At 38.9% G+C, this 71,639-nt stretch overlaps 5 protein-coding genes, 1 long non-coding RNA gene and 1 pseudogene across 6 annotated transcripts; 3 read left to right on the forward strand and 4 right to left on the reverse strand.

The window, feature by feature from the left end:
* Positions 1-12,896: 12,896 nt before the first annotated feature.
* On the reverse strand, positions 12,897-18,512 carry LOC145497098 (uncharacterized). Its single transcript, XR_014050647.1, has 2 exons — positions 18,227-18,512; positions 12,897-13,077 (listed from the first exon to the last, which is right to left on the reverse strand). It is a non-coding gene; the product is annotated as an uncharacterized LOC145497098 (long non-coding RNA).
* An 86-nt stretch (positions 18,513-18,598) lies between these two features.
* On the reverse strand, positions 18,599-22,306 carry LOC145497374 (sushi repeat-containing protein SRPX-like). The gene is made up of 2 exons (XM_081477191.1): positions 21,179-22,306; positions 18,599-18,942 (listed from the first exon to the last, which is right to left on the reverse strand). Exons 1-2 carry the CDS (start codon positions 21,378-21,380, stop codon positions 18,599-18,601), a joined length of 546 nt encoding a protein of 181 aa, XP_081333317.1. The 5' UTR covers positions 21,381-22,306.
* A 739-nt stretch (positions 22,307-23,045) lies between these two features.
* Positions 23,046-26,819, reverse strand: LOC145497375 (sushi, von Willebrand factor type A, EGF and pentraxin domain-containing protein 1-like). Its single transcript, XM_081477192.1, has 6 exons — positions 26,805-26,819; positions 25,500-25,824; positions 25,146-25,358; positions 24,643-24,846; positions 23,486-23,575; positions 23,046-23,113 (listed from the first exon to the last, which is right to left on the reverse strand). The coding sequence occupies exons 1-6, from the start codon at positions 26,817-26,819 to the stop codon at positions 23,046-23,048; spliced, it is 915 nt and encodes a 304-aa protein (XP_081333318.1).
* A 22,151-nt stretch (positions 26,820-48,970) lies between these two features.
* LOC145497376 (uncharacterized) lies at positions 48,971-50,161 on the forward strand (annotated as a pseudogene).
* Positions 50,162-50,748: 587 nt separating this feature from the next.
* On the forward strand, positions 50,749-53,713 carry LOC145497377 (uncharacterized). The gene is made up of 4 exons (XM_081477194.1): positions 50,749-50,877; positions 50,969-51,127; positions 51,253-51,436; positions 53,628-53,713. The coding sequence occupies exons 1-4, from the start codon at positions 50,758-50,760 to the stop codon at positions 53,711-53,713; spliced, it is 549 nt and encodes a 182-aa protein (XP_081333320.1). The 5' UTR covers positions 50,749-50,757.
* Positions 53,714-59,270: 5,557 nt separating this feature from the next.
* Positions 59,271-61,207, reverse strand: LOC145498133 (sushi, von Willebrand factor type A, EGF and pentraxin domain-containing protein 1-like). Its single transcript, XM_081478014.1, has 4 exons — positions 61,029-61,207; positions 60,318-60,563; positions 59,947-60,165; positions 59,271-59,685 (listed from the first exon to the last, which is right to left on the reverse strand). Exons 1-4 carry the CDS (start codon positions 61,093-61,095, stop codon positions 59,375-59,377), a joined length of 843 nt encoding a protein of 280 aa, XP_081334140.1. The 5' UTR covers positions 61,096-61,207; the 3' UTR covers positions 59,271-59,374.
* Positions 61,208-63,062: 1,855 nt separating this feature from the next.
* LOC145497645 (uncharacterized) lies at positions 63,063-65,130 on the forward strand. The gene is made up of 2 exons (XM_081477468.1): positions 63,063-64,347; positions 65,082-65,130. Exon 1 carries the CDS (start codon positions 63,710-63,712, stop codon positions 64,193-64,195), a length of 486 nt encoding a protein of 161 aa, XP_081333594.1. The 5' UTR covers positions 63,063-63,709; the 3' UTR covers positions 64,196-64,347; positions 65,082-65,130.
* The last annotated feature ends 6,509 nt before the right edge of the window (positions 65,131-71,639 follow it).

A 71,639-nucleotide genomic window follows, 5' to 3' on the forward strand; every position in this document is an offset into this window, starting at 1 on the left:
GCTCTGCCCTGAAATACAAAGCAAACTTACATAACTGTTATGAACTTCGCCACTTGCTTTCGAGAGCAAATGCAATTTGCTTCAAACAAGAAACTGGAACATTGAGGGTTACAACAATGTGCACAGTCCCAATCACAGGGTCATCCAGGCTGTTTGGTTGTACATATAACTGTACAACTGTATATGAGTTCAGCTTCCAGAAGAAAATCAGAGTTTGTCAGGATAAATACCGATGTTCTTGCTTACTCAATGAATGAATGTGCAGTTCCAGAAGATATTCACACCCAACACCCATTCATGGCCAGTCTTTAGAAATTCCAAATTAAAGTATCAGGAATCAAGAGCTCTAATAGAGAAAACACCTCCATGTGGGGTATGAATCTTTTCTTGAAGAAAACAATGTCTGAGAAATCATTAATTACAAAATAGTGTTTAAGAAACATCTTACCTTTCAGAGAATTTTGTAATCTACACTGTCTGGCCAGTTCATATATTTGACAAGTTGACACTGGGCGTGTTTTTAAATTTGTGCCCTTCAACATCACATTACTATGTAGTAGCACTGGTCAACTAAAAACAGCATAATTTGGTTAATTAATATACACTGTACATTATTAGGTTGAAATATTGGTGTAGATTGTTGCACATCAACAGATACAGAAACTATCTGCACCTGAATCATAACGAGTGAAAAATTGTGCATGAGACATTTACATGTACATGTAACAGCCCTCCACCTCAGAACCATCACAGATATGATATGATATTTTTAAACTCTCTGAAATTTCAGATTATTCAAGATTAACATATGCTCATACATCATCTGGGGCAACCCTAAAACACTGAATTTGGAAACCGAAATCCGGAATCCAGAATCTGGAATCCGGAACCAAAAACCAGAATCTGGAATCCAGATATTATGAATGATGATAGAAATAATTCACTTCAGCAATGTCTAATAAATAAATATGAGCAAAAATTATTTTTTTGTTATTCATTTTCTTGGCTTTGCTTCAGCCACAGACTGTAATTGCTAAAAAATTATTGACTAGTTCTGAACAACCCTTAGCTATATATCTGGCCCGGTTGTTCAAAAGCTGCATAAAGCTATCCATTGGGTACATCACTATCCAGTCAGGGTTACTGATTTTTTGGGTGGATAGAGTTACTCATAGCCTACGAGCAGGCTCTAGTATCTGTCTCTAGTGTCTGAGCAGGCTAAATGGGGGGAGCAGGGATGGCGCAGTGGTGAGAGCACTCGCCTCCCACCAATGTGGCCCGGGTTCGATTCCCGGACCCAACACCATAACTGGGTTGAGTTTGTGTTGGTTCTCTTCTCTGCTTCGAGGGTTTTTCTCCGGGTTCTCCGGTTTTCCTCCCTCAGCAAAAACCAACAAACAGCTGATTCCAGCTGGCTGTAAGCTGTGCTCCAAGGTCACACATGGACCGTACAGCGGCTGCCAGAGGCGCCAATGTATGCTTTCGGTTCAACCTCGTTGAGCTGCGTCATTGCTGTACTTTGCGATGGCGATTAGCCGCGACAATTATTATTATTATTAAATAGGTGTCTAGTGTTTTTCTGCATTGGCATGTCACCAAGAGCCTTCATGTGGCTTTGCCACTCACGCTGCCAGCCCAAACACGAGAGCCTGCTCATAGGCTAAGTTACCCATCTTTTGTTCAAGCTGGCCCTGGTGAGAGCCTGCTTCTTGTCTAGATCAAATTGCTCTGAGAAGACTGGTGAGCAGCACATTAACAACAAGCTATTATAGGCTATTGCGGTGAGTTTCTGGCAGTCTTTTAGCATCTTTTAACAACATGTGGTCTGATCTGTTAGCAAGTGAGAAGCAGACGGAAGTAAGTGTGCAACATTTCTACAAATTGTTTTAATATGATGGCTGCCAAGAATATGAAAGGCTGATTTGTCACAGTATCAGTGTGGAAATTGTGTTAATCTGGAATTGGTCTGGTATCTGTTGGAAAAATCAAATTTCATATTTAGACCAAATGGGTTAGCCTTTGGACTTCGAAAGTGGGGGGCATGACCATCAATGTACAGGGGGCTGCCACTGACGGATATCCTGTTCTCTCTGACATTTTCTATCTTGTTCAGTCTCTACTAGACACAAAGGATAAATTTATACTCCCGGTAAATTGAAGATCACTTATTAAACAAAATGGCAATTACCAGCAAGCTTATTTTAGACACTCTCGAGGTGCTTGGAATAAAATTAAGATGCACTTTACTGAGATTCTCATAATCATAGCCCTCACTAAAATAACGGTTGCACGATTTCAACAGTCGGGGAATTTTTGTTTCAAAAAAGGTTAAGTTTGAGGTCCTTTTTCTTGGCAGCTTACTTTTTACGGTCGAAAAGCTAAGCAAAACAATTTTCGTGTATTTGAAGAACTTATTTTCTTTGATTTGCGGATTCCGGTTTCCAGTTTCTGGATTCTGGTTTTTGGTTCCAGATTCCGGATTCCGGTTTCTGGGTTTTAGGGCTGCCCCATCTTTAACAGAGTGTTTGCTTCACATTCAGTTTACACATGGCTGTTATCCAGCATAGGCAGACTTATAAGTTTTCCTTCAAAAATATATTGCAACAACTATTGCATCTTTCATTACCTATTCTTGTGATGAAATGACACAAAATTCAAGAACAAGAAGTCATAAGCATAAAATTAACTTAGTGGTAGTGCTTACAGTTCCTCTTACTGTCTGCATGTGCCGTCCATAAACTGGTGCTGCCTGGACAATGTACTCATTATTTTTCTGATCACACCTTTTAAAACATCACTGTTATATAATTTGTCCTGAAAAAGTAATACATGAAATGTTATGCCTTTGGCACTCACCAAATACCTTTACATGATGTATAATGTACACCATATCAACATTCACAATTCTTTTTAATTTCATTGTATCTCTTTCGTGTCATTTTCCCTCACTCGAAGACAGGACTTCCACATTAGGTGATAATTTGCCTCTGGAATCTCTATGAATTCACAGGGAGTGATAACAATTAAATCGTGACTAATTTTAGCAAAGGATGCGTTCAAATGTCAGATTTTAATGCTAAGTTTATACAGTAACTTTACATTACTCTTAGTATATATAACCTCTCAATTATTGCACCTATAGACAGAAGGTGTGCTGGGGGAAGAAATGTTCTAAACTCTCTGAACTTTTCCCCCTTACCTGTTATAGGATGACCATTATGAACTACGGTTTGTAACCAACACCAACATCAGGTTATGTATACACATGTATATTTTGTTGTCGTCTGTAATCATAAAAAAATAAAAATTTAAAATCCTCCATAAAGTTCATACTCAATAACACTACTACATGTAGCGCTGTTACTGGAATTCAATTTAAATGAAACTGTTGTAACAGCTCTGTCAAAATTGTTTCTAGCAGTTAAGGCAGCACAACAGAATATACATGTAGCACACAGCAAAGGCTAGAGATACACACATGTTAGTTATCAGTTAGGATTTGGTGAGCTTCTGTGCTGTAGGTATGGCGGAAAATAATAGATTATCAGAAATGAAGGTTCCTGAGACATTTTGACAGCACTGAGAGGAATTAATATATAAATTCACAAAAGAAGAAGTTCTTGCCCTGTCCAGTTCTCTGTAATAAAAATACCATTTACATACAAGTCATTTATTGTATATGGTTTGTGTTTAAAGCCAATATAATGCACACTCTGATTGGCCAATTCCAGTGCATTATTTCCATTTACAGGGTATACCTCAGTAAAATCATAAATCATTGCGTGCGACTAAAATAAAAGATGTAAAAAATAAAAAATAAAAATAAATGCCTAATTCATAACAATTTAAAATACTCAACACTAAAACGAATGTAATTCTTTACTTGAAAATTATTCTCCTGTAATGCCCATGGGCCAATTACAGGCATGCCAAAAAGTCCTAACCCAAAGTAAAAGGAAATTAAGAAAACTATTGCTTTTTTCCGGAAAATTGTAGCGACTGAAGACAATGATGGAACACTCTGAGAGTGCATTCTATCAACCTGATGAGATAAAATTTAAGGAGAATAGAGAATTCACAAAGTTATATCACAAACGAATTGGTACAGGACAGGAGAAAGGAAACTGTACAGCCAGGAAGAAACTGAAACTTTCTTCGACGAGCAAAAAAGTATGCATGCACAACAAAGAAGACAGTCAGTGACATTCATTTAATAAGTTAGTTAATAAAAAAATTAGTGTGAAGAAGAGAGCAGAGAGAGGAGAACGCTCTCTCCAACTAAATTGTGTATATATGTATGTAAAAGTTATTCTTATTACCGAGAAATGGTCAGGGCAAGAACTTCTATTACACTGTTCAATTTACCGAGTTAATTAGTACCATCTCACTTTTTAGGAAGATTTCCATATTAAGTGTAAATACCGCATTGGGGAATAACCTCTTATTAAGAAAATAGGGTCCATGTACCCCCAACCAAAAGCAATGGCACAAATAAAATGAAATAGCCAATCAAAATCAAAGCAGAGCTTTATTTGCAGACAGGATTGCTATGCATAATCGTCTACTCGACATTTTGGACTATATAAGCATTTCACCAAACCGAACTAATTGGACAGACAACAAAATAAAACGAGGAAATCTACATTATAAACACAAGATGCATATCACTACATCTGAGCTCGAGTATCAACAGCAAATCCCTTCTCAATGAAAGGTGACCGAATAAAAGAGACGATACAGAAAATTCGTTTAAGCTTGCGGTGTTAAAGTTTAAAAATTATTCACGCTTAAATTTGAATATTACTGAGAGTCTGTATTTTTGTCGACGGCTTAATTTAGCTTTGCAGTCATTTTATTGGCAGTAGCTTTACCAGTCTTCAACCAAATTAGCCTCGGAATTCACAAAAGCATTTCGCCAAACCGAATAAATTGAACTAACAAAACGAGGAAATCTCCATACTTTGTAATCACAATATGCAAATATTCACATAGGAACAAAATTAAATTTACCAAATCCTGTTCGCTTCGGCTTAAAATGGTTTGTAGACTTTCCTTGGTTTTCAACAACAGAAGAAGAAATTTTAGCAGTCTACGAAGCGGCAGTGCTAACTAACTCAGAGAAAACTTCAAACTCGCCCGGCCGTGTTTACAAGTACGGTTTTGGTTAAGCTTATTTTTAGATGTGAGGTTATAAGCTTAAGTTGACGACGAAAATCGACAGAAAACCTAATTTGTTTACAACTTACAGCAACCTCCAAAGCGACCCACGTGTTCTTTTTTAGAGACGAGCGAAATTAAAACGATGCAATTTTTAAAATCTCTTACAGCATGGCTTCAAATAAGGAAGACTTTTAATGGATTCCAATTGAAAATAAGCTTATATCGCCGAGGCAACTTGTTAATTTTCATAGCAAACGCAACAACAAAAGTCACTTACCGCAAGTTGGCAATTCAGTTCGGCCAGTGTAAATCTTCCAGGCAGAAACTTGCAGAAAAAGCTGTGAAGACTGAACTGAAGTTATATTTTCGATAGATCAACGAATCAACCACTTCTTTCCGCTACGTTTACTGTTTTGTAATTTCCCTAAAACACTCGGGTACGTTTGATTTCTCTTGTTCATCACCTGACCAAATCAGGTGACTTCTGAATTTTCTTGCACGGCTGCACAGCATCACGTTCGCGCGAATTTTGAACTTGGCCATGGGGAGTTCGGCAGTCTTCTTAATCAATTTGTCGGGTACTTTCGCCTCCTTTCTATAGCCCTCGTTAGCTTTGGTTCACGGCATTGTTCGGTATTATTTCACCTCGTTTCTCTAGCCCTTGACTAGCTATAATTCACGGCATTGTTCAGTACTATTTCGCCTCCTTCCCCAGCGCTGGCCCGCTCAGTCTTTTTCGCGATCTTCTTCGCTACTTCTTTGCCTGTTAATTCTTGCTTTCTGTTTTTTGCTTCAGTGCAACCCTGTCTTAAAAATATTAGATCAACCTCCGCTATCGTTTTTCTTAAACATCCCACCAAGAAAAATGGCATTCTCCCGCTACAAACCGAGGGTGCATGTCTCTGTCAACCTATTAGCTGGAGTATGGCCGCCATCTTGCACGACTCCGTCGTCGTCGTCGTCGCCGTCGTGCGTACGCGCCCACGAGCAATACCGCTAGCCATGATAACCATGAGAAAATCAATTCATGGGTTTCCTTTTCTTCCCTATATAGGTATGGGGCTCCGCTTGGCGGCCCTTCGGGCCGCCGGAGCTCCGCTATCAACCTGAAGCCAAAGAATGTGAGTTGTTTAAGCCCCGTGTTCGTTACTTAGGCAGAATAGTCTCAGCAGATGGCTACACGATGGACTCAGCAGACGTTGCAGCAGTGGCAGCCCTTAAGGAAACTAAACCAAGAACTGTTGGTGAATTGCGCAAACTCCTGGGTTTCATAAGCTATTACCGGCAATATATTCGCGACTTCTCCAGATTAGCCAAACCCCTTTATGACCTACTTTCAGTTAAAGAATGCAGTGACCAGCCCAGCAGAGCTAAAGAACAGAAAGAGCACCCCAAATGGAAGTTGTCGACATCGAAAGGACAATCGTCATCAAATCACAAAATCCCGTGGAATGAAAGACACCAAGAGCGATTAAACTTCCTAATTGAACTTCTTATGCAGCCAGGGGTAATGGCTTACCCTGACTTTGAACGACCATTTGTACTGCACACGGATGCCTCAAGCGAAGGACTTGGGGCGGTGCTCTACCAAGAACAAGGGGGGAAATTGAGAGTTGTTGGCTATGGCTCAAGGACATTGACGCCCGCGGAACGGAACTACCACTTGCACTCAGGAAAGTTAGAATTCTTGGCCCTAAAGTGGGCAATTACTGACAAATTCAGGGATTACTTATTCTATGCTCCATCCTTCGCTGTTTTCACTGACAATAACCCGTTAACGTATGTGATGTCATCAGCAAAGTTGAATGCCACGGGGCATCGGTGGGTGGCCGAGTTAGCGGATTATAACTTTACAATCAAGTACCGACCGGGCAAGACTAATGTTGACGCGGATGTTCTGTCAAGAATCCCATTGGACATAGACAAGTATATGAGCGATTGTACAGAGGAAGTACCCAAAGATGTCCTTGAAGCAACCGTGGAAGCAGTTAGGGAACAGGCAAAAGGCACAATCCCATGGGTTACGGCAATTGCCGCAGACTTGACAACTCCTGAACCGACATTAAAGGATCTGAATCTAAAACCCTTCAGCCCTAGTGAAATCAAGGAGGCACAGCACTCGGATAGTGCTATATGCCGCGTGCTTTACTACAAGACACACGGGATCAAACCGGGTGGTGGCCAACTGAAGAATGAACCCCATGGAGTTACCAACCTTATGAGAGAATGGAAGAAACTGGAAGTTGATGAACATGGTATCCTGCGACGAAGAACAAGCTCTAAGATACAATTAGTTCTGCCACACAACTTCATCCCAGTGGTACTTAAAGAACTACACACAGGGATGGGACACCTTGGAGTGGAGAGAGTCGCAGAACTTGCAAGGTCCCGCTTCTACTGGCCACATATGTACCGTGACATAGAGTATTTTGTGACACAACGTTGCAGATGCATCAAACAGAAGAAATCAAACACAGTCACGAAAGCACCTATGATGCACCTGATGACATCAGCACCCTTTGAAGTAGTTTCCATTGATTTTCTGCATCTGGACAAGAGCAAAGGTGGATATGAATATGTACTGCTGATTGTTGATAACTTTACCAAATATGCCCAAGCCTATGCAACGCGCAACAAGACGGCCCGCACTGCTGCTGAGAAGATCTACAATGAGTTTATCCCAAGGTTCGGTTTCCCAGCACGAATACATCACGACCAAGGTGGTGAGTTTGAAAACAAATTGTTCCACAACCTAGAACGTCTCAGTGGAGTTGCCAGCTCGCGAACCACTCCATACCACTCACAGGGCAATGGCCAGGTAGAACGCATGAACCGAACGTTACTCTCGATGCTAAGGACCCTCCCGGAGGAAAAGAAATCGAACTGGAAAGATTCCTTAAACAAGCTTATACATGCGTACAACTGCACAAGACACGAAACGACTGCGTTCTCGCCATTTTACCTGATGTTTGGCCGTTCCCCACGATTACCAGTTGATTTGCTGTTTGACCTAGACAACGACCTTCAACAGGGTGATTACCAGGACTATGTAAAGACGTGGCAAGCAGATATGAGACGGGCCTACGACCTAGCATCTAGGAACACCCAGAAATCGTCAGCCAGGAGTAAAGTGTATTACGACAAGAAGGCTTCCGCAGCAGTCCTACTCCCCGGCGACCGCGTACTTGTTAGAAACCTTTCAGAAAGGGGAGGACCTGGAAAGCTCCGTTCACACTGGGAAGAGCAAATTTATGTAGTTGAGGAACGCATATCTGATAGTCCAGTCTATCGAGTAAAGCCAGAACTTGGCCGTGGGAAACAACGAGTGTTACACCGTAACTTGCTACTTCCTTGTGATGCTTTACCACTGCCTAAACCAACGAGAGCATCATCCAAGACCACCCAACTAAGACCTAGAGTGCCACCTCAGCCTGAAGACATTGGAGAGAGTTCCGATGATGAGTATAAGATGAACACACTGTCCTCTCCAGTCACCCATGAAATAGCCTTTCCGGCGGAAGTAGACACCCCTCCTATGGACCCACAGGACCACTGTGATAATGAAGATTGTGCCACTATGTCAGATACCAGGGACCAACCTGACCCACAAGTGGACACTGGTGACTCATCAGTGCCAAATTCATCCGTTCTAGATGCGACTGATATGGCCCCTGAGGAAAGTGACAATTCAGATTCAGAGGAACACCTAGAGGGAGCTACGCGACCTAGAAGGGAGAGACGACCCCCTCGGATTCTGACTTACAGTCAGATGGGGGTACCCGAGTACCAACGTTTAAACCCAGTAGTAAACGCAATTCAATGCCCTCAGGTGATACTTCCCTACCAAGTCATGGCCAACTGGCTTGTACCTCACTGCCGGTGTGTTCACTGCACCCCGCACATCCCATTTATTCCACAGCTGCAGTATATACCACAGCCCATATGGACAAACCAGTAATGAACACTCCTGAAGTCACAACTGATTACTCCGAGTATTAACCATGGACAAGCAGACCTGTTGCTCGCCTTCTGTGATTTAACTCATAAGCGAAATTTGTGTTGGATTTTCCCTCTAGTTACAAACTGTTAAAGACAAAACCTGCGGATAATGGAACTGCCACAATAAGTATTCAGTTTGAAACATGATGAGAACTGACGCTCCCTCCTAACTATTGTTCTTTTTGGTTTTGTATTTCCTGTTATAATGTCGGGACGACATTTCTGTTGGAGGGGAGTGTGTTACAAGTAGAACGTGAGGGACTGGGCCCAGCCCCAGGTTACTTATTATTATGGGATCGAAAATCCCACGCGTTGGAGAGAATGAAAACGAAACGAGGATCGATGAGAAAACGTGTTGTCATTGTAGTTTTGTAGTAGTTCCTGTGCGAGATTGAGTAGAGTGTAACATACAGAGTTGATTTATAATAAGTACATACTATTTGGCATGACTGAGGCCACATTAACTTTACCAGATGATTCTCGGTGTCCTGGTTCAATACTAATTGTGATCACATCCACTTGCTTTACGGTACTGTGTTTGCTGGTACATGTATACATTGTATGTGGTGAGGTATGACGTATAATTAAAATTATGCATACTAATGCCTTCAATAATGTAAGACTTTCCTATTTGTGAATTTACTATGCGCTTAGTGTTTCATCTGCAAATGTCAAAATCAATCTTCATCAGCCTTTTCCCCCCTAACATTAATTCTTTCACAATCACTTTTTTGTAGGATCTTAGCCTTTACTGTATGATATACATGTAGCCTGGAAGCCTCACATTTGTTGAAATTGAGAAAGGTTAAAGGGCATCTGTGAAAAGGAATGGTCATGTTACTAATTAACAACATGCGGTGTTATTCAAGATATTGTTCTAACCAGCTGTGTACACCTCCTCGAATGCTCTTCGTTTACCTATGATTTCTTGGACATTATCAATATTTATTGGTACTCTCTTATCTTGCATTTCTTTGAGGCTTGGATGCTTTTCTTCTATTACTTCAACTTTTGTGAGCAAAGTTTGCACTTGGAATTCAAAGTAGGAGCTTTCAGTGCTAGTGCTCTCATGTCACTAATTTTGTGGATAAAGCCACAAATTTGGATGTTCATCAGTTTCCCTGTAAATAAAGACCTTGGGGAAAATAAAAATAGAATTGATTAAGAATATAGTATTAAAGGAATGTTAGTGATAATGAAATGTGATTTGATGTGATGTATGATGTACTATTGAACACTGTAATGAATACTGACTCAACTCGATCACTGCATGGTTGGGCTTCGAGAAAGCTAGAAAATAACAGTAAGAAATTTGACTGCTGAGATTGATTACTGTATGCATAAACAACTAAGCACCGGTAGCAAAACATGCTTAAATTGTTCACAAAAGCAGTGCTCAGGCTTATCATTTGGGTCATATATTTGCATCAGTAAGTTATAAGACGTTGTAGTGTACAATATCCCCCGGACATTTTCAAGTGTTGTAAAAAATGTGTAAAAAGATTTTTATCATCGAACAACCCTCTTTTTCCAACAATTTTCAAGTGATAGTAAATGGTTTGAACCCAGGAGTATCAGTAGTTCGTATAGTGTGATCGTCCGGGTGCGTGTAGTTCTGAAAAGAACCGTTGTTGGTGACTGACGTTTCGACAACCTGAGCGGAAGTCATCTTCAGAGTCAAGTGAATAGCGTTTGTCAGTCGATGATGTTATAAGTCTGGTCCGTTGAACGTGATTGGTCAGTATAGTCATGATGGTATTGGCTGAAAGACTCGTGTAAAGTTTGTCATCAGTCATTGGTGGGTTTCGATCCGTCTATTGTTAGTCAAATAGGTCGGTTTTTTGTCCGTGTATTGTTAAGTCGGTCTGTTAGAAGTCCGTTTGTCGGTTTCGTTTCCGTCATGGATAAGTTGTTTGTAAGGCGCCGGTAGTTGTTGACATCTGTTAAGAGGCGTTTGTTCTAGGTTAGTGTACCAGCTTTCCAGAGTCAGTCGTTGAAAATAGTTTGTACTGTAGGTTAAGTACTGAGCAGAGTCCCAGTCAATGTTGTGGATGCTGAAGATGCGGGTTTCCGAGCACAAAAAGGCTGTCTTGATGTTCGATCATAACTCCAAACTTGCGTGCCATGTTCACGAATGTCATCATCACAGGGATTTTGAAAACGTTGAAGTCGTCGGGTATGAGGCACATTATCATCAGCGGCTTTTTCCAGAAGCTTGGATGCCTGTAAAAGACCCGAATGCTGGGAATGATCACATAGTCATCCCCGAAGTCTACAAGTGCTTGGCACGCACTTAAAATTCTCTTGATGTCACGCGCATACAGCACGCGCAACGTTTCAATTTTAAACAGTTTTTAAATCGCGCGTATCATCAAGCGGTTTTTTCAACTGATAAAGGCTTATACATCTTGCTAAAATATACAGGTCAGTGACCAGAAACGGCACTTTTATCGACTCTGTTAGAGTAACTCAATGGAAACTTTCAGACAACTCAGATTTTAGGAGTTATGGCATAATCTTTTACGATTTCGCTTGGACAATGAGTGAACACCGGCAGCTCTTGGTCTAAAAGCCAGTGTTTGATCACATTTCCAAACACCGAGAAAAGAGTTGAAAAAATGACGCGAAGTGGAGAATTTTTGATGAAACTCGAGGTGTTTGGAAATGTGTTCAAACACTGTCCTAAGTGTTAACCCAAAGCTGTTAGTTAAAGTACTTTTTTCTGTAAGCAACATACTGTAAGTTGGTTGTATGTAATGTGTAGACTGTAATGCGTAGAAACGTACTCCGTGGACTTTTTTTTGTAACTGTAGTGTGAGTTTAATTGTAATTGTTGTAATTGTTCGAGCAAATAAAAAAAAGAGTTTGAGAAGGTAAGGCGTATGATCGATTGTCACTGACCGATGAGCTGAACAGCACAGTTTTCAACTGTTTTTATTATAAGTTGGGGGACCTGTGCTGACGGTCTTTTTTTAGTGAAGCTGAGACTGAGAAAATAATGAAATCCAAGATTGCGGACTTATAGGGGTCCTGTGACGTCATAACCACAAAAACAAAAAAATATCCTATTGCAGAGCGAGCTGAGGGTTATCTATATAACGCAAAATAATTCTTGTATGTCTTACTAATGACGTTGGTACGATCGAGGGTTACCTGGGAAATTTAAAACTCTCAGACTGCGTGCTTTACTGTTTTTAGTAGTGTTGTACTATTGTTACGCCAATTTTGTGTCTTATGGGATGTTGAGACTTCAATTTTTTAATTTTAGATGATTTGACCTCAAAGTGATCCTGGATATTATTATTTTTTGAAGTTTATTTAAGTTTTATTTTATAGCAAATAACTCGGGAAACAGTCATTTAAATTAAAGGTGATTTCTTAATTAACGAACGTAGTAATTATAGGTACTAGTGATGACCGCTGAAACAATTATCAATCATATCTGAATAACCTTTGAACACTCAAATGACTTGAATTCGTCGTCGATAGTACTCCATCAGTCACAACTGCCATCGTAATAATATTGGGCCACAACAACTCTAAGATACTCTCCGATTTATTCCAATTACTAGCGGTTTTAACAAAGTTAAACTTGCAATGCAAGGCGAGCAAGAACCATGTTCCGAGATGCTGGATCCGACTAGTGCGGAAGGTATCTGGCGACTTTTCAAAGATTCCCAAACACTTCACTTTTCATAGATTTATTAAATTATCTAATGACAGTCTTATTGCATGGGAGAGGTGTCTGTAACGACTAACACGGTAACAAAAAAAATTCAAACGAGACCTCTTAGAGCAAAGGACATTTATTTCTGTCGCAAGTACATCAAATTAAATTCCAGAATCGATTCAGCAGATTCTTGCAAGGTCCAGTTTTACCAGTTGTGCTTCACCGTGCTTCTGAGCTGATGATTCAAGCTGCAACAAAGCAAAAAAAGAAAATAAAACGCCTTAGAGTTGAGTTATGATATGGTGTTTTTGAGAACGGCAACTGAGTCCTGGTATTGCACGAAATGTTTGATATACCAACAGCATCTCACTTCTGACCTTCGTACAAGCTAGTTTGGATACGACTCCTTCAATTTATGGAAGCTTATGGATTTGAGTGCCTCAAGCTAGTCTCCTCATGCAGTCCCAACAGATTTCCAAATCACACCATCCTAACGTTGTCTATAGTGAATATATATTTATACCCTGCCATAGAAAATACAGCCAATCAGAATACAGGAAAGCCGTCAACGTTGTATATTTGACAGTAGGGAGCTTAAGCAAACCACGACGACGACGGCAACGCAAACCTCACCAAACAAGAGGTTTAATGAGCAAAGCAATAGCTGTGCACGTGCGTTATAATCTTTGTTCATTTCTTAGCCGTCCTCTGCAAAACAACAACGTGAAATGACAAGATTCTGGGTCGCCTAAGGAACGAGGACGACGACGGCTAATTTTTCATATTTCATTTGGAATTGAACGTTGTCATTGCATATTTAGCCTGAGCAGGTGTTTAGAACCATTAGCGAATTTCACTTGTAAAATATAAATTCATTTTTTCTAGGCGTCGTCCTCGGTGTCGTGGTCGTCGTTGCTTATAAGCTCCCTAGTGTTGCACCCGACCTTCCCATCATGTGCCTCACGTTTAGCATGATTGTGTTGTCCACTGTATTTTCTATGGCATGGTATAAGATAGTTATGCAACGCTCTCTCGTGGTATACCATGGAATACCACACTTGCCACTTGTATTAACTTGGTATGTGCCGAGAAAGTACAAGTGACTTGTGGGATATTCCATGGCATAACGGTCAAAAGCGCTGCATAACTAATTAACAATTAGATTATGAGCTCGAGATTTCTATTTAACAATTAGATAATGAGCTCGAGATTTCTATGAGGTGATAGTTGATGAGGCCGCTAACCATTTCCAATTGTTTTTATATATCTTATTTAACTTATTTAACTTTACACTTTAGAAAAATCGTGCGGACTGAATTGTCGTTTGGAATTTCCTATTGTGTACGCTCGCTCATCAGGTTTTTCAGCATTTTCTAGTCACGAAACAGTGAACGTCCTTCAGTTTAGTCTTCTCATTTGTATTTAAATGTTCTTCCGTAACTTCGCAAAAACGAGAAAACGTCGTTATTTTACAGACGACCTCCAGCCACTGCATTCTAATGGCTGATAGTATACGAGTAGCTCAACCATTCAGATTGCAGCATTTGCATTAGTGTACTAGTAGAATTCTACTAATATATATTAGATGAATACTGCTAGTATACTACATATAATGCAGATACTGTAATTGGATTGGCTGAGCTATCGTACCCTATGAGCCAGTAGCGTACAGTGGCTGGCGGTCGTCTACATCTATATTATCAACATTTGCCCATTTCTGCTAACATTCGTAAGAAGATTTTAAAATATCGCCAGTTAATTCAGCTCCCGAGAAGACTAAACGAAGGATGACTTAAAAACCTTACATTGTTGAATAACCATGAGATCCCGTAAACAGTTACACTTTCAGATGGCAAGATTATTGAATAGAAATCTCAAGTTCATAATCTAATTGTTAAACATTCATTTTCTTAAAATTTTTAGGATTTCTTTTCATGCCGTTTCCTATAAAATTAATTGCGAATTAGGGAAACTTTTTAATTTACAAGAGTGACGAAGTCCTTAGATTCAAGATTCAGCTTTCGCAGTTTTAGTACTTATGCCGTTCACCTAGCAGCGCTAAATGCGGAAGTTTTCTAACGATTTTTAGATTTCCAAACATTTAATATTTTAATTCTTATTTATGAGAATGAAGATTGAGATTGTCATTACAGCTTCAATTACCCGGTGAACAGTTTAGTTATAAACAGTTCGTTTGGATTCGACTGCTTTATTAATCGTTGCACAAATTAAGCATGCAATAACACGAATTCTTTTGATAAATTATTCGCTTGGCGTTGTTGTTTTATCATCATCATCATCATCATTGTCACCGTCATCGTCGTCATCGTCATAATCATTACCGTCATCAACATCGTCGTCATCATCATCATCACCGTCAACAACATCGTCCTCTTTATCATCATTATCATCATCATCACCGTCATCTTCGTCACCGTCATCGTCTTCGTCGCCGTCGTCATCGCCATCGTCATCGTCATCGTCATTAAATCAGATAAATTTAACCCGTAAATGCATCCAACCAACAAAAATAAACAAGGATCTTCGAAATTGCATTAAAGGGACAATACCATGAACTGCGCATGTGCTACGTTTCGATCGAAACTTGAAAAGTTCAGGCGGAATTTTTCAAGTTTGAATTCGATAAATTCAAAATGGCGTCGACTAGTGGAGCTAGTCGTGGTGTGTGAACAAGGGGAATTTCACTGCAATGAATAGCCCCTGTTGCTTAAAACACAGGGAGAAAGTTATCATAAAGGGATAATCTGGAAGGAGAAATACTTCGTGCATTTTTGGGCCAGTTTTCTGTCAATTTAGGGGCCGCCTGTCAGCCCTGGATACGATTCTTCCACGCGGTAAAAACTGAGTCTAATGGCCAGTTGAGGTATTCAGCTCATCATAACCTCCTTATCATAAATGTCTTAGGAATCTGTGTTCACTTAGGATTTAACTGACGCAATGAACGTGGAATTCTGAGGAGATATGCCCTGGATATATGTTGGATAAAATAATTGAAAAACAGCGTGTGGTTTGAAACGGTTAACAGTCAATTTGACGGTTATTTTAGTGAAATACGGAATGATATTTTGGCTTTTTATTGCATCGTGACCTTCAGATCGTAACTTAGTAAGAAATTTTCATTCACTTAGCTTTCAATTGGTGTATTAAATTTGAAATCTGTTGAGATGTACCGGAGAAAAAAATGTTTACATGACAGGGTTAGCATGGTTAAGTTGAAACGTAGTTGGCTCATGTTGCAATTCAACAACATGAGTGAAATACGGCGTGATTTTTGGGCTATAAAACGCATCTTGACCTTTAAATCGTTACGTAACCCCGAAACCTGCATTCAGTTAGCTTTGATATGGCTATGAAACTTAGAAATCTGTGGAGATTTAGAAGAGAGAAAAATTTACTTGCATGCGACGCTTAGCACTGTGAATTTGAAAGATGTGTGGATCGTGTTGCAATCGACAATAACTAGCTGAACTAGAGTGCAATACAGCAAGATTTGTAAGCTATTTTCACATCGTGACCATTAAATAGTTATGTACTGTAGAATCTGCATTAACGTAGCTGTTAGTAGCAGTGTTCAAGTTAGAAATCTGTCGAGATATACAAGAGAAATTTTTGTTATACGAAACAATGTTAGCGCACACTGGTGAATTATGAAGTTGTTTTGATCACGTTGCTACCCGACGTGGCCGGAAGTACGGCACGAGTTTTTTCAACGTAAATTGACCTCAAAATAATTTAGTTTTGAGAGTTCTACTTTCTCTTAGTTCAAAAAGAAAACAGTACGGTTAAATGTCCCCTCTCAAGAGGACTTTTTTTTTTTTGAGCGTCGAAAGTAATCTGGCAAATACTGTGGTTTTGGTTTTGGTTTTGCTACGGTTTGAGATTGGCTTAGTAGTCTAATTGGTAAGTAATTGGTTTGAATTGGGTTTGGTTTTACGACACTTAATTGAAAACCACTCAATAATAATAATAATAATAATAATAACAATGATAATGATAATGATACTGATACTGATACTGATACTGATACTGATAATGATAATGATAATGATAATGATAATGATAATGATAATGATAATGATAATGATAATGATAATAATAATGGTTTGTTTAAGAGATCCACTCAGGTGGCTCTTACATTATTTAAAATTGAAACAAATTACGTGATTTTCAATTAAAATAATAAGAGTGAGTGTGAAAATATGGAGTAATCCCAGAAAAAAGGTACTAACGGATTTGGAATAACAGTAAAATTAACTAATCACTCTCTACTCCATTACATAAAACATTTCCTTGAAAGTCTTCAAAAGGTTCGTAATCTTTACAGTTTCTAATTAATTCTGAATTATTTCTTACGTTGAACCAAGGTTCCGCATAATAAAGAGCTAGTAAAGAAATTTAACTACACGATGCTATTCATGAGGTACTATATTTGTAGCTGCAAATTAAACGACAAACCAATTATTCTTAGAGACTTTGTAAACAGACTCTTATTAAAATACAAAATAGAACAACTCTAGAAAACACGAAAAAACGCCCTCTCCAGCAAATTTACATCATTTTTTATCTCCTCAAATAATATTAAAAAATTAATCTCAATATTTATCCCAGCCTACTCACCATAATATATGTTATAATCTAATTAACTACGCAAGAAACTATTATAATTGCTCGAAGTGTATGTATTTGAATAGTAAGAAGTGTGAATAACCACAGTAGATACGAAAAGTGTTCTCCCTACAAATTTGTATCTCAGTTCTTTATTCTATTTAATTTCCCCTGAACAAGAAGCAACTATAATAATGTAATATCTATTTAACTATTTTATTTTTTTTTATCACAATATTGTAAATTAATGAAATCATGTAAGGAATTAAATAATGTTAAATAAAGAAATAAATTCTGATAAATTGTTGTGGCTCTTACATTATTTACAATTGAAAAAAACATACGTTTTTTACAATTAAAATAATAAGAGTGATGTGTGAAAATATGGAGTAATCCTAGAAAAAAAAATACTAACGGATTTGAAATTTCAGTAACATTAGCTAATCACTCTGTACTCTATTACATAAAAAATTTCCTTGAAAGTCTTTAAAAGGCGCTGTAATCTTTACAGTTTTAATAATTCTGATAAATTGTTAAATAGTTTCCACGCATTATCTTGGAAAGTGCCGTTTTCGGTCGGGACCACTAATCTAATGGAATTGCTTGAGCGCAGTTTCTTGCGACATTCCTGTTTTATTATTTTTAGATAATCTGGTAAACTCTCAGTGTTATGCAAAGCTTATGTTATGAAATGGAATAACCCAAAACATTATTTACCACAAAAGGTTAATTCAGTTTTATTATGTTACGCTTTTTTATACTTTGTTATACCTGAGGAGCCAGGAAAGACCTCTACGTTATGCGCGTTGCATTGTTGCGGCTGCCACAGACAGAAGAATGGAGGGACCGACGGAGAGGTCATCAAGGAAATGTAATTCGTCTTAATGACGGCTTGGACGTTAGGATCATTTGCATCACCATCAAAGAAAAAGTCGGGATATCCATACACTATGAAGTAAGACGGGTTTACGGTGTCTGAAAGAAAGCCAAAACATAATAAGTCGTGTTTCATTCTGGCCAAAGTCAAGCCAAATGTAATATTTGATTGAATGTTTCATTAAATTGAGGAAAACATGAATGAAGCTTAAATCGGAAAAAAAAGATCTCCATCGTCCGTTAGAACAATAATTGAATTTAGAATATCTAACGCTTGGTAATTTTGCCGTTCCAATCCAACAATTTAGTGTATACAACGTCAACAAGTTTACAGTTAGTTATTTTTCTTTTCAGTATACCTTTACTAACAGTAAGGAGTAGTAATAATATTGGCTTACTTGAACAGTCAGGCCATGGAAGCTGTCGCGAATACGATTGTCCAGGCAAGGCATAGAATTGCCATTGTCCGGCTGAACAAAAATACAGCATAGGAGGATTGAATACAAAGTCGAACCCATTCTTGCACATCACCACACAGAAATGATCCGAGCCATCCCTGTGACAAGCTAATGCTCCGTTCTTAGGGGCTGCGGACCGTGGGCAAGTTTTAACTGTAAACAAAAAGAAAAAACCATGTTAGCAATTTTGTGACAACATTATTACGAATGTAACGCCAGGTTCACGGCGACTGTTGAAAGGCTGAACTGTCAGTTGCTAGGCAACTTGTCGCGATGAGATTAGCGTGAGTGGGAGATGCTTTGCTAATCGAATAACGCAAGAGATCACGGAAAATCAGCCGTGATTGATGATGATTTAATTGACGATAATTGAACGTAAACTGAGATACAATGCAGTGAATAAACTAATTACTAGATAATAAGAGATTACAAGATGACAAGATTCACGAATCAATAATAGCAAACATTCCAATCATAGCTGCGGTGTGACAATACTTCCAGTCAAACTTCTCAGTAAAGACACAATTAAAATCATGAATGATCCCAAGCAGATATGCATACCGCTAACTGTCCTAATACAATAAAAGATTACACTTTAAAATCTTGAAAGGAATAAAATTGCACGATGCCATAAAAACGTGCTTGCGTGTGCGCCACTGCAAGCGATGTGGGAATTTACTAGCAAGGAAAGGACTTTAACTGAATTACCAGAGATTCTTATGGGAGCCTGTTAAATAGAAACCTAAACTAGGGGAAGTACAATTTATAAAAATTTGTCACTAAAACAAGACGAAATAAAAACTTTGAAAACTGGGGCTCTACCACGTGCTGGACTTAGGACAATAGGCTGTTGTAGAAAAACCGAGACTAAAGGTACTTCAGGTTAAAAACGTCCAAAGGAAAAAACAAGCATAGAAAATAGTTTGTATTTACACATCGGTTCCCGCTCGCAGTTTTAATCATAACAATTACAATTGCCTCAAATGTGATTGGTGCATAAACTACTTTATTTTGCTCTAATTAATCTGCAAAGTTGTAATCGGCCAGTGTAATCGCCCAGTGTAATCGGACGGTGTAATCGGACAGTTGGCTGTAATCGGACACCTGTAATAGGACAGTTACATGAGCCAATCATTTTAAGTCCACTCCACTAAATCCACCAATGACAACATTGATTAAAAACACTATAGTAACCACTGAATGAGACTGACTTTGTAAAATTGTGGAGGTTTAGTCTCTGGTGACTGTTTTGAAAAAGACTTCACAGCCATTTTGCGAGCTGTTCTCCATATTTTATAATTATGATATTTAAAATGACAATAAGAAGCTCTTTATCAAATGAAACTTTTACTTTTGTGGGAAATTGTAATTGTTAACAGAACATCGTGTCGTCCAATTCAGTCTGTAATCATACTCGTGATTCACAAATCGGACTCTCGCTTCGCGGTCGTCCGATTTTGTTAATCACTCGTATGATTACAGACCGAATTGGACTCCACTCAGTCCTATTACCATTATTAATCAAAACTATAACAAAATTCTCGAACGTGATTGGCTTTCAGCAGCCCGATTTGCGCATTAATTGTACGCGTCATGCTTGTAATTGGACAGTACGCGTCATTTTGTGCGCGCTGTTGCGGTTCACTATGTTGGATAAACTGCTGTGTTTTTCAACATTCATACCGACGTTTAATCGTTCAGCGATCAATCGATGGTTTGTTCGTTTCTCGAATTTTGTCATAGTTTTGATTAAAGAGGACGTCGTGTCGTCCAATTTAGTCCGTAATCATACTCGTGATTAACAAATCGGACCCCCGATTCGCGGTCGTCCGATTTTGTTAATCACTCGTATGATTACAGACCGAATTGGACACCACTCAGTCCTATTACCATTATAAATAGCCAAGGGTAGCTTAAAACTTAATTTACTTAAAAACACATACTGTGCACGATAACTGAAACTTGAACTTCTGGCGACCATGATATGCCGCTAACATTATCTATATGTGTTCACGTGTAAAAACTAATGACGTCATTGCTAAGCAACAAATTGGCGAATCAGAAAGAATCAAGATTACTCACTTAATTAGAGAAGCCTCGATATAGTGTTCATTGCAACGAAGGTTTGATTATTCGCCATTTCCACATTCCCCATAATACACCTTGTTTGCCTCCCCCCCTCCAAATTTTGCATAATCATTGTCTTCAGTTTCTCTTGGGACGACAGTAATACCCAGGAGAAATGGGAAACGAAGGTTATTCAGATTTTTGGGGGTAAACAAGGTGTATTATGGGGGATGTGGAGGTAGCGAATGTAACACTTCTCATGACAAGTGTTACTGAAGAGCATATTTGCGCGGTGCTTGGAATAAGCTAGCTTCGTACTTACTTTTCAGGGTTATTCGGAAGCTGCATGTTGCTTTATTCTCTGACGCATCTATGGCGTTATATAGCACTTCATACGAGCCTGGAACAGCAAAAATTTCTCCAGACTGCCTGCTGGAACTTACTGTCGGTGAGACGCCCGAATTGTCCGTAACTGTAGGCTTCTGCCAGTAAACTCTGACATCAGGTGATGTAAGATTATCCATTACTATGTCGCTTGGGCAATAGTGAATACAGGTGGCTCTTCGTCTACTGGAACTAAAGTTATATGGTATATGTGACGAATAGATAGTAAAAGTTGTATTTAATACCAGCTAATACTTAATGGACACCCGACGGACAAGGTTCATGGATTACCCCACTGTAGAAGTTTGACAGCATGCGTGAGCTCGACATGGTCGGAAGTGGCTTTTAAGCGGAGTATAATTTCCCTTCGTTTTATAATATTTCCTTGGCATTTTTGTCCTTAATCACATCTCGGAGTGATGCTGTGTAGTGCCAATTTGAATGAAGAAGATTAGTGTAAAACACAAAAGAGAAGTAAGAGTTTCTTTGGAAGAAGGAGATAACACTTCGAAATGATCCAATATGGCGGATAGTGATGAGGATCGGAGGTTCCAGATGTTGCAGCCACTCAGCCCGAACCAAACCTAATTGATATCAAGGAGATGCGAGTTGAGATGCAGACTATACAGTCGCAACGACACTCAGGGATTAAAAATCCAAGAACTCAAGCAAGAAATTCTAGAGTAGAAATCCGCCCTAATTGCCAATCAAAGGAAAACGGAGAAGATTGAAACGCAACTTACCAAAGCCGAGAAAGCAAATGACACGTTGGGGGAACGAGCTTAACCACACAAGAATCAAGCTGAACGATCACATCGAAGAAAGGAATAAATTGGACGAAAAATACGATGACCTGGATGACTATTCACGTAAAAACTCGGTAGAAATTTTTGGCCGTACCTGAAGGCGCGTACACATCAACCGACGACCTTGTATTGGAGTCATCAACGTCGAAATCAAATCGGATTATATAGAATATCACATAAACTCCAAAGAAAACAATATAAAGCCAGTAATTGTCAAATTCGTGAGGCAGAGAAAAGTAAAATCACTTCCCTGCAAAGCAAAAATTAAGCTTAAAAACGTGAAAACCTCTGACTTATTTCGAAGCTATGCTTACGCGTCCCGTGAGCAACAACATACATTCATCAGCGAGAATCTTACGAATTATCGAGGAGAACTGTTCTGGAAAGGAAACAAGTTGAAGAAAGATAAGATGAGTACCAGCACTTGGATAATAGATGGAAAAAATATTCGTTAAGACGTCGCCAAAAGGAGCACCGGTAAGGATTTAAAGTAGAGAGGACTTAGAAGATCTTTAAATTATAATGAAATGACTGCTGAATAAAAGTAGGGACTACGGACTGGATTGCTGAGCGAAAGAACTCTTAGAATAGGTCTTTTTTTAAAATTCAATATTAGTTACTTCGTTCTTTTGTTTTACTTTGTTTTAATGCTTACAATTGTAAATGCGAGGGGAGTACGATTCGAATTGGTTATTCCAAAAACCTATCCTTAAATGCGTAAATCACACCAACAAATATGTTCGGTGATTTCATTAAACGAAAGAGGTATCAGAATTTTGGCTCAGAGATCAAACTAAGCCAATTTGCAGACGATACCAACTTATTCTGTGCTGATGTGGCCGTTCTGCTGAACAAGCCCTGGAAACAATGAATGCTTTTGGGGATTTTTCTGGATTTAGCTTCAACAGTGGGCAGATAAATGGCAGATGTCATTCAAGATCAGAAAGTGTCACCAACTGTGTGTTCGGAAGAAAAGCCACAAAGTCACCAGCCCATATACTATTCACGGAAAGATCTTAGAACCAGTAGAGCACCACCCCTATCTTGGAGTCGAGCTTCAGTCAGACCTGAAATGGGACCACCATATAAACATACAACAGAAAAGGCAAATCGCTCACTGGCATTCCTGAGAAGGAACCTCTCAAAATGTCCTCAACAGACCAAGGTGCAAGCGTATATCGCCATGGTAAGACCACATGTAGAGTATGCATCAGCTTGTGGGATCCCCATCTAAAGAAAGATGTGAAGAGTGTGGAAACCATCCAGAGGCGGGCAGCCAGATTCATTAAGGGGGGAATCCAGAAGGGAAGATGGCATTGTGACATTGTTATTAAACGATCTTGACTGGCCACCCCTTGAATTAAGAAGGAAATGTCACCTCATAGAAGTTTTTTTATGAATCGTTGCATGGCAGAAACACGATTTCCATCGCAGCTGACCTGAAGGTGCCTTCAAGTTACAACACAAGATCACAGGCAACCTACATAAACCCTGGTACACGAGGAGAGATCTACAAGAACAGCTTTTTCCTAAGAACAATGACAGAATGCAACAGCTCGCCATCCAACATACGCCAGTTGAAATCGGAGACTCCTTTCAGGCTGGCCCTACGGGCACATTTTAAAATTTTAACAATTTTATTTATTTATTTATTTATTTATTTTTGTAAGATCACCATGCACAGCACAGTATTACTTTGCTGTATATTAATTTGATCACATGCACCTGCACCAGCACAAATGGAACAAAAACAGACTAGAGCTCTCAACAATAAAGTTCTTTGAACATACCGCATCATGCAAATTTCAGAGGAGACTGTCGCGAACTTTTGCATTTTACCTGTGTGAACCTCGATTGCCCAGAAATTGTTTCCTATATTATTATAGCAGAAACGATACTCTTTTGCACAGTACCTGTTTTAGTTCCATATCGGACATACCAAGATGCGTTTTAAGCCCGTAAAACTATGCAATTTTTGCCGTTTTCATAGGGGCTTGAGAAGGCAATTCTTCAACGGTCGACGAAATCCTTCAAAATGCTTGAAAAATTTAAAACTTTCTATTGTTAGATAGACGAAAAGTAAAGCTCTTATGCTAAGTTTACCCCTTGTTTTAGTTTTGTATATTGTTTCAGTGCGAATACCGAGAACGTTGTAATTTCCAGATATTTTTTGCATATTTAATGAGGTAAAAGGCCGTATTTTCATTTTTTGCGAATTTCTGGAAGACTTTAACTTCTAAGAAAATCAGAATAATATTTTCGAAAGTAGCTCCCTAAAAGCGTTCTTTAGGCAAAGTTTCAGGATTTTCGATTTTTCTAACCTGGCCAGCCATTCTCGATATTTCCAGTCAGTGACTCTTAAATAGCTTGGACGCATTATCTTGGAAAGTGCCGTTTTCGGTCGGGACCACTAATCTAATGGAATTGCTTGAGCGTAGTTCCTTGCGACATTCCTGTTTTATTATTGTTAGATAATCTGGTAAACTCTCAGTGTTATGCAAAGCTTATGTTATGAAATGGAATAACCCAAAACATTATTTACCACAAAAGGTTAATTCAGTTTTATTATGTTACGCTTTTTCATACTTTGTTATACCTGAGGAGCCAGCAAAGACCTCTACGTTATGCGCGTTGCATTGTTCCGGCTTCAGCAGACAGAAGAATGGAGGGACCGACGGAGAGGTCATCAAGGAAATGTAATTCGTCTTAATGACGGCTTGGACGTTAGGATCATTTGCATCACCATCAAAGAAAAAGTCGGGATATCCATACACTTTGAAGTAAGACGGGTTTGCGGTGTCTGAAAGAAAGCCAAAACGTAATTAGTTGTGTTTCACTCCGGCCAAGTCAAGCCAAATATAATATGATTGAATGTTTCATTAAATTGAGGAAAACGTGAATGAAGCTTAAATCGGAAAAAAAAGATCTCCATCGTCCGGCAGAACAGTAATAGAATTTAGAATATCTAACGCTTGGTAATTTGGCCGTTCCAATCCAACATATTTAGTGTATACAACGTCAACAAGTTTACAGTGAATGTTATTTTTCTTTTCAGTATACCTTTGCTAACAGTAAGGAGTAGTAATAATATTGGCTTACTTGAACAGTCAGGCCATGGAAGTTGTTGCGAATACGATTGTCCAGGCAAGGCATAAAAGTTCCATTGTCCGGATGAACAAAAATACAGCATAGGAGGATTGAATACAAAGTCGAACCCATTCTTGCACATCACCATACAGAAAAGATCCGTGCCATCTCTGTGACAAGCTAATGCTCCGTTCTTAGGGGCTGTGTACCTTGGGCAAGTTTTGCCTGTAAATAAAAAGAAGAAACCATGTTAGCAATTTTGTAACGACATCATTACGAAAGTTTGATTATGCAACACTTTTTATATGACACTTACCATATGAGCATATTGGCACCGTGCTTGGAATAAAGTAGCTCCGTACTTACGTTTCAAGGTTATTCGGAAGCTGCATGTTGCTTCATTCCCTGACGTATCTCTGGCCGTATATAGCACTTCATACGAACCAGGAACGGCGAAAAGCTCTCCAGAATGTCTGTTGGAACTTACTGACGGCGACACGCCTGAATTGTCCGTGACTGTGGGCGCCTGCCAGTCAACTCTGTATTCAAGTGTGGTAACATCATCTATTGCTATGTCACTTGGACAGTACGTGAAGACAGGTGACTCCCGGTCTAAACCAAGAAGTTTGACATAGTAATAGAGTGCACAGTAAGTATTGAGCACATGAATTGGATACGTACGAAAAAAAATCTACCCTTAATAGGCCATTTCCGAGTTACCTTGTGCCTCTGTTTCAAAACGAATCTTCGTGCAAAACCTTTCATATGAAATTGGTTTGATTTGCATGAAAATAAACATGTAGGTGGAACACATTTTCACTGATATGAATGGTTTTGCACGAAGACTCGTTTTAACACAGAGGCCAAAGGCAAGCTGGAAGTGGCCTAGTAAATTTTAGCTTGGGCCAGGGTGCCTTTTGTCGCGTGGTCTAAAGTGTTTCTTTTCACAGGCCTCAACGTGACTTTGTATTTCTTAACTCTGACTATAGGTTTGACACACGAGTGTGTTGTCTTAGGTTTTCTTACTAATCATGGTTAACTCTTTTTGTTATCGAGCCCAATGAAGCTAAAAGGTACAATCTGATTCTCTTACCTAGTACTGCAGCACGAGTCGCAAATGTGACGAGAAAAATTGTTAAAATCAAACTTTGCAGAATCATCTTGTATAGCTGTTATGGCTCAGGGAAAATCAAGAACGCTCTGAACCCAAATCATATCTACCGATCTTTTGGCCACGTCAGTATTTTATCAGCTGTTCTCATTTGTAATTGTGACAGGTGTATTAAGAAATTATCTTCAATAAAGTAGAGGAAATTTATTGCTAAAAGCCATTAAAAATGTGAGAAAGAAATATTCATTAGTGTATATGTAAATCAGATACGAAATTTCTCTTGATTTACCTTTGCTTTTTGATTTTATCGGCTTAAATAGGTCGTATCGCCAAAGTTTTTTTTTATTTTTAAAAAATATATATTTTAAAATTTATTTATTCACTAACAGACGGAAAAAAACTACTCACAATGCAAAATACTTACAACACAATGCTTACATTCCCTACATCAGTAACAGCTACATGAAACATCCTACATACAATTACGTTACAGTCCTTACTTTACAGTACTTACACCACAGTTTCAGTACAACATTCATCTACTACTTACTTGGTCATACTTGCACCACTAACATTCCGGTACTTATTCCCCTCTTCCTTTTGTATATGATATTATTTGGGCAAGATTAATCCCCTTTATACTTTTTACAATAACGTCTTTGATTTCTAGTGTACTTTGAAAGAAAAAAAAAACGCTAATAATTTCACATTACTTAAATTTCTACCAAAAGATAATGCTATATATTACAATAGTTTTTTTTTTCTGTTTTTTTTTTCTTTCCACTAGTTACCACACGCTGTTACATAGTACTGGTGAACACTTTTATATATTTCTTAACTACTTAATGATTTTGTTTTTAGTTGATTTGAAATATTGTGTCTATATTTGGGGAAGCATGCTCATTATGAAAAGCGCGTACAAGATAAAAAACAACAGAGAAAGAGGAAAACAAAACAGGGCACAAAAGAACACAAACTACAAAGGAGGCCGCTAGTCCCGGTGTAAGGTTGTGGAAAAATAAAGAGTAAAATTAGAGAGTAAATTGAATAGCAAAAGGGGAGCTGCTACATAAAGGTGAATTAAAGTCACAGTTCATTTGAATAGATTCCATTTGGATTTGTATTTCTTAACAGTGTTTGTCTTTTAAGCATAACACTTTTCGACTTCTTGGCACTTTGCCAATTACAAGTGTATGGTGTACAAGTATATACTCTGTACCATCAGCTAGTCCCAGACAGGTTGGTAGGGTCAAAGAAAAGTCCTGTGGCTTTATCTGATGCTGTATCAACCAATGTTGGATGTTTTGCCAAAAGGTTTGAGCGAATTTACAGTCCCAGAAGAGATGGATCAGGCTTTCTGTGTTTTGTTCACAGAAAGTACATGTGTCTCTTATAGAGATAATCATTCGTTACAATTTTTCTGTAAAGAAGCTTGAATTAGAAAGACTGAAGTTTAGTTTCTTTCGTGCAATAGAAAGGCAAAATACATGACTTATCCCATTTTATCAAGTTTTCGTAATTTTCTCAGTCAGCTATCTATTTGCTCTGGCTTTTATCAGGTGTTGAAGTGATCCCATTGACAATTAACTGATACGCCTCTTTGCAAAAGCTTGAGGGCGATAGTAACTTTTGACTACGAGTGAGTTGGTCTTCAGAGTTCATCATAGCCTGTTCCTGAAAAGACTTTTTAAATTTTGCCAGAGCGCAGACTACACCATAGTACCTTAAAAAAGTAGTATTAACTTTGTAGCGAGGTTTACTACCATTATACTTTAAAAAGTCAAAATTTTGATCTAGCATGTCTTTGGCCTCATTAACTCCCACACGAGACTAATCCGGATAAAAAATTGGCCGGTTTGCAATTCTGTTCTATTTAAAAAGCTGAAACCGAAAAACCGAGCAAAAAATTGACCAAATATGCAAAACCGAATATCCCAACGCCCCCTTCGAGTAGGTGGAACGCATTTTCACTGATATGAATGGTTTTGCACGAAGACTCGTTTTAACACAGAGACCAAAGGCAAGCTGGAAGTGGCCTATTAAATTTTAGCTTGGGCCAGGGTACCATTATTGCCGTGGTCTAAATTAAATTTTTTCCTTTCACAAACCTCAACTTTTGTATTTCTTCACTGAATATGGGTTTGGCACACGAGTGTGTTGTCTCAGGTTTTTTACTCATCATGGTAAACTCCTTTTGTTATCGAGCCCAATAAAGCTAAAAGGTACAATCCGATTCTCTTACCTGGTACTGCAGCGCCAGTCGCAAATGTGACGAGAAAAATTGTTAAAATCAAACTTGGCAGAATCATCTTGTATAGCTGTTACGGCTCAGGAAAAGTCAAGAACGCTCTGAACCCAAATCATATCTACAGATCTTTTGGCCACGTCAGTATTTTACCAGCTGTTCTTACTTGTAATTGTGACAGGTGTATTAAGAAATTATCTTCAGTAAAGTAGGGGAAATTTATTGCTAAAAGCCATTAAAAATGTAAGAAAGAAATATTCATTAGTGTATATGTAAATCCGATACGAAATTTCTCTTGATTTACCTTTGCTTTTTGATTTAATCGGCCTAAATAGGTTGTATCGCCAAAGTTACTGGAAGGCAAAAAATTTATGTAGGATGTTATTTTATTCACAAAGTTTTATTATGTTAATTTGCGTTGGTGTTGCGTTGCTTGTTCACGTGTACGAAAATCACAGCTGGCTAGTGCAGTCAATACTTTATGGAAGGTGGCAAAGCCATGGGTGTTTTGATCCCATTTCGCGTACGAATTTTGAAAACATGTACGCAACAAAAATACTCTTAGTTGCTTTTAACGATGTTTTTTTTTCTCGTAATTTCACGAATCACGTTTGTTTGTTATTTGCTTTTCACTCTTCGCAAACAAAGATTTGCACTAATAACGTGTCAAGTATAAACCTTTTGTCGCTTCTGAATAATGTATATCTTCTAATCTTCTTTAAAGTGCCTTAATTAATAATTTTTGCCTTTTCTTTAAAATCAGTTGGGGCCCCATTCAGACACCGTACTTCACATGAGCCGAATCGATCGAATTTAAGCCGGACACCCAAATTAATCTGCTGGCTGAATTGGTTCAGGCGCCAATCTTGATTTTACCCTGAAGTAATTCAATAGGAGATACAAGTGCATTTCGACCAGTTGTAAAAGGTGCTCAACTCCTGTAAACATGGTAAAGAACAACCAAGCGCAATCCAAAGGCGTCCTGCCGAAAATACAAGAAAAGTCCTAAAAGTCGGCGGAAAGGAAGAGAATCATACAAACTGCATTAATCTATTTAACTGCAACCGGCCACTGATAAAGTGGTTCAGATGTCGTACTTCGCATTATCGCATGAACTTATTTACGACATGCAGTTTCAACTCCCAGCTTTTTTGTATATAATTCAATTTGGGCAAAAAGCTACTAACTGATGATATAGGTCAATTCACAAATGCAATGTTCACACGTAATTCAAACACAGGCAAGGAAACGGTTTTGATTTTTGATGCTGCTCACAAAGGTGGCAGCAAGTTTGCACACGAAGAAACGGACTGCCCATATCGGCTTCGTCTGCGATGAGCGAAACCCGCCAGCCTCTATTTTAATGCACTGACGCACAAAGCATACTTTCGTGTATTCTCCGGTCTTCAAAATTTATCAAAAATACTAATTACTTATTAACCGAACGTGGGGTATTTACAGGAAAATCACCTACTCGTTGATAATTTTACATTCGATTGCTACAGTTCAAACCGAGTTGCACTGGAAACGTTTTGCGATCGTCCATCTTTGCTTTGCAAAATTGGCAAAGTACGTGTGATTCGCAGCCAGTGTTTAGGAGTCACTGACTGGAAATATCGAGAATGGCTGGCCAGGTTAGAAAAATCGAAAATCCTGAAACTCTGCCTAAAGAAACCTTTTAGGGAGCCCCTTTAAAGTCTTCGAGAAACTCGCAAAAAACGAAAATGGAGCTTTTTGCCTCATTAAATATGCAACAGATATCTGGAAAATTGACAAATTTCTCGGCATTGGCATTGAAACAATTTACAAAACCTGAACTCAGGGTAAACCTAGCATAAGAGCTTTACTTTTCTTCTATCTATCAATAGAAAGGTTTAAATTTTTCAAGCATTTTGAAGGATTCTGTCGACCGTTGAAGAATTGCCTTTTCAAGCCCCTATGAAAACGGCAAAAATTGCGTAGTTTTACGGGCTTAAAACGCATCTTGGTATGTCCGATATGGAACTAAAACAAGTACTGTGCAACAGAGTGTCGTTTCTGTTATAATAATATGGAAAAACATTTCTGGGCAATCGAGGTTCACACAGGTAAAATGCAAAAGTCCGCAACAGTCTCTTCTCAAATTTGCATAATGCGGTATGTTCAGAGAACTCTATTGTTGAACACTCTAGTCTGTTTTTGTTCCATTTGTGGGCCATTCTTTGTGGGAAATATACAAAACGATGGTTGATCCATGTCGTTATTACAACATTTTTTCATTATTTCACGCAAGATACATAAAACTACAGAAAAAGCCCAAAATATAAGTTCAAAGTCACACAGACTCAACAGGCTACATGTATTACGTGACTGGCGTCACGTAATATTCCAATTGGAATTACTAGATTATTGAGGTTTAGACACTTGCTTATAATAGGGACATATCAGGGTTTGTGTTTCCCGTTTATATACACTCGATTAGGCTGCAAATATTCGAAAGGAGACTGGTCTTTTAAAGTAAATTTTAGCATGTGTCTCGAATTAATTAAATACACGAAATGAAACGAAGAGGTTTTATTAACGTGATCCAGCCAGACCAAGGAAGCAAGTTTTCTTGAAAAATAGAGTAAAGACTCTATGAAATCGATCCCGCGGTCTGACCTCGGATGGAATTTGGCCTAGTCCAAACGTCGCGTTTCTGCCGTTCCGACCTCAAATACATTTGTCCCGGCAGTGGCAATGACAAGAAAACAGCGGTGATTCCAAACTATGAGTTCAATCAGTCGCGCAGAAGATCGGAAGACGCCTGCTTTGCTGAAGGCCACTTTAAATGCTACAGATATTAGCAACGGCAGTTAATGCAGCAGGCTATGAATTCAGTTCGGCACGGTACGTAAGAGCACGCCGAAGCCAAGTCGCCCTACACGGCATGCAAACTTTGTGCATTCCCCCCCGGGGGGGGGGGGGAAGGAGAGACTCATATAAAATAACGGGGGTGCTCGTCGTACATTTTAGGGGTTAATCTTCAAAAGGTCCACCACGAGAGCTTTTGCGGTACCTTTCACGGGGATTGAGCCGAAAACTATGACAGGGGATAATGTTTTATGTAAACGGTTGTCAGTTTAACCATCGATTTTCCCTCTTTCTTTATTATTTGGAAACTATTAAGGCTAAGTAATTGAAGACACCAACAACAACAAAAAACACTGTCAGAAATATATCGAGTAGTCATTCTATAAAGAGACTTTTCAGTTTTCGTCAATTATGCAAAAAAGTTCACCTAGCCTTAAAAACGTTTGTGTTTGCTTGCGCGCGTTCTTACTGCCCAGATTTTTTGTTCCAAATACTGATTGAAGAAGACCAAAAGTTAATCAAAGTATTTATTTCGTCCCGATATTGGGCAAACTAAAACGCCTTTTAAGCCCGTAAAATTAAGCAGTTTTTGCCGTTTCCATAGGGGCTTGAATTCTTCGACAGTCGAAGGAACTCCTCAAAATTTAATTTAATATAAAGCTTTCAATATGCTTAGTTTATCCGGTGTTCTAGTCTTGTAAACTGTTTCAATGCGAATACCGAGAACTTCAACTCAAGCGCGGCATTAGCACAACGTATGAAACCATGCATGCACTCAGTTCGGCAGGGTGAATTAAAGTCGGCGCGACTACTTATAGCACGGCAGGCCTAATGCCGTTCCGCACGGCAGTAGCGCGACTTGGCCTCGAACGGCCTGCTCTTTGCCATGCACGTGCCGAACTGAACCAGGGACGGTGGAGCCGAGGTGGGGGCTTAAGGCCCCCCCTCCCCTCCACTTTTTACCACGATGACAGTTTATTTTGTTTTAGTATGAGGTAAAAATGAAGAAATAAAGAACAAGGAAAAGAAAACGAAAAAAGTCTGGTTGACTACAAATTTACCAAGAATTTACAAAGTTACAACCTCGTACCAAATCTATAGGAAGCTTTTCATGTTTACATAGTTTTAACCTTTCCGCCGGCAGCGTGCACTTCCTTCCCACACACGGGGGAACTTGTGTAAAAGCGCAGGTCAGTCAGTAATAAGGCCGTGATATATCATGGAGGGTTGAGAAAGATGTATCAAGCTCACAATACCTTCAAAATATATTGCTGTAAATGCACCAAAGGTACCCGTCATTTTATAGTTCATCCACTACGTTGAATTTCTTAAGAACTACACCATGGAGAATGTCAAAAATACCATTTCCAAGCCCTTAGACTTTTAAAATGTTTTTTTGGGGGAGGATGCCCCTAGATCCCTCTGCAAACTTACGCCGGCACCGCTCGTTTTCAAGCCGACGCCACCACCTCCTCCCCTCCCCCCCCCCCTTCCTTCACTTGAAAAAAGACTCCGCCGTCCTTGCGAATTTATATCCTGCTGCATCAGCTGCAGCTGCTTTCTAGCATTTAAAAAGGTCTTCAGCAAAGCAAACTTCTTCCGGTCTTCTGCGCGACTGAATTAAATTCGACGTTTGAATCTTTTATAGCTTAATTGTCATGCCACTGCCGGGCCAAATTTATTTGAGGTCGGAACGGCAGAAGCACGACGTTTGGACTGGGCCTTACTCTATATTTCAAGAAAACCTACTTTCTTGGTCTAGCTGGATCACGCTAATAAAACCTCTTCGTTTCATTTAATGCATCTAATTAATCCGTTTTCCATCAAGATCAAAATCAACACACAATGGTTAAAAATACTTTAAAAGACCAGTCTCCTTTCGAATATTTGCAGGCTAATCGAGTGTGTATAGACGGGAAAGACAAACCTATATGATTCTATTATAAGCAAGTGTCTAAACCTCAATAATCAAGGAATTCCAATTGGAGCTAACTGAAAATATATCTTACGTGACGCCAGTCACGTAATACATGTAGCGTGTTTAATCTATGTAACTTTGAACTTATATTTTGGGCTTTATCTATAGCTTTTTTGCATCTTGCGTGAAATAATGAAAAAATGTTGTAATAACGACATGGATCAACCATCTTTTTGTATATTTCCCACAAAGCATGGCCCACAAATGGAACAAAAACAGACTAGAGTGTTCAACAATAGAGTTCTCTGAACATACCGCATTATGCAAATTTGAGAAGAGACTGTCGCGGACTTTTGCATTTTACCTGTGTGAACCTCGATTGCCCAGAAATGTTTTTCCATATTATTATAGCAGAAACGACACTCTTTTGCACAGTACTTGTTTTAGTTCCATATCGGACATACCAATATGCGTTTTAAGCCCGTAAAACTACGCAATTTTTGCCGTTTTCATAGGGGCTTGAAAAGGCAATTCTTCAACGGTCGACAGAATCCTTCAAAATGCTTGAAAAATTTAAAACTTTCTATTGTTAGATAGAAGAAAAGTAAAGCTCTTATGCTAGGTTTACCCCGAGTTCAGGTTTTGTAACTTGTTTCAATGCGAATACCTAGAACTTTGTCAATTTTCCAGATATCTGTTGCATATTTAATGAGGCAAAAAGCTCTATTTTCCGCGTTTTTTGCGAGTTTCTCGAAGACTTTAAAGTGGCTCCCTAAAAGGGTTCTTTGGGCAAAGTTTCAGGATTTTCGATTTTTCAAACCTGGCCAGCCATTCTCGATATTTCCAGTCAGTGACTCTTAATACGGATTGTAAACGGAGCATTTATGTCCGACACAAGTGTTTACTTTGTCCGGTGAATTTAAGGCAGCGAACAAACACATCCAAACTGAAAAATACAAAATCGACATGCAAATGCACATAAGCGTTTAATAATAATAACAACAATAATAATAATAATAATAATGCGTGAATTTATAAAGCTTTCATTTTCAAAGTTCAATGGCGCTTTACAATGTTTGTGGTTAAGATTAAACTACTTCAACCTAAAATGACAATATCATTATAGGAATTAGGGTTTAAAGTGATTTGAGATTAAAACTACTACTTCTTAAAATTACAAAGTCATTGTAAAAGTTCAAGATAAAAAATTCGATAAAAGGTGAGCTGTTTATAAATTCTACTTTGCCTGAACTTAAATTTACATCATGGTATCATAGTTTCTTTTACCGTGAATTATATTAATTTTCAATGCCACTTTCCAATATTGAGTTAAAAGAAGAATTCATTCGTTGTAAAGAACTTCCAGTATTTTGTCGCGGCGCTTCAGACTCTACTTGCCGTGGGTTCTAGAGATTTCGCTGGCCCACAGTCATGGACCACCACGATGGACTACCGAAATGGACTACCTATATGTAAGTGGACTGCTAAATGGACTACCCATATGGACTACCTAAAAAAAGACAATCTTCAGACGAATATTTTTGGAAAGAACAATTAAACTATCACTGTTAAGCCCTAGGGTACTAGGGCTAGGGGAGGGGCGAAATTGATTTGGCGGGCTATCTGGATCAGAAGATTTTCACACTTAGGTGCTGCCCTGGGGTCGGAAATTTAACATGGCTGTTATGTCCATTTCCATAAGTCTTTCTTGTACCCTCTGATCTTGTGTGTTTTTCAGCTGGAAAAAAAGGTTTTCAAATTACCCTCTGTCCATTCTCAAAAATAATTTCTTATTTTTAAAGCCCTTTCTGTAAGAAAGTACTGTCATGGAAGGAAATCGCATGTTATCCCAGACTTTGTAATCTGATGTTTGGCGGGGGGAAGGGGCGGCGGGCAGACCCAGAGGAATTTCACAATTTTAAGGAAACCAGAGTCAAATTAGTCTCTGCTCGCACCTAGTGAATGTCAATTTACATCCCTTGGTAACTTCTCTCTGTCAGAGAAACTTTTGCCATGTCAAATTTCAAACCCTAGGGCAGCACCCAAGTGTGAAAATCCCCTGATCCAGAAAGCCCACAAAGTCATTTTTCTCCACCCCTAACCCTAGTACTCTAAACTGAACACTCAATCTGACTCAATCAAAGCAGAACTATTTAATATTTAATTAACACTCGCAACATTCCACGTTGTAGAGTTTTTAGTAACATGCAACGAGACTTTCACATGCATTCTTAGCACTTAAAGAACTCAAAAGGATGTCAAGAATCTGACTTTTACTTTTGACTTTTACGAATTTGAAAATGATGAATAAGTCATCGAAACGTCATTCGAAACTATTATCGCTGTGTTTTATTCTTACTTGTTTGTCCAAAGCCCCCGTTAATTATTAGAACATCAAATATTGCCAGGAAATGTCTATAAAATCCATATTTATAACATAGCGCGCGCGCTGGTCCTATCTAAATCCTTTTATAACATAACTAAAGCAAAGCGCGCGCTCTGATTGGTTAATTTAGCGCCATTATGGGCGCGAAGCTTTATGGTCCGTTCTTTCTCATATAGCTTGATGAAACAACTTTGCAGCTCTTAAAATCAGTGAGGCAGTTGGAAAAAGAATATAAAAGGTCTCAAAGATAAGGTATGTAGTTCGTAACGAATAACATTGATTCGTTTGTCTATAAACAGTAGGGTGCTGAGACTGCACAGAACGGACTGGAAATCATCTTTTAAAGGACAAAACTCGGAAATTCTCTGAACACTTAATTCTAATCATAAATTTATTAAAATATCTAATGAAATCCTTTTTGCAAAAGGTGGGTATCTGTAACGATCAACACGGTAACAAAAATAAATTTCAAAATGACAAAGTCAAACATTCAGCAGTTCTGAAGCTCTTAGTACAGTGTCAAATTATTTAAGACCAGTTATCTCACTCGCTATGTGCTTGCTACTAGCCCAAGTCAAATGATACTCGGTGGTCCCTGTATATGCCATTCCAAGTACCCGTCACGCAGCTTACAGGATGACTTTGTCACTGGCTGTAAACGTAAAGGTTTTGATTGAAAACTATTCTAGTAGTTGGTTTTTGGTACAATCAGTGACTTTATTTGCTACCTTCTATAAATATGTGTTCATAGTTGTATCAAAGATAGTTTAAGTGTACAGCATGTGGTTCAAGTCATTGGTAAGAACTAATACATTCTGTTGCTGATGTGTCTAGAACTTATTAACAACAACTGACACTTTACAACATTATGATCAACTATCTGGATCTTTGTGTTACACGTCAGACAACTACTGTATAGAGTTGATTTATAATTACTACATACTATTTGGCATGACTGAGGCAACAACGACTTTACCAGATGATTCTCAGTTTCCTGGTTCAGTACTAATTGTGATCACATCCACTTGCTTTGCGGTACTGTGTTTGCTGGTACATGTATACATTGTGTGTGGTGAGGTATGTCGTATAATTAAAACTATGCATACTAATACATTCAATAATGTAAGACTTTCCTATCTGTGAATTTACTATGTTTTTAGTGTTTCATCTACAATGTCAAAGTTAATCTTCATCAGCCTTTCCCCCCCTAACATTAATTCTTTCACAATCACTTTTTTGAAGGATCTTAGCCTTTACTGCATGATATACATGTAGCCTGGAAGCCACACATTTGCTGATCTTGAGAAAGGTTAAAGGGCATCTGTGAAAAGGAATGGTCATGTTACTAATTAACAACATGTGGTGTTATTCAAGATATTGTTCTAACCAGCTGTGTACGACAGGTCTCAAAAACCGCTGATTGGCTGAGGACTTTTTTTAAGGACGCGTGCGCAGAACCTTGACCGCTGACTTACTGCATTGGTTTCTGTTTGGGATTTGTGTATACTGGAGGGATCTCTGGTGGATTCGTTTCCTTTTAAATTCTACCCTGGTCCCAGAGGTTTTTCTTGATTTTTCTTTTCGCGAAGCGGCGAACACGAGTCGCGAAGCGGCGAGAGAGAAAAACCTCGTTTATGTTTCTCGCTGCTTCGCGACTCGTGTTTTCAGCGCTTCGCGGCTCTCTCGTAGCACTCTCGTGCGGAGAAAAATCAAGAAAAATCTCTGGGACCAGGGTATGTAAATTTAGAAGCACTCCGCAAATTTTGCCTGCATTGATGTCATCAACCTTTTTCCTTTAATCGATCATCGAACTTGTCATCCTCTCGATTCTCTGATTCTCTATTTAAGCTTTCTTCTGGTTCGTCGTCGTCTTCATCTCCACTGTTTTTGTTTTCTTCATGCTGAGCCGTCATTGGCATACACTTCAGCTCATAAAGTAAAAGTCAAGAATAAGAAATTGGTAAGCAGAATTCTGTATACATACAGTTAAGAAGGTCATTAATAACTTACATTGTACAATTTTCAAAAATAATAGTTCCTTTTATCATGTCCACTTCACAATACATGTTTGTAATGTTTCCACCTTTCAATAAAACTCCATACCAGTGGCCATAACACCTGACCATGCAATGTCTTCATTACTTAGGAATTCGAAAACGGAAAAAACCAGGAGATTATTAACCATAATAATTATTATTTTGACAATTTTTTAAAAATTTTTTCTTGAGTTAATTTCAACAATTTACCACAGGTTGAATGATTTTGTTGCAGTTTTGAGGCATTTTATTGCTTCTAAAGCCTCCTCTTTTGAAAATTTCATTTTCCTACACAGTTACAAAATTAGCTACCTTCTAAAATTAGAGTGAAGGATTTCAATCTTTTTCCCTGTGAAAACTTCAAGGTGGTTCTGAAAATTATGTGCCATACCTTAGCAGCACAAACCATTTCATGTCCTATGTCTTGCTAAATTCTTAAAGCACACTGCATTTTATACAAATGTAGATTACTTTCATTCCATAAAACTTTTTTCAGCATTTGACCAGTTGAACTCTTTGAATTGCAGAGGGAGATGTTGAAGGAAGTTTTGGGAGTGATAATTGCCTCTTTCAACGGATACAAAACCAAGGAGATGCTGAATGTCAATACCCCCTTGACAAGGGCAGACTGTACCACCCTCCATGGTCACATGAACATTGTGGTGACTCTTAGTGATATCATCTCCCAAATCAACTACTTCCATTTTGTTGTGACTTTGTACATCCACAACTGCAGTGCACATATGCCAAGTGGTATTTGCTATGGAACTTGTGGACCAGATAGTGCTTGGCATGCAAAAAAATGTCTTCCTTGATGAAGAGCGTGAACTTTCTATTCTGCGAATTTTGGGTGAAACAGTGTTCATTTCTGCTCTCAGAGTATACAGTAACACTGAAACTTCTATCATAACTCTTATTGGTATTACCTCCTTGTATTAATGCAAAGTAGACTCATCTTCTGTCTACGATCACTGATTGGACAATAATTTTGTCATGATCTGCGACAAATTTTTCTGTTTTCTAAGTTGGGTACAAAGTGGAAATACAAAAAAGTGCTGGCTTAGACTAACTAATTTAATTCCAGTTGATGATTATTGGCAACATGTGATCTCACGTTTATTGCCTCCCTTATTAAACAAATTTTGTTTTTGTACTTCTGTCTTCTTGTCTGTTGACCAAGGTCTTTTCATAGTTAAGTAATGGCTGTGGGTGGCAGCTGAACCCAAGAACTATGTACAAATCAGTGAACTGTGACTGGCTCCTTTCATTTTGAGATTTGAGCCATTTGCCCTCTGGATGGGAGAGTTTTTCTAGCACACACACACACACACACACAAAAAGATATTATGCCAGATATCTGTGACAAAATACTAAGTAAACATTTTGTCTCTGAACTACTGTAGATATATGTATTTTGCAACTGACCAAACAGTCCAGCAGCATGCTGATCACAGAAAGCTTCCATTTCAGTCAGATCATAGAGGTATTTACCACCCTTGTGTATAGTGCTTGGTCAGTGCTCTGTGAAACTGCTGAACATGTTTGCCAAATTCTGGTTCTGCTACAAATGTTCACAACATTTTAAAGAAGCTCAGTCACGGTTTGCACATATTGAAAAGTTTAGCCTCAATTTTTCAAATTTGTCGTTTGTAATCCATATTAATCTTCTCCATCCTTAGCCATCCTTGTTCCTTTGTGGTTTATCATTATCTCATTGGTGTTTTTCTGTCTTATTGAACTGTTATTTTCAGGTTTCCTACCATTTAAAGATTATTTTGTATGTGGCCAAAATAACTCAAAATACCGTGACTAAGCTCCTTTAATTTCTACCTGTTTTAACAGTTGAGTACAGTCAAGGATAATATTATCTTGATACCTTCATTAAACATGGGTTAGCACTTCAGCACTTTTGTTGTTTATTAGTGCTAATGCATGTTCAAATATAGTTAAAATTTGTAATGAGCCTTGACTACAGAGTGATGGTTGACCCTTGGGGGAAAGGTTCTTTATGATCCCATTCTCAAACTGCAGCTTCTTTTGGATTTTGCAAAAACTGACGTATTTGTGTGTTTTCAATTTCAAATAAGAACTTAAATTTACATGTTTGGTCACATTTTTTTTTCCACTGGAATGGAATGGTTGGGGCAGAGACTGGTGATGCACAACTTGCCAGTCAAAATAGCGTTTTAGTTACTTTTGTGGTTTCCCCAGTAGCTTTGCACTGACTTGTTCAAGCTCCTCAACTACATTGTGTATGCTTTCATGTTGTAATCTGGCGACATTTAAGTTAGCATTCTGCTGAATGATTTAAAAGGTCTAATGTAATTATTTTGATGCTATACCTGTATAGCTGTAGGGAAACCAGATTTGATAATGATTGGTATTTTTTCATTCTTTTATTTTCTTTCAGACATTTTCATTGAATAATACATTTATTTCTGACATTCAGATTCATAAAGTACTTTTTTTTTCATTTTAAATCCTAAATATTGTTTTTCAGGTTTTATATTCCAACAATACTTGGATCACACATTGACCCAGAAGTGCTTTATAAATCTGGCTTTCTGTTTTTATCAAAAATGAATAAGTTGAGTCTTTTAGGTAGAGTTGTGTCAACTAGAGAAGCATTTTCTGTATGTTAAACTTTTGGTACTGATGCCGGAAAGCCCTTTTTAGGGATGCTCCGTAAAGTAAACGCAGGTATCGTATGGTGGAAGATAATTTTTCTTTACAGTGCTTCAAAAACAAAAGAAACCAGTACAATGCCCTGATTAGAAGCCAGTGAAGTGCTTATGCTACCAACCTTGCATCGTACTACGGTGTACGATTATTTTTAACTCTGAGAAGTAAGCTTAAATATAAGCTTATGTACCTACCTATTTCGGCGAAATATAATATTTGCTGCAAACTATTCGCTCCTGTGCGTCTGCTTGAATTAACTTAAGCTTAAGTGTTTGTTGCAAATGCTCGGGTTTAAAGAAAGCTAAATCGCTGTGGTCCAGGCTCTCGAACACTATAATGAGGTGTTAGGGGTACTTTAGTCAGCCTCCCTAGACAGGTATCACCAGCGGAACTTTGCGGAAAGCAACAAGTTGTCTCGTTTAATACTTCATTAACAGCGATCTGATCGAGTAATCCTTCTCTTTACCGCCTCGAAGGGCCCGTTGTCCCTTGGCGCATATTATTGATTTCCACAAAAAGTAAGACAAGATGTAAAAGAAATCCAGTTGCTTTTTTTTACGTTAGGTAAGCTAAATTTTTCAAAGCGGGTGCACCTTGAAATGGCGGGAAAAATTCGACAGCTAACCGTGGCGCTGAGAAGAAAGACTACAACTCCATCTTGATATTCTAAACAAATCCCGTCTTATTTCACATGAACAAAGAGAGGCGTGCAATACACTACAATAGAGCATTGATTAAATGATGGGAATTACAATCATGATGGTATTTAACACGAAAGGAACGCCTAATGAGAAAACAACTTGTCTCTGCTCACAGAGTCCCATTTTGCATCCGCTCGGACGAAGTCTTGCCGTCAGATTGCCATTAATCCAGCCATTATTCATCGTTAAAGAGCTTCATTGAGCTGCTCCTTTCGGTTTACAACCATATAATGCCTTTGGGAAGTGTTTTCTCAAAATCATGGAAACGAAAAAAAAGTCATTTTTGATATTTCCTTGCGGAAGAAACAACGATAACGTAGTCCAAATCTCAAGCTTAACAAACACTGGGCCGTCTTAACAAACGAGAAAATCAGATTCCAGTTTCTCTTCCAGCAGTGTCGAACGTTAACACAAGGGGGAACCAGGTAAGGGTGAATATTCTATAGAAAAAGACCGCCGATCTCACTAAACACAATGCCAAGGCAAACTGGAAACGTCGAAGACGTAGTTCAACCGATTATCGAAGTTTGAATAAATGTACGAGCAGCCTGATGAAAGGCTGAATTACTTGGCGAAATCTTATTCGTCGTCCGCCATTTTGAAACACTTGACGGCGGGAACTGAGTGCGCATGCTCAGCGGTTTTTGAGACCTGTCGCTGTGCACACCTCGAATGCTCTTCGTCTTCCTATGATTTCTTGGACATTATCAATATTTACTGGTATTCTCTTATCGTGCATTTCTTTGAGGCTTGGATGCTTTTCTTCTATGACTTCGCCTTTTGCGAGCAAAATTTGCACTTGGAATTCAAAGTAGGAGCTTCCAGTGCTAGTGTACTTATGTCACTAATTTTGTGGATATTAAGCCACAAATTTAGATGTTCATCAGTTTCCCTGTAAAATAATAAAGATCTTGGGGAAAATAAAAATGGAATTGATTAAGAATATAGTATTAAAGGAATGTTAGTGATAACGAAATGTGATTTGATGTGATGTATGATGTACTATTGAACACTATAATGAATACTGACTCAACTCAGTCACTGGATGGTTGGGCATTCAGGGAAGCTAGAAAATAATATCAAGAAATGTGGCTGCTGAGATTGATTACTGTATGCATAAACCACTAAGCACCGGTAGCAAAACATGCTTAAATTGTACACAAAAGCAGTGCTCAGGCTTTACAGAAGAACAGTATTGCAGGGATTTGAAGTAGTTTCAGTCTTGGCTGTGATGAAGAGCAATGCTTCATTTCCCTAGAATTTTCATTTGCAACTTCTTTGTTTTGTAAAAGAATGTTTGTCTAACCATCGCAGTTCTGATTTGTATGTACATGTACCTATATCACTGTAATGCACTTGCTTACATTCCGGCATCGTACCAAGGCATTTTCCAGGATATGCTAATTCTTCAGAGTTTTTACGCCACAAACATAAGTATCACCATCCGACGCGGTCGTGACCATCCGCGGACGTGTCGCGAACTGACACAAACGGTGACGGGTCGTCACGATCCGTCCCGATTGGGAAGATCCACCAACATTTTCACCCCCCTCCATAATACCGCCATGAACTGACATAAACGGTGACGGCTCGTCGCGAGCCGTCCCGATCGGGACGATCCGCTGACATTTTCACCTACCACCATAATACCGCCTAAGTCTCCCGCGAACTGACAAACGGTCACGCATCATCACCATCCGTCACGGACGTGACGATCCGCGGACATGACGCGAACTGACTCAGCAGTGACATGACGAAAACTGACAAACGGTGACGGGCCGTCACGATCTGTCACAATTCGTCACCAGTTTGGCGACCAGTTACGGATCGGGTGTATTGGAGAACCCTCGTAACACCTGCAGGCATCTCACCTTCATGCTTACTTTATTCATTTTCATTACCTAGTATTTTTTTTGACTCAACATTTTTGCTATTTGCATGTATTGTTGCTCGTAATTAATTATCCCATACTACATAGTTGACATTTTCATGTTGTGAATTTCTTTGTTGCATCGGATAATGTATTATGCTGGATTAAAACCAATCGCATCATCTTTATAGAAATTGCTATTACTCATCAATCAATCAGGAGCCTGCACTACCTTCTAAGGGTTGATATTTAATGACAATAGAAAACTCTTATATTGCAACTATCTTTATAAACAATTGACTTTGATTGCACCAGCCTTACATGGTAGCCATGGCAACATACTGGCAGTATTAGAATAGACATCAGCAAGAACACTAACAATATATTATCCTGTATCTTAAACTGTCTTGCATTAGCTTTTGAAATGTAATTCTTGGTGCTAGCAATCTGCATTCATATTCATTTAAATCAAAGAGAGCTGGTTTTGTGGAAAATTACCGTGCCATTAACAACAGCAGATGGAGTTTATACTTTACTGTATGTCTTAATGGCATGTTTTACAAACCCATTCATTAACATCAACACTTGCTTTTGTATTACAAAGGTGTTCGCCAATACCAGGAATTCGCTCTCTCTTGACAATGACAGCAAATACAAGAATACAGTGCCAGGGCCATGGGCAATCATCTCCTGTAAGTTTGAAATAGTCAACCCAAAATATGGGTTTTTGGCTTTGCTCTGTGGGCTTTCATTTATGCATGTTTTGTCTTTTGATCAGAGGCCATTAACTCTTGCTCTTTTGAAGTCCTTTAGTATGCATTTATGTTTTGCCTTTGTGGTCATATTGTATTCTTGCTCTCTAATTCTACACATGCATTATGATTTGCCATTTGATAAGATGCCATTCTTTCTCTGTAAAAGTTTGCCCATCTCTGAAAACCAGTTGCCTTTTTGCTGAAAACGTTAATGAAACCCCTGAACAATTGACCATGTATTCAGACATTGTCATATTTAAAACACTTGGTATTACAGTCAAACCTGTATATAACGGTTACCCTTGGGAAATAGCCAGGTGACCGTTATATAGAGGTGACCGCTGTACACAGGTTTCCTTTAAACTCCCCTGGAAGTCATTAAATGACATTTTTATGTGCAAAGGATCACTTATGCTGTGTTTACATTTGAGCTTTTACCAAGGTAAACAGTTACTAAGGTCAAGTTACTTAACCTTGGTACATTCGTCCAGTGTTTATACCGGCTCAAATAACTCAAGTTGATCTTTCAACATTAGCGCGCGCTGCATTATCAACGTCATGAAATCGAACTTGGACGACGTTCCCACCGCAGTGGAACAGGAGCAAATTGAGGTGCCATCATTTTCATAGGCGAGGACCTCATTCCGTAGTAGTACGGCGAAAATTCAGCTGCTTGATCATACCCAGAGTATGCAGGGATACGTTGTATATGCAGCATCCTCCCTGGTGGCAAAATATATCGGCAATAATTACACAACATAGGATCGAAGATTGTCTAGAGAAAGTTGTAAATAACACTGAGAATGAAAAATACAGTGCTCTCTTTTACGTGACGGATTGTTCGCTGTAAGAAGATCGGTCCAATCTTTCCACGTTATCTGCCATGATCGCCTAGTGAAAACTGGGATAGAAACGCTTTTTTGTCGACAATCGCGCAATCTGCTCACCGCGGGAAGTGAAATATTACGCCGCCACAAGCGGATATATCTGTCATCTTGACCTTGGTTACCAACTGTAACCATGCCTGATCACAGGGTAATTACAACTTTTACCTCGGTTAAATTTCTTTTGTCTTTTGCGGCATTTACCAAAGTATCAGTTGGCGTTTACACACGGAAAATGTTTACCTAGGTATGTAAACTCTGGTACCTCGGTAAACCGTTCAAGTCTAAACACAGCATTAATTTACGTTTTATTGACAATAACGAGTAACACCAACGTAATAAACACGATAAGAAAGGCCCACAAAATGTCCGTGAGGAACTTTAGGGAGGTGTAGTATACTTGCATCTAAGTTTCCTTGTAGGAAAAGCTTTTAACGTAACAATATTGATTTCAAGAGGAAAAAAAACGGTAACAATTTTCTTATATTTCGGATTCGAAGCTTGATTTCATGTAGTATGTCGTTAACTTTACTCAGTGTGAAAGAAAGTTCTTGATGTTCCTGTATTAGTGATTGAGTTTAGTACTAATATTTGTATTTTTGTGAAACCCCTGCCATGGTGGCTGTTATTTAACGAGCTGATGAATAAAGCTTGTCATTATTCGTTAATCGTAACCCAGTTTCGTGACTGTTATATACAGGTAAAAGATAACAAAATAGTGGATTCAGGAAGTTTAAAGGGTGAACACGTCCATTATATACAGGTAACCGCTATATGCAGGTAAATATAAATATAAGAGACGATTTCTGGGAAGTTGTTCAGTGACCGTCATACACAGGGTGACCGCTATATCCAGGGCCGTTATATACAGGCTTGACTGTAATCGCAATTATTTTGCAAATATTGAACACCAGCACAGCTCTTATTTCTAAAATGACAACTTGCATCATTCTTTAACTGATTTGCTATTGCCGGCTCTAAGTAAGAAGTTTCCCATTCCCCCTACTTCTAGTGACCTTAATCCAAGTCTTGGCTACCATTCATTTAACACTCGGTCAGTGTAAAACGAAAACTGCGAACTACAGATTAGGGGTAAAATGAAGACTGCAAACTACGGACGTTTTAATTATATTTGTATTATTTCTATTATCAGAGTGCTAACCGTGAACAGGATTATTCAGGCTAATCGTTGCGAAAGTCTGCACTTAGGTTAGCTGAATATCACTCTGGTTAGATTGAATATCACTCCGGTTAGCCTGAATTAATCACTCAGGTTAGCCTATTAATAACGCGCTGGTTAGCCTGTATACGGTTAGCTATCAATGATGGAAACGGTACTGAACACGGTTCAGTTTAAAAGTCTACAGTGTGTAGTGTGCAGTCTGCATTTTACCCCGGTCTGCAGTCTGCAGTCAACATTCTGCGTTTTACACCGACCAATTTAACACTGAATTTTTGGACAATCAGTGCCGCATGTTCTGCTAGAAGAGACAATATTACATTCTTGTTGCAGGGCTGATATTTGACACTAAAACATGTTTCTCTGATGAATTATATGACACTGTAAATATGTTTTAATATATTTCACAAAACAATATTGCTGTAGAAACTGTTTTTTGGTAAACCTGCTTAACTCCATTGTTTAATGAATGAAACAGGAAGATTTTTCTTTCGCATTTTCTATGTTTCACTGAGTTCGAAAGTCTTCTTAGTGACACTGGATGGTTCTCTATCACTTACTATCAAAAGTAAGTGCTACATTCCACAATTAGCAACAGACACAGCTTTGTCAGCTTTCAAGCACGAACCAGTGTCCAGCAGGCTATTTTGCTTCGCATGCACAGCATCATAGACAGCCATGGTTGTTGTACTATTGCTCTGTGTTTCACTACTACCAGTGATATATCTCGTCACCTGAGGAAATACTTTTGTGTCTTTAAAGACACATTTTGTTCCCCGAAGGGAATTCACGTTTCCCAAAGGCTAGATTGTTTTCTGGTTTGTGTCTCGATGGACAATATTTTGATCTACGAACTAAAGGGAATTAATAGTTCCCCGAGGAAAAATTTTGTAATCCAGAAAAAGGTTTATGAATTGTCAAATCCTGTACGATCCTGTACATGGAGCATTTCGCAATGCTAAGCTGGACAAATCAATCGGCCATCATGGCCGTCTTAACCTATCAGCGACTCCGGGAACGTTTTCTTGAAGAAAATTCTATTCGCGCCTTCAGAAGCCTAAAATCTTTTTACGAACGAACACTGTGCACATTGCTTGAATACTGGGTCTGATTACTGGTCCAAAATAGGGTGAACACATAAATAGAGAATACTCTTACAGGATTTAGCCTCGCTGGTCGTTCGGTGAAATCATATAAGTAAGTAATGAGACCAGCAGAAGTTCGATTATACGAACATCGGACCGACTTCCGTTTGACTTCCAGCTACAGGAGACCGAATAGTTCCGACCACGGTCCGAAAATTGGACACTCTACTTACTTACACAAATGATAGCATAGTGGCTAGTGTTGCCTAGCAACAGTCGCCACAAAAACGGAATATATACAAGGAAGTTTACTGTTAAGATTAAGGAAGATTTAGACAGGTAGGCCATTTTTTAAGGTTTGACTTCATTGTGGTAGCTCACACAGTTTTTTGTTTGGACTATACCTAGCATTTTCACCTGGCGTTTTACCAATGTTCCCTTGATCTGATTTCCATGGAAAAGATAAACCAAAAAACTGAATATCGGTTAAAATTTTGTACGAACCAGATCTGCGATAGAAAAGCTCGTGCCAATTTCTTAAATTACGGTTTTAGGCAAGTAGAACATAGAAGAATAAAAACAATTCTGTATGTTTGATTTCGAATAAATCGCGAAAGCATTTGGAAACCGTGCTTTTTGTGTAATGAAATTAAATAGACTGAAAGAAGAACACTATTTCGATGAAATTTCTCCAAAAGATACCAAAAGGTGCATTTAAATTACTGTTTGAAGTCATGAGAGTTTTGTTGATTTTAGTTTTCGTGATCTCAAGAACGAGAATTTTTCCGCGCGACATCGCTTCCACGATAAATTTCGAATAATATCCGATTTTTAGCGCTTTTTTGAAAATCTCAAAAATGGCTCGGTAACAAGCTTTTTAGGCGATGACGTAGTAATTGCCTATTGCTATCGAGCTGAGGAATATTGGGAATTATTAAAACTTAGGTCATGGTAGATAGCCTACATTGGCTATCTACCATCTCATATCCAACGCGCGATCGTGGAATAATTGTTAATTATATAACAAGTCCGTAAGTTATTGTCGCATTTTGATTGGTTCTCACCTGTGACCTATTGGAGGACAGACGCATAGATCACGTCAATATTACAATCATTGCCATCTGTTTTTCAACATGGGGAAAGTTTTGAAAACTTGAGGTAATATTTTACCTCACTGGGCAAAGGAAAATATAGAAAAAAGTCTTCTCGAGGCTCTGAACAGGTACAAGAAGCAGGGAGAAGAAAGAAAGGCACATTCGTTTGAAGAAAATGACTCGGAAAAATTACTCGAGAGACTAATTATAAACGAAACACAAAAACGGTCTTGAAATTATTTCGAGGTAAGAAATAATTGCTTCTCCTTGAATTTAAGAAACCCAATAAGCAGAATGTTTATGAGGTTACTTTATTTAAAAAAATCAACTTTTGTAAGTCTTAAAATAATTGTTTACACAGATTGGTGTCATGAAAGAAACATCACAACATCACTTCTTGAAATGTCGAACACATAACCTTGTTTTCAGACGCGAATGTTCCAGTTCGTTTCAAGGCACAGCACGGTGCAAAGTATAGCTCACTACACCTCACGGCCAAGTGTATCGCAGCTAGAAAACTACCGACAGTATTTCAAATACACTTGAAAATCACCAACCACAGAGGACACAAATTTCCACCGTCATCAGGGCTCCTTTCATTCACAGCTCGAATAAAATGGCCCACGACACTTTTGTATAGAATATACTTTTGTGTAGAATGCATAAAGGTGTAATTGATAGTGGTTAGAAGGGCTCATGTCCCGTTTGTAAAGAAAATATTGGCCTCCTCAAAGTCCCTACTCGAATGGTGCTTTGACTCTTTGCCAAGCAAGAAGTTATTTGCACAACCTGTCGCTAGTGTATTAACTACGAAAATAGTGCTGTCTTTTCTTCAACAGCCCCAACAATCAGTGGTAGACCCTGAACCAGCCCAGTCTATTCGGCAAAGTTTGGAAAATGCACAGGCAGGAAAATTTTTACCAGCGAGAAGATATACACTGCATATGTGAAAACGAGGTTGAAGGAGTCGACAGATGGCAAAACTGTACTGTTCAAAACTGGTGGAAAGGTAAGCTTTCTTTTTACTTTCAATTTAAACTGTGTTTAACCCTTTCCCCCCTCACACTCCCTTTGCAACTTGGGCTGAAACCATCTCCCCCAACTGGACTCACTGCACTTCTTATATTTTCTTTAAGCCTCTAGGTATTGTGCATGTCCCGGTCGCACAAAAGCCTTCTGATCAAGTTACTCCAAGAATACGGCTTAATCGAACCAAGGCTCTCGAGAGAGTTGGTAACAAGATCAGTAGTGACCGATTTGATGTGCACATCATCCACACCCTGAAACGGAAGAGCCACGAGGAGAGAAGACAAATTTTGCATGATGCTCTGGGAAAGGAACCGTGTCCTCAACATCCCAGAGGGTCAAGCAAATGCCTCGAAAGCAGACCTGAGGATAACATAGTATCGTCTAAATAAGTCGAGATGGTAGATTTTCAAACAGTATTCTTGCACTACATAACGTAAAATAACAAAAACATTACATCTGCATCTCTTATATCCTTCCTTGTATTTTTCATTCAGATGGTTTGCCCAGTGGGGAATTAAGATGGAGAGTGAAAGGAAACAGAGGCAACGAAAGAGGGAACAAATTGGAAGTACGATTGAAGAGGAAATGCTTCCCCTTGAGTACACAGAGAGGAGGGGTAACAAGACTGTTACCATCATCAAGAAACTCCCTGTCCATATGTCAGTGATCTTAAGGACCACATAGTTTCCTTTGTGGATGACTGTGACTCGTAAGGAAGGCCACCCTAGTTACCTTAAATTTAAAAATACAAAACCATTTTCCACTTCATAACTTTCATACAACTTCTACCTCTTCTCATATCAGGGCTAGTTAACTTACTTGGCATAATGGCAATATACCACATGACAAATTATTTGTGAAAATAGGGGGAGATCATGGGCAAGCCTCTATGAAATTAGAGTTTCAATTAGCCAATGTAATCAAACCTAATTCAAGCAAAAAATTGTGGTATTTATCATTTATGAAGGCAGGGACACAAGAAACAATCTGCAAACAGTACTCCAACAACATGCTGATTCACTGAGGGAACTAACTGCCTTGAAAATAAAGTAAGGAAACTACCTTATCAACTAGCTAGAAACATATTACTTTGTCAATTTTCATTATTAACCATTCCGTAACTGTATTTGTTTAGGAACAAAACTCCAGTGTTGTTCTTTTTTGGCGATTATGAATTCCTCTGTAGGGTGATGGGCATCAGTGGTGCTAGTGGTAAGTGATATTCAAATGCATCTAAACGTTATGATTAATATACTTCTTAATTACATTTTGGAACTTATATCCATAGGTCGCCACTCATACCTGTGGTGTACTATCATTGCCCTAGAGATGACGCTTCCTAAGGACGAAAGATGTCCTGCTATTCTGAGGACCCTGGAGAACCTTGACGAGCAACATCAGAAATTTCTTGATGTTGCGGGCGACATCAAGAAGGCTAAGAATTATTTAAATGTAATTCATAAAGCCATTATTGATATGCCAATTGAACAGGTAAATAAGAGAAAACTCTTCAGCAAAATATTTTAACACTAACCACTTGCTGAGAAAATAATGTACTAAGAGGTTTTGTTTCTAACCTTTAGATTTGCATTCCTGGCCTCCACATTAGCTTGGGGCTGTTTTTGAAGTTTTTTTACGTGCTAGTCAAGGAGTGTGATGAGGTGGATGCAAGATTACCTGGAAATTAGCTGAAACTAACAATCAGCTTGAAACTTGGGGTGATTTAAATAAGCACACTACACTTTTGCGACAAGCTTCAAAACACTCAAAAACAGCTGAAAATTATGATGCCCAGGCCCAGGAAATTGAAGACAACATGATACACCAGCTGACTGTTGCCAGACAAGTCCTGGTTTTCAATGAAGACAACCAAAGCCCTGTCATCAACACAATGCTACAATCTGCAAGGGAACTTAGACAAAAAGCTGAAAACGAGGTTGGTAATGCTACAAACTACACTAATGAATCTAACTTCTCTTTAGTGTGTTTAATTAACTTCTGTATTTTCTTTTCTGATGTTGTTTCAGCGTGCTCAGTCACTGGCCATCCAATCCAGCACTTCACTGCCAAAGGGATCTGGTGTGGTTAACACGGCCATTGAAAATTTTCTCCAGGAGATCAATATTAAGCGACAAGCCTACCACAGTCAAAGCTCTGTTGGTAACCATGTTGATATCTGCCTAAAGGTCAGTTAACAAAGAAATTGAATTACTTTTCTTATTTTTTTATTTTTTTATTTTTTTTTGAAATAGTAATATACTTTTAAATACTTAACAAGTACAAGTATAAAGCTTGGAATATTTTTTGGTAGGTACATAACATCAAGAGACTGGGTGAAAAAGTAGTGGACACAACAAAAGATGCAGCTCCATCGTTTGAGGATGAAGCTTCAGTCATCCAGGAGAAGTACGAAACTATTCTGACACTTCTCTCCCAGTGCCACTCCAAGTACAACTCCAGTGAGGCAGTGGAAGATGAAGAAATAGATGTGCTAGGTACAACACCGACACTTTCAAATTACCTATCTGCATAAAAATATTTTTCTCTTTTTTTCACTCACGCATTTGTGAACTTTTTTACCTGGTAAACAGAAAGAGACATACATGCATTTGTCACAGGAAATTGTCGACGAGACAAATACAAAGTTTTAAACAAATGCTATCCAGTGAAATAGAATCATCAACTACGCTACGGATGTAATGGCAGCCAGCTCTCTTAACGTTATATCTTTACTGAGTACAATTTATAGTAGCATGGTCATACCTTTTTATTATTTTACCCTCTCTAAATTTGTCAATTGCTTTTTAGATACCTTTCTTTCTTTTATTTTTTTTTTCTGAACATTTGACATTGTCGGATATCTTCGAAGTGTTTCCGAGCTATAACCTGTATATTTAAAGAAATTATTGTATTTTTGGGATGCATATTGAAATTGGGCAATACATGGATACTGTAATTGCTCTCATATAGAAAATATTATATTTCTTTAAATTTTCTTGACCGTAAACATGTATTTGCGTAAATATGTATATACCTCTGTTAGAGTTACTCGATGGAAACTTCCAGACAACTCAGATTTCAGGAGTTGTGGCATAATCTTTTACGATTTCGCTTGAACAGTGAGTGAACACCGGCGGCTCTTGGTCTAAAACGACAATTTTGGCGCTGTCAAAGACGTAATATATCAAACACGAAAGACCGTGGTTGACCACATTTCTAAACATCGAGAAAAGAGTTGAAAAAACGACGCGAAGTGGAGAATTTTTGATGAAACTCGAGGTGTCTGAAAATGAGTTCAAACACTGTCCTAAGTGTTTGATATATCTTCTCAATTGAAACTAAAACTAAGACCAAACAGAGAAATGAAATCGTAGAAATCTATGCCAATTAAGATGAGATTTCCAAACACCTTCACGGCCGTAATTTTCCTTGTTTGAACTTGATGAATAATTAATGAGTTTGAGAAGGTAAGTTGTATGATCGATTGTCACTGACCGGTGAACTGAACAGCACAGTTTTCAACTGTTTTCATTATAAGTTAGGAGACCTGTGCTGACGGTCTTTTTTTGGTGAAGCTGAGACTAAGAAAATTGTGAAATCCAAGATGGCGGACTTATAGGGGTCCTGTGACGTCATAACCAACAAAAAGAGCATAATATTCTATTGCAGAGCGAGCTGAAGGTTATCTATATAATGGAAAATATTTTTATATGTCTTATTACTAATGTTGGTAAGATCGAAGGTTAGCTGGGAAATTTGAAGCTCGCAAATTGCGTGCTGTACTGTTTTTACTATTATTGTACTATTGTTACGGCAATTTTGTGTCTTTAGGGGTGCTGAGACTTCAAGTTTTTAATTTTAGATGATTTGACCTCAAAATGATCCTGAATATTATTTTTTATCAAGTTTACTTAAGTTGTAGTATTGTAGCAAATAACTCGGAAAACCGGCATTCAAATTTAAGGTACACTTAAGAATAGACCTTTCCCTCATTCCACTTCAGGGCGTACGAACAATAGCACCAGAGCGAGATTGGGATAGACATTTTCAAACATTTATTGTATTTTTGTTCGCCCTGACCTCGACTTGGCGCTATTGTTTGTTGGAATGCGGGAAATGTCTATTGGTTCATGCTTTTAGCTGTGCGTATATCGAATTGATGGATGCACACGGGAAGTTTGGAGAGCAGCCGAGAGCAGCTCTAGCTTCTTGAGTGCTCTCCAAACTTCCCAAGTGCACCTTTAACTCGATATCATCATCATCATCATCATCATCATCATCATCATCATCATCATCAACAATCCTTGTTGCCCTGAGTGGGGCATGGGGCCGCGATAACTCGATATACGTACAGCTGAAAGCATGAACCAATTCTTTTATAACGTGGCGACAACAACTTTGGCGCTAAAGCATGTTTTATTTGTGATTGATTACAAAGTTCTCAAAATGCACGGTGAAGGAAAGCAAAGGATATTAGGATCCTAACACGCCACAATCAGTTGATAAATGGTTAAGCGAAAACGCTTAACCTGTTTTCTGAAATTGTCAATGAAAAATTCGCTTCTTCGAATTAATTATAATGAAAATGTAGGCAGACAAAGTCAAAAATACTTGATAAAAATGTAGACAAACAAAGAACAAAGGAGACTTTTGTCTGATTGGCTGATTTGTTACCCTGGTACTCAGGCTCTTACTCGGCGCGCGCTGCCGATGGCGTCCGAAAGAGCGATTTCATCGTTGACTTTGCTTCATCGTTTGTTCTAGAGTTTTAGGTAAATGTTGCAGTTTTTTGCTTTGACCTCTTTTTCATAATGGCAGGAAAATGTAGGGCGGGAAAGCTCAAACTTCTCACGGCTTACCGTTTTCGCTTTTACTGGCGAGCAACTGTTTCCCTCGTGGCTTTGCAGATGGAAAAATGTTCCGCAACAAGTGCAAAAAACGCTCTTTAACAGCGCGTATGTAAAGTTTAGAGAAGGAGTAGTGTATAGAAAGTGCTGTGTTAAGTTAATTAACATGAGTGCAAGGGTGTTATAGTAAAAAAAGGATTTTGTCATGTCTATTTAATTAATTCAATACATGTATCGATCTGTAAAAACTCACTTTGATTGGCTTCCTTGGAAATCAATGTGACGTTATTGTAGAAATTGCGTTCTCCACTCTGAATCTTGCTCTGTTTTTATGGGCATTTGCAAGATAGGGAAGTTACATCAAAAATAGCATTGAAATATACGCATAAAGTGAGCTGTTGTACTAACCAATTTCAAGCATCCCTTTAATTTAACTATTAACTTAATTACAATTATTATTCCATTACTAAATACAATTAGTGCTATTGTGTTTGCAAGCAGAGAAACTCTTTTATGGATAGCACTTAATCTTTCCTTCGTCAGAAAAACAGTTATCACAAAATATTGCTTGCAGGTGCTGTTGTTTCTTTGAAAAATATGTATTTTTTGTTTCCTGTTTTTTTAAGAATGATAAATGGGTGTGATGTAACACAATAATGTTCAAGTCCAGGTTGATAGCTTTATAAAACAGTCATTGTGTGAAAAAAGGTACCACGCCACAAACATCAAAACAGTTGCCACCTCTCAAGAGGTTTGTCTTTCCAATGAATTGAATCATAAAAATTGTAAATTATGTACAAATAAATGTAGTAGACTGTAGTGATGTAATCATGTTTATGTCATTTGTGTTACTTGGTTTGAGAAAAGTGTTACAGCTAGTGGAAGCTCTCAAAAGTGGACACCCCCAAGACCCAAAAAAAGTGTGCCGAACTGGAGCTGTCTGCTTTCAAGAATATTTCTAATAAGGGGCCACTAGGAGTTTAAGGGATGGATAAGGGATGCCCAGCTAACCACAAACATTGTAAATACAAGAAATACTGCAATATTAATGATCTTTTTGTTCTATTACCTTGGGCAATGCTGCAATTATGGCGATAACCGAATACAGCACTGTATACTGCAGTATTAGGACTGACTATTAGAAATAATTAAGAGCAAATCATAATTGCAGCCAACATTAACAGTCTCACTGCAACAAAATGCAGTGATACAATTTACAAATGTTCAAGTATCTATCATAGTCAGGCCCAATTCCTTTCGGGTGTCTCCTGATACGAGCGTAAAACAAAGGAAAAGACTAAATCTTACTCCCTCGAGATGTCCAGGGGCCTGTTTCTTGAAAGCCCCAGAAACTTTTCGGCCTGCAAAGCCATTTTTAATTAATCTGTATCTTAAAACAGAGAGGTGTATACGCCCGAAACCTTTTGTATGAAGAGGACCTCTGTTCGAACATGTGAATAAAACAGCTCTGTAATCATGAGGTTTGAGATTTTTGCTACCACTTTCCGGGTGTGAAAACATTTCAGATCCTTCAAGAAATGGGCCCCAGGGCAACCTATGGGAATGCCCAATTACGAGGATGAGTAAATAAACAGCTTGTTTGGGAGTTCAACCAGAGTTTTGTGAAGGCTGTCGTAAATAGAACTGTCTGTTTATAAGAGTGTCCATTAATAATAAGAGAGCTTAAGACAGCTTTCACAGTAAGTAGACTAGCCATGGTGGCCTGATGGTCAGCGCGCTGGACTCCTGATTGAACTATTCAGGTTTGGGCCTTGGCTGGAGTCATTACATTGTGTTCTTGGGTAAGACAGTTTACCAATACTCTTGCAATGCTTCTCTCCGCCCAGGTGTATAAATGGGCGGCGCTGAATTTTAATGCTAGGGGTAACCCTGCAATGGACTGGCAACTCATCCATGCTGTGGAAACTGGGGTATGCTCAGGCAGCATGGACCACTTGGCCTGTTGCAGACTTAACTAAGTACTTGCCATCCATTTGAGCTTTTAGCATTTTTTTGGGATTATTAGTGAGCCATATGAGAAATAAAAGTCACAATATTGTTTTGCAGAGAAAACATTATATAGTATTGAAATGGTTCTTTTCAGGACCACTCATACCACTCTTTTCAGAGCTATGAAAAGAAACAAAAATTGTCAATGCAGTCAATGACCTGATGTCAAAAGTAGGAATGGCCATGTAGAAAAATCTTCTGTCTGCGTGATGACAATTGACTAACAAATGTTTATTTTCAAAACTCATTCAGTTTTCTGCACCACTTCTGGTTTCCCACATAACTTTGGAGAAGTCAATGCTTAAGGAGAAACTGTTGAGGAAACCTTTATCTTTATTACCTTAGTTTCTTTGTGAAATGAGTTTACATATGTCATGATTAATTTAATTTTGCTGCCATTGCATATACTCTAAAATCGCTGCATCTGCAAGAAAACAATGGCAAAAGACGTTTTTCTCACTGTCACAGATATAAAGTTATGAATACCGTAACTTTCTTCAAGTCGTAAGTTTATGTAAGATACTCGAAAATGGTTCTTGACTAACTGATGTCACGCTTTGGTCGAAAGAAGCAAATTTTGGTCGTGGAAGATTCCTCTTCGAGGTGAATTTTGGGCAACCGGAACACCGAAAACATCCTCATTTCTTTACGTTAAACTGTAGCAGAGTAACTGTAGTTTCACTAGTTAAAGCCGATTCCCATATCACAAATTAGTTTTTCGCATATTCACAAAAACGCCAGCTCAGGCAAGACGGACCAACCGATAAACCAGCGTTGCCAGCGAGTTTCCTGAAATCAAATGCGGGGATATTTTGTTTGATAAGGTTTATAACAACAAGGGCTGGCTGGAGTAAACTTTCGCTCAACTTAAATCAAATGAATGCTTTTCTTCAACAGTATAAAACAATGTCGCTCATTTTAAGAGTTGTAAAACGCGAAGCGTTATAAACTGAATTTCTAGAATTGAATTCCGACCTCAAATCATTCATCCGACTAATAGTAAACAGAAGAACACCGGAAACGGGATACCAAATTTTGCCAGGGCATAGTGCACACATTAAACAGTCACCCATTAATGGGAATTCACATATCACAAAGAAGTACAAAAGTCTCAGAGGTTTGAAAACAAATTTTAATTTTGAAGTAAAAAGAAATTTCATTTATCGATCACAACATTCACTTCACTTGAAAATGAAATGGTTTAACTCAAATACACAAAGGTACCCAGAATATGAAAAAATAACCTCGTAACAATGCTGGACTCGAATTTAGTGAAGGATTGACGAAAAAAGAATTGGTGAGATTTTCTTGTTTAACCACACTTTGAAATCGAAAATGAGAACAAACATGGTTGCCTCATCTCCGCAAGATGAGACGGAGAAAAATCTAAAATATAAGCTCAAGGAACCAGTAATACGTTTTACTTACCACAGTAGCCATGTTCCTTTTGGTTGGCGTCGAATAAGACCTGTGGTACTCTTCAGAGCACTGCAAAAATGAATCAACCCTTGCTTTGCTTCATCTTTGTCCCAAGGAAATCGCCATCTTTGTCGGTGACATGTGTGCACGAAAAGCGGTTTATCGACACTAAAATTACCACAAGCGAAATGAAACGGGCAATTTTCTCTTCACTTGGAATTGCTTTTCACGCTAACATGCCTTACATGACTTACTGAGGACCTATTAAAGAATGATTCTCCTTCGAAAGTTCGGTTGTCAAATTCGGCAGCACCGAAAACCGCGTATTCAAGCAAAAGTGCGAAAACCAGGTGAAAACAAGAAAACTTTCATACTTTTTCGGGCATGCGGAGACAAAAGTCCCCTTTGTTCAAACAAAGTCAAAATACTCACGTTTAAGTAAACATCTTCGCTTAACAAAAGTTAAAAGCTCGAAGTAGAGTTTGGATTGTTCAGAATAATCTTCACATTGCCAAAACTTAAACAAAAGAAACTTGCACTAAAGTCGAGGGGATTTTGCAGCTAAATTGAAACTGTACAGGTCACCTTATATACGCACGGCCGTGCGTACATAGAGATTTCGTTCATGATGCCTCAATAGACTCTTTGCAGGATCCGGTCACATGGTACGGAATAAATTATGCTGGGACGCAAGTTACACAGTGGGACTTTCAAAACAAAGGAAAGTCGGGCTGGACTGGTGCGAGTTCCTTTGTTTTGGAAGTCCCACTGTGTAGCTTGCGTCCTAGCATAATTTATTCCGTACCATGTGACCGGATCGTGCAAAGGGCCTATAGGAATTAGATAGGACTAGCGCCCGCTTTATGTTATAAATGTTGATTTCACTTCTAAACGAACGTAGTAATTACACGTAATGATGACTACTGAAATAATTGCCAATCTTATCTGCATAACCTTTCAACACTCAAATGACTTGAATTCGTCTTCGATAGTACTCCATCAGTCACAACTGTCATCATAATAATATTGGGCCACAACAACTCTAAGATACTCTCCAATTTATTCCAATTACCAAGGGTTTTAACAAAGTTAAACTTGCAATGCAAAGCGAGGAAGCGCCGTGTTTCGAGATGCTGGATCAGACTAGTTCAGAAGGTTTCTGGCGACTTTTCAAAGATTCCCAAACACTTTACTTTTCATAAATTTATTAAATTATCTAATGAGAGTCTTTGCATGGAATGGTTGTGTGTGACGACTAACACGGTAACAAACAAATTCAAAGGAGACCTCTCAGAGCAAAGGACATTTATTTCTGTCGCAAGTACGTCAAATTATATTCTAGAATCGATGCAGTAGATTCTTGCAACGTCCAGTTTCACCAGTTGTGCTTCAACGTGCTTCTGAGCTGATACTTCAAACTGCAACAAAGCAAAAAAAGAAGACAAAATGCCTTAGAATTGAGTTATGATATGTCGTTTTTGAGAGCGGGAACTGAGCAAAAGTTTGATATACTACAGTATCTCAGTTCTGACCTTAGTAAAAGCAAGTTTGGATACGACGCCTTTAATTATTAATGGAGGCTCATGGATTTGATTGCCTCAAGCTAGTCTCCTCTTGCAGTCCCAACTGGCGGTCGTCTACATCTTTTCTAGCAACATTTGCCCAATTCTGCTAACTTTTGTAAGAGACTTTTAAAATATTGCCAGTTAATTCAGCTCCCAAGAAGACTTAACGATGGAAGACTTAAAAAATTGCGAGTTAGGGAAACGTCAACTACGCGCGCTTTAATGGCTTTCTTCGCTATGTTTCCTACAAAAACTTATAAAAAGCGCTACAGACGTTTTCGCGCAAAAGAAGTTACTTGGACGATTACTCTCTGAATTGTACTCCACTAGGTCCCAATACAATTACTAATAATAAATAATGGTAATAGGATTGAGTGAAGTCCAATTCGGGCTGTAATCATGCGAGTGATTAACAAAATCAGACGACCGCGAAGCGGGAGTCCGATTTGTTAATCACGAGTATGATTACAGACTGAATTGGACGACGCGATGTCCTATAACCAATTAATCAAAACTATGACAAAATTCGAGAAACGAACAAACCATCGATTAAACGTCGTTATGAATGCTGAAAAACGTAGCAGTTTACTCATCATAGTGCACCGCAACAGCGCGCGAAAAATGACGCGTACTTTCCAATTACAAGCATGACGCGTACACCGTCCAATTGATGCTCAAATCGGGCTGCTGATATTGCAATACCTGAGGAGCCAGCGAAGGCTTCTACGTTATCCGCTTTGCATTGTTCCTCCGGCAGACAGAAGAATGGAGGGACCAGAGGAGAGGTCAACAAGGAAATGTAATTCGTCTTTATGACGGCTTGGACGTCAGGATCATTTGCATCACCATCAAAGAAAAAGTAGGGATATCCATACTCTTTAATGTAAGACTGGCTTGCGGTATCTGAAAAAAGCCAAAACATAATTAGTTGTGTTTCACTCCGGCCAAGTCAAGCCAAATATAATATGATTGAATGTTTTATTAAATTGAGGAAAACGTGAATGAAGCTTTAAGCGGAAAAAAAAATCTCCATCGTCCGGTAGAACAGTAGTATCTAACGCTTGGTAATTTAACCGTTTCAATCCAACGATTTTACAGTGAATGTCATTTTTTTTTTCAGTATACCTTTACTAACGGTGATGAGTAGTAATAATATTTGCTTACTTGAGCAATCAGGCCATGGAAGCTGTTTCGAGTACGGGAATGGCGGAGGCAAGGCATAGAATTGCCATTGTCCGGATGAACAAAAATACAGCATGGGAGGATTGAATACAAAGTCGGACCCATTCTTGCACATCGCAGCACAGATATAAGCCACGCCATCCGTCTTGTAACAAGCTAATGCTCCGTTCTTAGGGGGTGCGTACAGTGGGCAAATTTTGCCTGGAAATAAAAAGAAGAAACCATGTTAGCAATTTGTAACAACATCATTACGAAAGTTTGATTATGCAACACTTCTCATGACAAGTGTTGATGAAGACTTAACATATGAACATATCAGCGCGGCGCTTGGAATGAGCTAGCTCCGTACTTACGTTTCAAGGTTATTCGAAAGCTGCAGGTTGCTTCGTTTCCAGACGCATCTATGGCCACATATAGCACTTCATACGAGCCAGGAACAGCGAAAAGGGCTCCAGACTGCCTGTTGGAACTTACTGATGGCGACACGCCTGAATTATCCGTGACTGTAGGCTCCTGCCATTCAACGCTGTGTTCAGGTGTTGTAACATCATCTATTCCTATGTCACTTGGACAGTACGTGAACACAGGTGGCTCCTGGTCTAAACCAAGAAATTTGGCATAGTAATAGAGTGCACAGTAAGTATTGAGCACATGAATTGGATACGTACGAAAAAAACTCTACCCTTAATACGCCATTTCCGAGTTATCTTGTGCCTCTGTTTCAAAACGAGTCTTCGTGCAAAACCTTTCATATGAAACTGGTTTGATTTGCATGAAAATAAACATGTAGGTGGAACCCATTTTCACTTATATGAATGGTTTTGCACGAAGACTCGTTTTAACACAGAGACCAAAGGCAAGTTGGAAGTGGCCTATTAAACTTTAGCTTGGGCCAGGGTACGTTTTTGGCGTGGTCTAAATTAAAGTTTTTTTTTTCACAGGCTTCAACTTAATCTGAATATAGGTCTGGCACATGAGTGTGTTGTCTTAGGTTTTCTTACTGATCATGGTAAACTCCTATTGTTAGTCCAATAAAGCTAAAAGGTACAATCTGATTCTCTTACCTAGTATTGCAGCGCGAGTCGCAGATGTGATGAGAAAAATTGTTAAAATCAGACTTTGCCGAATCATCTTGTATAGCTATTATGGCTCAGGGAAAGTCAAGAACGCTTTGAACGCAAATCATATCTACCGATCTTTTGGTCACGTCAGTAGTTTACCAGCTGTTCTTATTTGTAATTGTGACAGGTGTATTACGAAATTATCTCCAGTGAAGTAAAGGAAATTTATTGTTAAAACCCATTAAAAATGTAAGAAAGAAAGATTCATTAGTGTATTTGTAAATCAGATACGAAATTTCTCTAGCTTACTTTTGCTTTTTGATTTTCTCAACACAAATAGGTCGCATCGTTAAAATTACTGGAAGGCAAAACATTTATGCAGGGTGTTATTATGTTAGTTTGCGTTGGTGTTGCATGGTTTGTTCACGTGTGCGAAAATCACAGCTGGCTGGTGCAGTTAATGTATGGAAGGTGGCAAAGCGATGGGTGTTTTGATCCCATTTCGCGTACGAATTTTGAAAAGATGTACGCAACAAATATACTTTTAGCTGCCTTTAACGGTGCTTTTTTCACATAAATTCACGAATCACGTTTGTCTGTTAGTTGCTTTTCTCTCTTCACAAACAAGGGTTTGCACTAATATAACGTGTCAAGCATAAACCATTTTGTCTTTTCTTTAAAATCAGTTGAGGCCTGATTCAGACGCCGCTCGTCGCATGAGCCGAATCGAATTTGAATTTAAGCCGGAGACCCAAATTAATCTACCGGCTGAAATGGTTCATCAGGCGACAATCTTGATTTCACCCGAAGTAATTCAATAGGAGATACAAGAGCATTTCGACCAGTTGTGAGAGGTACTATACTCCTGTAAACATAGTAAAGAACAACCAAGCGTAATCCAAAGGCGTCCTGCCGAAATTACAAGAAAAGTCCTAAAAGTCGGCAGAAAGGGAGAGAATGATACAAACTGCATTAATCTATTTAACTGCAGCCGGCAACAGATAAAGTGGTGCAGATGTTGTACTTCGCATTACCGCGTGAACTTATTTACAGCATGCAGTTTCAACTCCTAGCCCTTTTGTATGTCGTGAAATATAACTCAATTGGGGCAAAAAGCTACTAAGTGCGATATGTAAGTCAATTCACGAATGCAATGTTCACACGTAATTCAAACACAGGCAAGAAAACGTTTTTAATTTTTGATGCTGTACACAAAGGTAGCAGCAAGTTTGTACACAAAAACACGGACTGGAGATATCGGCTTCGTCTGCGATGAGCGAATCCCGCCAGCCGCTATTTTGATGTAATATGTAAAACACGAAAGACCGTGTTTGACCACATTTCCAAACACCAAGAAGAGAGTTGAAAATACGACGTGCAGCGGAGTATTATTGACGAACTTCGAGGTGTTTAGAAATGTGGTCAAACAATGTCTTGAGTTTTTGGTATATTTTCTCAAGCGAAACTAAAACTAAGGAGAAAACGGAGAAATAAAATCGTAAAAATCTATGCTAATTAAGATCAGATTTCCAAACACCGTCACGGTGATGACTTCCTTTGTCTAAACTTGATGAATTATTAATGAGTTTGAGAAGCACTGACGCACAAAGCATACTTGTGTGTATTCTCCGGTCTTCAAAATGTATCAAAAATACTAACTACTTATTAACCGAACGTGGGGTCTTTACAGGAAAATTACCAACTCGTTATGATTTTACATTCGAATGCTACAGCTCAAACCGAGTTGCACTGGAAACTAGGGCCGTTTTGGGATCGTCCATCTTTGTTTTGCAAATTAGCAAAAGTAGGTGTGACTCGGAGCCAGTGTTTAATACAGATTGTAAACGGAGCAGTTATGTCCGACACAAGTGCTTTGCTTTGTCCGGTGAATTTAAGCTCGCGAACAAACACATCCAAACTGAAAAATACAAAATCGACATGCAAATCCACATCAGCATTTAATAACAATAACTAATAATAATTATAATATAAGCCGAGAAATTTCGGCGTTTTGATTGGTTGATAGTATCACTATTTCCGCGTAATAGTGGTATAACAGCAAAAATGGATGGTACAACAAGGTTACCATGTCAACACTAAACAGAGATTACGTTTTTGCTTTTGTTTTCAAAAAAATGGCGGCAAGGTTCCCGGAAATTTCCTGTGAGGAAATAGAAAAGCTCGCCGAAAAAGTAGTAAACAGAAATACAGTCAAAACTACTAAGAAGTGGATGAATGTTAGGAAGTCGTGGGCAGAGAGCAAGGGTCTTATCTTAACGATGACATTGTCAAATACGAAGCTAAAGAACTGGATGAATGTCTCTCGCGATTCTTTGCCGAAATTCGCAAAAGCGATGGCTCCGACTATGAGCCGGACAGCCAAAGGGTTATGTTAGCTGCCCTCGACAGGCACCTCAAACAAAATGCCAACAAAATATCCATAGGAAAGGAACGAAAATTCGTCAAGTGCAGACAGGTCCTGGAGGGAAAAGCAAGAGCCCTTCGCGAAAAGGCCACGGAAAACGACTTAATGCAATTAAAGCACTTATTTACCGTCCAAGATGAAGAGCTAGCTATGGAAATATCGTGTACCTGGCGAACAAAACCCAAAGTCACTCCTGTATACTCTGTGGTATCTGCTCACCCTTCATTTTGGTTTTCGAGGTTGCCAAGAGCACCATGAAATGTTTGTCGAAGATTTCAGCTTGAACAAGGACGACCAAGGGACAGAGTACGTAACACTCGAAGAAAACCCAACAAAGACCCGGCAAGGCGGTCTAAGAAAGAAAGGAAGAGCCATCCAGCCAAAGATGTTTGCCACTAGTGGTGCCCGTTGTCCAGCCCAGTTCTTCAAAACATATCTTTCCAACAGACCTGAAGAAATGCGAAACAGTGGCCCGTTTGATCTCGCCATTATTGAAAAACCGAAATCCGAAGTGTGGTACAGGAAAGAGAGGATGGGTGTCATTAAGGTCGACTCCATGAAGAATATGGCCTTGGAAGCGGAATTGGATGTAGAGGGAAGAAAGTTAACCAACCATTCGGTAAGAAAAACGCTTGTTAAGAAGCTGAAGGCCTCGAATCAGTCAAGAAGTGCTATCATCGGTGTAACAGGCCACACAAGCGAGCGTTCATTGGCAGACTGGGAGGAAGGCGACGAAGCAGAATAGCGACAGATCTTATCCATCATCAGCTCTCCTGTCAGCCAACAGCTTCAGAATTGGCTAAAACGGGGAACGGAAAATCGAGGAACGGGGAACGGAGAACGGGGAACGGGGAATCTCTAAAAGGGGGAATCTCTAAAAAGGGGAATCTCTAAAAGGTGGAATCTCTAAAAGGGGGAATCTCTAAAAGAAGGAATCTCTAAAAGGGGGAATCTCTAAAAGAGGGAATCTCTAAAAGGGGGAATCTCTAAAAGGGGGAATCTCTAAAAGGGGGAATCTCTAAGAGGGGGAATCTCTAAAAGAGGGAATCTCTAAAAGGGGGAATCTCTAAAAGAGGGAATCTCTAAAAGGGGAATCTCTAAAAGAGGGAATCTCTAAAAGAAGGAATCTCTAAAAGGGGGAATCTCTAAAAGAGGGAATCTCTAAAAGGGGGAATCTCTAAAAGGTAGAATCTCTAAAAGGGGGAATCTCTAAAAGGGGGAATCTCTAAGAGGGGGAATCTCTAAAAGAGGGAATCTCTAAAAGAGGGAATCTCTAAAAGGTAGAATCTCTAAAAGGGGGAATCTCTAAAAGGGGGAATCTCTAAAAGGGGGAATCTCTAAAAGGGGGAATCTCTAAGAGGGGGAATCTCTAAAAGAGGGAATCTCTAAAAGGGGGAATCTCTAAAAGAGGGAATCTCTAAAAGGGGAATCTCTAAAAGAGGGAATCTCTAAAAGAAGGAATCTCTAAAAGGGGGAATCTCTAAAAGAGGGAATCTCTAAAAGGGGGAATCTCTAAAAGGTAGAATCTCTAAAAGGGGGAATCTCTAAAAGGGGGAATCTCTAAGAGGGGGAATCTCTAAAAGAGGGAATCTCTAAAAGAGGGAATCTCTAAAAGAGGGAATCTCTAAAAGGGGAATCTCTAAAAGAGGGAATCTCTAAAAGGGGGAATCTCTAAAAGGGGGAATCTCTAAGAGGGGGAATCTCTAAAAGAGGGAATCTCTAAAAGGGGGAATCTCTAAAAGAGGGAATCTCTAAAAGGGGAATCTCTAAAAGAGGGAATCTCTAAAAGAAGGAATCTCTAAAAGGGGGAATCTCTAAAAGAGGGAATCTCTAAAAGGGGGAATCTCTAAAAGGTAGAATCTCTAAAAGGGGGAATCTCTAAAAGGGGGAATCTCTAAGAGGGGGAATCTCTAAAAGAGGGAATCTCTAAAAGAGGGAATCTCTAAAAGAGGGAATCTCTAAAAGGGGAATCTCTAAAAGAGGGAATCTCTAAAAGAAGGAATCTCTAAAAGGGGGAATCTCTAAAAGAGGGAATCTCTAAAAGGGGGAATCTCTAAAAGGTAGAATCTCTAAAAGGGGGAATCTCTAAAAGGGGGAATCTCTAAAAGGGGGAATCTCTAAAAGGGGGAATCTCTAAAAGGGGGAATCTCTAAAAGAGGGAATCTCTAAAAGGGGGAATCTCTAAAAGGGGGAATCTCTAAAAGAGGGAATCTCTAAAAGGGGGAATCTCTAAAAGAGGGAATCTCTAAAAGGGGGAATCTCTAAAAGGGGGAATCTCTTAAAGGGGGAATCTCTAAAAGGGGGAATCTCTAAAAGGGGGAATCTCTAAAAGGTGGAGTCTCTAAAAGAGCGAATCTCTAAAAGGGGGAATCTCTAAAAGGGGGAATCTCTAAAAGGGGGAATCTCTAAAAGGGGGAATCTCTAAAAGGGGGAATCTCTTAAAGGGGGAATCTCTAAAAGGGGGAATCTCTAAAAGGGGGAATCTCTAAAAGGTGGAGTCTCTAAAAGAGCGAATCTCTAAAAGGGGGAATCTCTAAAAGAGGGAATCTCTAAAAGGGGGAATCTCTAAAAGGGGGAATCTCTAAAAGGGGGAATCTCTAAAAGGGGGAATCTCTAAAAGGGGGAATCTCTAAAAGGTAGAATCTCTAAAAAGGGAGATCTCTAAAAGGGGGAATCTTTAAAAGCGGGAATTTTTAGAGGCGGAAATCTTTAAAAGTGGGAATCCTTTAAATGGGGAATCTTTAAAAGCGAGAATCTTTAAAAGCGGGAATCCTTAAAAGTGGGAATTTTTAAAAGCGGGAATCATTAAAAGCAGGAATCATTAAAAGCGGTAATCTTTAAAAGAGGGAATCATTACAACTGAAAATCTCTAAAAGTGGGAATCTTCAATGCTTATGGCCTGCGAACATGCTCTCAAGTGGGAAATTTGCGAAACGAAATTGCAACGCTCGGCTCGGCTTCCCTTCGCTCGCAAATATTTCTTTTCGTCCGTTCCAAATGCTCTCGCTAGAACGCCTGTTCGCAGGATAAAATACCTTTTAATAAATGTTTTTAAAAACCAGGTAAAGTTTATTATTAGTAGTTATTACTGCCTCTGACTTTCCGCAATCTAGCCATTTTACAGGAAATGTCACAGGAACACGCTAAGGTCAAGTTTAAAGACTGATCTCCTCAGGGAATATCTCTGTCAGGTTACATCTGTCAGAATATATATATCAGGTTTATATGTATATGCCACTTTGTTCCACACGTTGGTCGATGAAAGAAAAACGACAATAAGGGATCGTTATTCGCTGACGAACAAATTTTAACCTACATTTTATCCGGACTTGTTCTTTGCGACCACTTTCGCTAAGATGTCGCGACAAGATCGGTTGTCATCGTTCACTGTGCTAAAACATACCTGGTGAGGCGTTCAATTTCAATTGTTGACAGCCCTAGGTTGTTTAACGTTTTGAAAATTTTGCCGATATGTGCTGAAGTTTATTACAGCGTCAGTTTATAGACATATAGATTATCTTCCATTGAGGAAATTTCAAACTCCATTACAATAATTTTCTAGTTACAAAAAAATTGAATGGCGGGCGACCTGGGAAACCATATGAATGCATGAATCGCCAACTGCTCGCGGGAGGTTTGATTCAAGGCGTCGCATCGGTTGTAAGGAGAGTTTCATGCCAGTTTTTCACAATACTTCCTTTGTTCTAGTCAGAGATTTTGGTGGAAATTTGCTCAGTATAATCAGTGATTCCTTGCTAATCCAGACCGCTCTTTGCGCCATGCCGTCAGGTGGAGAGGAATTTAAAGTTCCACTGCCATTTACTTTTCGAAAGAAAAAGGTCGCTAAGTTCCAAGGTCTTCCACATTTTAAGTGGGATGACCTCGGCACACAAGATGTTATCGAAAAGGTTCATTTGGTGCCGTATTAAGAACTTGTTATTTGCTTTTGTGGTTTAGAATAAATTAAATTATCGTTTTGCCTACAGGAAAAAAAAGCACGAGAGTAATATCAGGAGTGAGGAGTGTAAAAAATTTACAGATTGCCCCTTTTAGAGATTGCCCCTTTTAGAGATACTCCTTTTAGAGATTCCCCCTTTTAGAGATTCCCCCTTTTAGAGATTCCCCCTTTTAGAGACTCCCTCTTTTAGAGATTCCCCTTTTTAGAGATTCCCCCTTCAAGAGATTCCCTCTTTTCGAGATTCCCCCTTTTAGAGAATCCCCCTTTTAGAGATTCCCCCTTTTAGAGACTCCCTCTTTTAGAGATTTCCCCTTTTAGAGATTCCCTCTTTTAGAGATTCCCCCTTTTAGAGACTCCCTCTTTTAGAGATTTCTCCTTTTAGAGATTCCCCCTTCAAGAGATTCCCTCTTTTGGAGATTCCCCCTTTTAGAGATTCCCCCTTTTAGAGATTCCCCCTTTTAGAGACTCCCTCTTTTAGAGATTTCCCCTTTTAGAGATTCCCCCTTTTAGAGATTCCCCCTTTTAGAGATTCCCCCTTTTAGAGATTCCCCCTTTTAGAGACTCCCTCTTTTAGAGATTTCCCCTTTTAGAGATTCCCCCTTCAAGAGATTCCCCCTTTTAGAGATTCCCCCTTTTAGAGATTCCCCCTTTTAGAGATTCCCCCTTTTAGAGATTCCCCCTTTTAGAGATTCCCCCTTTTAGAGATTCCCCCTTTTAGAGACTCCCTCTTTTAGAGATTTCTCCTTTTAGAGATTCCCCCTTCAAGAGATTCCCTCTTTTAGAGATTCCCCCTTTTAGAGATTCCCCCTTTTAGAGACTCCCCCTTTTAGAGACTCCCTCTTTTAGAGATTTCCCCTTTTAGAGATTCCCCCTTTTAGAGATTCCCCCTTCAAGAGATTCCCTCTTTTAGAGATTCCCCCTTTTAGAGATTCCCCCTTTTAGAGATTCCCCCTTTTAGAGATTCCCCCTTTTAGAGATTCCCCCTTTTAGAGATTCCCTCTTTTAGAGATTCCCCCTTTCAGAGATTCCCTCTTTTAGAGAATCCCCCTTTTAGAGATTCCCCTTTTTAGAAATTCCCCCTTTTAGAGATTCCCTCTTTTAGAGATTCCCCCTTTTAGAGATTCCCCCTTTTAGAGATTCCCCCTTTTAGAGATTCCCCCTTTTAGAGATTCCCCCTTTTAGAGATTCCCCCTTTTAGAGATTCCCCCTTTTAGAGATTCCCCCTTTTAGAGATTCCCCCTTTTAGAGATTCCCCCTTTTAGAGATTCCCTCTTTTAGAGATTCCCCCTTTCAGAGATTCCCTCTTTTAGAGATTCCCCCTTTTAGAGATTCCCCTTTTTAGAGATTCCCCCTTTTAGAGATTCCCCCTTTTAGAGATTCCCCCTTTTAGAGATTCCCTCTTTTAGAGATTCCCCCTTTTAGAGATTCCCCCTTTTAGAGATTCCCCATTCCCCGTTCTCCGTTCCTCGATTCCCCGTTCCTCGATTCCCCGTTCCTCGATTCCCCGTTCCTCGATTCCCCGTTCCTCGATTTCCCGTTCCTCGATTCCTCGTTCCTCGATTCCCCGTTCCTCGATTCCCCGTTCCTCGATTCCCCGTTCCCCGCTTTAAAGATAGCCGTTCAGAATTCCCGTTCAGTTCTTGCCAGTTTGCCCATTCCGCACAACCGTACAGCGACGCCAGCCTGCCAAACAGTAGTCCATCACTTTCATGGCTGTCAGGTCACGATGAAATACAGAGCTGGCGTTGGTGTTTTTCAACAAAGCAGCATTTAAACACTGGGAGAAGCTCGCCCGTAGCTTTTCTTAATTTGTGGTTTCGCTTCAACGCTGAAGTGACTGCAAAAACCGTGATTTGAAAATAACTTTCAATGAACTATTTCATGTTGTTTGCCTTCAGTGGTTTGAACTGGTTTCACAATTTGTGTCAATCATTTTTTTCATTGACGTAAAAGGATTGTTACGCATGCAGACGCCTGTGTTTGTTTTTTCAACCGTAACGAAATAAAGGTCTCTTGTGCGTTCCCGAAAATGTCTCGGCTTCTATTATAAACAAATAATAGCAAGCCCTGTACGTGGTATTTGGCAATAATACCGGCTCGTAATATTACAAAATTTTCCAAATAACACTCACCGCTTCGCGGCACGTAGTATTTTGGACAATATTTTGAAATATCACTCGCGGTATTATTGCCAAATACCACTACAAGTCATGCTATTACCTATACTAATAATAATAATAATAATAATAATAATACGTGAATTTATATAGCTTTCATTTCCAAAGCTCAATCGCGCTTCGCAGTGTTTGTGATTAAGATTAAAACTACTTCTACCTAAAACTGCAATATTATTATAGAAATTAAAAAATGAAAGAATTCCACTGGAACAAAAATGTAACTTAATTGTACCATTAGGGTTTAAAATGATGTAAGATTAAAATTACCACTTCTTAAAATTACAATATCATTATAAAAGTTCAAGATAAAAAATTCAACGAAAGGTGAGCTGTCTATAAATACTACTTTGCCTGCACTTAAATTTACACCGTGGTACCATAGTTTATTTCACCATGAATGATATCAATTTTCAAAGCCAAAATAGGAAATCGTGTGAGAACGCCGTTATGTTCAATGATGTTGTTCAACGGTTTTACATAATTGGCAGCGATGCACCTTTTAATATTGAGTTGAAAGAAGAATTCTTTCGTTGTAAAGAACTTCCAGTATTTTTTCGCGGCGCTTCAGACTCTACTTGCCGTGGGGTCTAGGAATTTCGCTGGCCCCCAGTCCATGGACCACCACGATGGACTACCGAAATGGACTACCTAAATGGACTGCTAAATGGACTACCCATATGGACTGCCTAAAAAAAAGACAATCTTCAGACGAATATCGTTGGAAAGAGTAAAAAAACTATCACTGTTAAGCCCTAGGGTACTAGGGCTAAGGGAGGGGGAAAATTGATTTGGCTGGCTTTCTGGATCAGAAGATTTTTGCACTTAGGTGCTGCCCTAGCGTCGGAAATTCAACATGGCTTTTATACCCATTTCCATAAGTCTTTCTTGTACCCTCTGATCTTGTGTACTTTTCAGCTGGAAAAAAAAAGGTTTTTATATTATCCTCTGTCCATTCTCAAAAATAATATCTTATTTTTAAAGTCCTTTCTACAAGAAGGTACTGTGATGGAAGGAAATCGCATGTTATCCCAGACGTTGTAATCTGATGTTAGGCGGGGGGAAGGGGCGGGTAGACCCAGAGGAATTTCACAATTTTAAGGAAACCAGAGTCAAATTCGTCTCTGCTCGCACCCAGTGAATGTCAAATTTCAATCCCTTGTTAACTTGTTTTTGTCAGAGACACTGCTGCCATGTCAAATTTCCAACCCTTGGGCAGCACCCAAGTGTGAAAATCCCCTGATCCAGAAAATCCGCAACTGAAGTCATTTTTTCCCTCCCCTAACCCTAGTACTCTAAACTGAACACTCAGTCTGACTCAATCAAAGCAAAACTATTTAATATTTAATTAACACTCGCAACATTCCACATTGTAGAGTTTTTAATCACATGCAACGAGACTTTCACACACATTCTAAACACATAAAGAACTCATAAGAATGTCAAGAATCTGACTTTTACTTTAACGAATTTGAAAATGATGAATAAGTCATCGAAACGTTATCGAAATTATTATTGCTGATTTTTATTCTTACTTGTTTGCCCAAAGCCTCCGTTATTAGAACACCAAATATTGACAGGAAATGTCTATAAATCCCATATATGTTAGTGAACGGATATCTGTTTATAGGTTCGTCAACGAAACAGCTAGTCTTCCGATTTATTGCATACATTATTTGGCACAATTTATTCCTTAGAAACATTACAAATTTTAAAGATGATCGATTTCCAGTCCGTACTCTCGAGAGTTGTTTACGTTTTTTTGTTTTGTTTCCAATCTCGTTCCCAGAGTCTTCGTTCCCCTTGACCAGCGCTCGGGAAACGAGAGCTCTGGAAGCAACCATTTCAGGCATGCGCCATAGATGCAGACTGCGCAGTTAAACCGAATAGGCAGAATCACTAGAATACGGTTATTTCAAAATGGTTGCTCCCAGAGCTCTCGTTTTTCGACCGCTGGTCAAGGAGAACAAAGACTCTGGAAATGAGATTGTTTAGTTTCATGATGTTTTTGTTTTGTTTTGTTTTGTTTCATGACGTCACAAAAGGTGAACATTTCG

Source organism: Orbicella franksi, chromosome 9 (genome assembly GCF_964199315.1).
Source record: "Orbicella franksi chromosome 9, jaOrbFran1.1, whole genome shotgun sequence".
NCBI classification, from domain to species: domain Eukaryota; kingdom Metazoa; phylum Cnidaria; class Anthozoa; order Scleractinia; family Merulinidae; genus Orbicella; species Orbicella franksi.

Excerpts from the sequence above, each read along its gene's own strand:
- LOC145497375 (XM_081477192.1), bottom strand. Across the intron at positions 25,359-25,499 it reads CTTCCGAATAACCTTGAAAC|GCAAAACTTGCCCAAGGTAC; the intron begins GTAAGTACGGAG and ends TTTTATTTACAG. Across the intron at positions 23,114-23,485 it reads TAACTTGAAGGCACCTTCAG|GTCTGACTGAAGCTCGACTC; the intron begins GTCAGCTGCGAT and ends GTCCCATTTCAG.
- LOC145497377 (XM_081477194.1), top strand. The coding sequence starts at position 50,758 with ATGATACACCAGCTGACTGTTGCCAGACAAGTCCTGGTTTTCAATGAA. Across the intron at positions 50,878-50,968 it reads GACAAAAAGCTGAAAACGAG|CGTGCTCAGTCACTGGCCAT; the intron begins GTTGGTAATGCT and ends ATGTTGTTTCAG. Across the intron at positions 51,437-53,627 it reads TGAAGAAATAGATGTGCTAG|GCTCTTACTCGGCGCGCGCT; the intron begins GTACAACACCGA and ends CCTGGTACTCAG.
- LOC145497374 (XM_081477191.1), bottom strand. The coding sequence starts at position 21,380 with ATGGATAATCTTACATCACCTGATGTCAGAGTTTACTGGCAGAAGCCT. Across the intron at positions 18,943-21,178 it reads CTTCCGAATAACCCTGAAAA|TTAAAACTTGCCCACGGTCC; the intron begins GTAAGTACGAAG and ends TTTTGTTTACAG.
- LOC145497645 (XM_081477468.1), top strand. The coding sequence starts at position 63,710 with ATGTTTGTCGAAGATTTCAGCTTGAACAAGGACGACCAAGGGACAGAG.
- LOC145498133 (XM_081478014.1), bottom strand. The coding sequence starts at position 61,095 with ATGATTCGGCAAAGTCTGATTTTAACAATTTTTCTCATCACATCTGCG. Across the intron at positions 60,166-60,317 it reads CTTTCGAATAACCTTGAAAC|GCAAAATTTGCCCACTGTAC; the intron begins GTAAGTACGGAG and ends TTTTATTTCCAG. Across the intron at positions 59,686-59,946 it reads TCCATGGCCTGATTGCTCAA|ATACCGCAAGCCAGTCTTAC; the intron begins GTAAGCAAATAT and ends GGCTTTTTTCAG.